Source organism: Anomaloglossus baeobatrachus, chromosome 4 (genome assembly GCF_048569485.1).
Source record: "Anomaloglossus baeobatrachus isolate aAnoBae1 chromosome 4, aAnoBae1.hap1, whole genome shotgun sequence".
Classification (NCBI taxonomy): Eukaryota; Metazoa; Chordata; class Amphibia; order Anura; family Aromobatidae; genus Anomaloglossus; species Anomaloglossus baeobatrachus.
This window is the reverse complement of record NC_134356.1, coordinates 123,852,817-123,924,905: the sequence shown is the minus strand read 5'-3', so window position 1 is coordinate 123,924,905 and position 72,089 is coordinate 123,852,817. Positions and strand designations below refer to the sequence as shown.

Below are 72,089 nucleotides of genomic sequence, written 5' to 3'. Positions count from 1 at the left end.
AAGGGTCTGCTGCACAAGTCTTGCCGTCCCCACGACTTGTGTGTCAATCCTCTGTCTGTCCAAGTTCCGCCACTGCTTCTGCATCCTCCACCTCATCTGGGTCCTCCACCTCCGCCCCAAGCCTGCCTGGTCAGGCCACCAGCGTTCTCACTGCGCAGAAGGAATCACGCACCCCTCATTACTATGCTGGCAGCAGAGCGCAACGGCATCAGGCGGTCTTTAGCTTGACATATCTTGGGAATAAGAGTCACACAGCTGAGGAGTTGTGGTCAGCTCTGCGGTCCGAGTTTAATAAATGGTTTTCTCCACTCAACCTGCAGCCTGGTAAGGCCGTGTGCGACAATGCTGCAAACCTGGGTGCGGCCCTTCGCCTGGGCAAGGTGACACACGTACCTTGTATGGCTCACGTGTTGAACCTTGTCGTCCAGCAATTTTTAACACACTATCCCGGCCTAGATGGCCTTCTGAACAGGGCACGAAAACTGTCTGCTCACTTCCGCCGTTCAAGCGCCGCAGCTGAGCGACTTGCATCGCTCCAGAAGTCTTTCGGCCTGCCGGTTCATCGCCTGAAATGCGATGTGGCGACACGCTGAAATTCAACTCTCCACATGTTACAGCGACTGTGGCAGCACCGCAGAGCCCTGGTGCAATACGTCATGACGTATAGCCTGGCCCAACGAGATGCAGAGGTGGGGCAGATCACCCTGATGGAGTGGTCTCAGATCAAGGACCTATGCACCCTTCTGCACAGTTTCGACATGGCGACGAATATGTTTAGCGCTGACAATGCCATTATCAGCATGACGATTCCAGTCATTTACATGCTGGAGCACACGCTAAACACTATTCGGAGTCAGGGGGTGGGACAACAGGAAGGGGAGGAACTACAGGAGGATTCATATGCGCAAGACACAACAACATCACCAAGGTCCAGACGTTCATCATCACCAACGCGGCAGGCATGGGACCATGGGGGACAGGGATCAACAAGGGCGCATGGTAGCAGGCGAGATGTTGAGGAAGGTGCAGGAGGACATGAAGATATGGAGGACGAACTGTCCATGGACATGGAAGACTCAGCAGATGAGGGGGACCTTGGTCAAATTTCAGTTGAAAGAGGTTGGGGGGAGATGTCAGAGGAAGAAAGAACGGTTAGCACCTCTATGCCACAAACACAGCGTGGACTTGGTCCGCATGGCTGCGCAAGACACATGAGTGCCTTCTTGTTGCACTACCTCCAACATGACCCTCGTATTGTCAAAATTAGAAGTGATGATGACTACTGGCTTGCCACACTATTAGATCCCTGGTACAAGTCCAAATTTTGTGACATAATTCCAGCCATAGAAAGGGACGCACTTATGCAGGAGTATCAGCAGAAGCTGTTACTCGATCTTAGATCCGCTTTTCCACCAAACAACCGTGCAGGTGCAGGGTGGGAATCTCCCAGTTGTAACTTGACAAACATGGGACGGTCTCGTCATCTTCAACAGTCTACACGTACCAGTAGGACCGTATCTGGTGCTGGTAACAGCAATTTAATGGAATCTTTTCATAATTTTTTTAGACCCTCCTTTGCAAGGCCACCAGAGACAACAAGTCTGACACATAGTCAATGGCTGGAGAGGATGATACAGGAGTATCTACAAATGAACATCGATGCCATGACTTTGCAAATAGAGCCTTGCTCATTTTGGGCTTCAAATCTAGAAAAATGGCCAGAGCTATCCAGTTACGCCTTGGAGATTTTGTCGTGTACAGCTGCCAGCGTTGTCTCTGAACGTGTCTTCAGTGCTGCTGGGTGTGTGCTGACAGATAAGCGCACGCGTCTGTCCAGTGACAATGTGGACAGACTGACGTTCATCAAAATTAACAAGTCATGGATCCAGAAGGAATTTACAACCCCTGTGTCATCCTGGGGAGAGTAAATGCTTGTGGATTTGGAATGTGCTTGATGCAAATCTAGCTGTGAAGTGTACAACTATGGCACAACTGCTGCCACTGAATGGGTGGGTGTGTGTGGGGCACAATTTTTGGAAAAAAGGGAGGCTCCGCTTGGAGTAACCCTTGCTTACATTGTTTTTAAAAGGAGCCAAGATGACTAAGTCATGGTTCAGCAAAGACTTTATCTACCTACCCCGGTGTCATGCTGGGGACGGTTAATTATGGCGTATTTTTGAATGTGCTTGATGCAAATCAAAACATCCTGTTTTCAACTAGGGCACAAGTGCTGCCACTGATGGGGTGTCTGTGTGCCCAATTTTTGGAAAAAAGGTAGACTCCGCTTGGAGTAACCCTTGCTTGCTGTGTTTTTTAAAAATGATACAAGATGAACAGATCTGAAGGCAAGATGAAGGCAACATCATGTCTCCGCCTGCACTTTCCTCACAAACCTGCATTTTTCCAGGGACACCCTACTCAACAGACAGCAGCCAGATCTCTGTCCCTCAGATGTGGTCAAATAAAAGGCCACTTACTGCGACCCATGACAAAGCTAAGTGGTTGACTCTATCCCTCTGTAAGCTGTTGGCTACCGAAATGCTGCCTTTACGCCTAGTGGACACACAGGATTTTACAGACCTTATGTCTGTCGCTGTGCCCCAGTACCAGATGCCCAATCACCACTGCTTCTCCAAGAAAAGCATGCCCGCGCTACACCAGCATGTCGCACACAACATCACCACTTCCTTGAGAAAATCTGTGTGCGACAGGGTGCATTTCAACACAGATACTTGGACCAGTAAGCATAGACAGGGTCATTACATGTCACTGACTGGGCACTGGCAAACTATGGTGAGAGATGGAGAAGGGTCTGCTGTACAAGTCTTGCCGTCCCCACGAGTTGTTTCAATCCTTCTTCTGTATGTAGAAGTTAATACACTGCTTCTGCCTCTTCAACCTCGTGTGGGTCCTCCACCTTGGCGCAAACCCTGTGTGGTCAGGCCACCCTTCCTTGCAACTGCGCACAAGGACTACCACACACCTCCTTACTATGCTGGCAGCAGAGCTCAATGCCATCAGGCGGTCAAAGTTTTACTTTGAAATGTATGGGAAATGTGAGTCACACCGCTATTCCAGAGAATAGTAGTCAGGCAGGGTCAAAACATTAATTGAGGAACAGGAACACAATGGGACGGCCAGGACTTAATCAGAAAACAAGCAGAGGTGAAATGCGGATCGGCCAACAAGGTACATAAACAGCAAGCAGGAAAAGTAGTCGGGTAACAAGCACACAAAATCATAAAACTGAACTGGGGGTAAAATTAACCAGAGGTTCATAGCTATGTCTGGCAGTGGTCTGCAGACAGGATGGGCATAAAAAAGGGTGTGGTGTCTTCCCATTGGTTGTAGCTGAATGATGGTATTTCATCTGTGAGATACCCACCAGCTACATTCAGCCAGAGATTCTGCATCTGTCAAGGTAATGCAGCCCAGTGGGTGAGCATAACCTGCGTCCACCTGCGCCGCTGGCATCGACTACTCTCCCATCATCAGCACTATTCATGAAAGGAACACGTTGTCACCTGGCGACCGGAGTACAAATTGACGGAACGGACTCCGTTGGTGACTTAACAGCCGTGTGCGGCAATGATGCAAACCTGGCTGTGGGCCATCCTCAGGGCAATGTGACACACGTGCCTTGTATGGCTCACGTGTTGAACCGAATTCTCCAGCAATTTTTAAAACACCATCACGGCCTACATGGCCTTGTGCAGCGGGCATGCTCGCTATGTGCTCACTTCCATCGTGCGCACACAGCAGCTCAACAACTTTCATCACTCCGGAAGTCTTAGGGTCTGTTAGTTAAACGCCGGAAATGCGATGTTCCGACACGCAGGAATTGGAATCTTCACATGTTGCAGCGTGTGTGGCAGCACCGCAGAGCCCTGCTGAAATACGGTATGACATATAGCCTGGGATAACTTGATCAAGAGGTGGTGCAGATCACGCTGCTGGAGTGGTGTCAGATCAAGGACCTATGCACCCTGCTACACAGTTCACAAATGTCGACGAAGATGTTTAGCACTGGCAATGTCATTCTCAGCGTGACAATTCTGGTCATCTACATGATGGAGCACACTGTAATTATTATTCGGAGTCAGGTGTTGGGACAAGAGGAAGGGGAGGAAGTACAGGAGGAGTCATATGCGGAAGGGATAACAAGATCTACGAGGTCCAGATGGTCAGCGGCACCTATGCGGCAGTCATGGTGAGGGAGAGGGATTAACAAGGGCGCATAGTATCAGCAAAAAGTGTTGATGAAAGTGCAGGAGCCCATGAAGAAATGGAGGACGAACTGGCGATGGGCATGGAAGACTCAGCAGATGAGTGAGAGCTTGCTCACATTTCGGTTGTGCGATGTTGTGGGGAGAAGGCAGAGGAAGGAGGCACGATTCTCACCTCTCTGCCACCAACACACCAAGGACTTGTTCCTCCTGGATGCACAAGACACATGAGCGCCTTCTTGCTGCACTACCTACATGACCCTCGGATTGTATGAATTTGAAGTAATCCTGAATACTGTGTTGCCACACTGTTAGATCCCCGGTACAAGACAAAATTTGGCGAACTAATTCCTGCCATAGAAATGTACGCACGTATACAGGAGTATCTGCAGAATGTGGTACGCAATCTTAGATCTACTTTTCCACTAAACACCAGTGCTGCACAGAGTGAATCACAACGCTTTGTCATGGATAGGAGGAAATGGTCTTTTACTTGTCCACATCGGAGGGACCGAGGGATGGCTGCTGTGCTGAGATGGCGTTGAGTACGGTGTCCCTGCACAGTTGCACTTTTGGTCATATCCCAAAATGAGTTGAAAAAGGACAGATGCTGTTGGAAAGGGGAACAGGTGTGTTTGAAAGGGGAAAAAAGTTTTGGTCCGTGGATTTGGTGGTTAAGCAACTGTAACATTTGCTGAAGAAACACCATCTGTTACAGTGGGACTGGCAGATTTGGATAAAGTGGTATATAATCTGTGACCGCTATATAACGAAAATTAATAAGAAAAGAAAGAGAAAGGTATATATCCCCATCAGCAGTCAGTGTCCACCGTGCTCCCAGTTGGAAAAGGAGAGGTTGGCAACTGGAAGGTTTGGTGGAGGATACAGAGCTGTGTGGCTAATAGTAGCCTGAACCGAGTTAGACGCCATTCGGATCTGGAGACTGTGAGCCCTGTTAGCGTCACAGGGTCCACATGCCCACCCAGCCCAGGAACTCACTGTTAACAACACAGGGGCCATTGAGTACGCTGACCGTGTGCGTAGGGGCCACACCTGTGGACAGCAGGCGCATCAGCAGCAGCAGGCCTGTTAATGCCACTGGGCTGCACAAGCAGGACTGGTAGGACAGGAGCTGGTCTTTACCGTTCTGCGTTACCAACTGTGGTGGTGGCCTGCATCCACCACCCTATCCCTGCCTACCTCTGGCCTAAAGCCGCAATGGGTTCAACACATGGAGGTGTGCTCTTTCGGAGCATAATAGAACACTGCGCACCTCCTTGTTGGCTCCAGCCCCTTTTATAACCTGGGTCCGCCCCAAACCAGGGTGAACCACAATGCACCTCCTGTAGACAAAAGTAGAGTGACACGTCATGAGTGGCATAACTAGCGTCCTATTTGGAAACGCAACTTCAATGATGACCTCATGGCTGCCATGACCCAAACACCTCACCAGTCATCGTCTGACCATCAATAATGCGGTGACAATTCATAGGTGTGGGCCTCTGCAAGCCATTTGGGAGGACACCTGATGCCCTGTGGTCTATATGGGACCCCCACATCAGGGCCAGGGCCAAAGAGTTCATTACCGGACCTAGTCTCAGATGCAGGAAGTGCCTGAGCATGCTCAGTAGCATGAAATACAGTCTCTGAAAAAAGACTATCAGCTTTAGCATGGTGTCTAGGCACAAAACAGGACTTAGACCCGGCACGGAATGCAAGCACCTGTGCAAAGAGGCTTTTCACACTTTGTGTGGGAGCATGCGCTGTATCCCGAAAAGAAGACTTAGCGTCAGGAATAACACAGTCAGGCTGAGCATACTCACTACGCGAAACACTGTAATTATGCTGCAGCTGGGGTACATCGGCACACGCATGCGCACTAGCTGCCTCTCCACACTTAGACGTGGAGGGGAAATTGCTCTTGGAGATGCTGTCTATGAACAGAAGGAAAAGCTAAAGGAAGCCTGACTTTCTATCCCTCCGAATTATGAAATGCAGCAATGAATTCCATGAGTTTGCTATAACATTAGCGTAGCAAAATGTGCATGAGGGTGTGATGTAGAGGTGCTAGAAATAGCTTGTCACCAGTGGGGCACTAATGGAATACAACAGCCAGTTCTATGATGCCACTAAATGGCAGTATTTTGTGCTATCATTATAGCTTATTAAAAACAGAGCAGGAGGTTGTCATGCAGAGGTGCTGCACATAGATTTGCGAACGTTTCTAGAACTATCGAGCTTTTGCAAAAAGCTCGAGTTCTAGTTCGATCTAGAACAGGCCCCAAAATCACTCGAGCCTAGAACTGGAGAACCACGAACCACGAACCGCGCTTAACTCTACTTACCAGACGGTGACAGCGCGAGTCATATCAGCTGTACACCGCTGACTAGCAACATCACTTTTAAATAGTCGCCGCTCTCCTGCCGGCGTCTGACGTCACATCCGCGATTGCGCTCACCGCTTCCGCATTACGCGTTGGAACGCATCAGTGGAGCGCACGTCCCACAGGAAGTGACGTCGGCCATATCCGGCGCGCTCAAAGTACTACATGCGGCAATACCAGAGTGGGACGCATCAGCGCCCGGCGGCCCGCCCCCTCACAGATTCAGGACAGCGCATTGCATGACGCCTCACCGCGCATGCGCTTAGTCCGCAAAACGGACAGTCCGTACAGTGATAAATCAAGTGTTTTCTCATAACACATACTACAGAAATCGGGCGAAGCCTGCTTATACCAGATAATATGTGCAAGTTTCAAGGATACAGTTAGACAATAAACAGATACTAAATAGCAGAACAGGTGTAGAATCTCAGAAATAGACAAAAGCAATACAAGAGATCATTATATGAAATAGATTTATGACAAAATGCACAATACATTCAGGCCCTAAGAGAGAAGTGCTGGAGGGCAAAAGTCACAAATTATAGCTGTAAATGCAAAGGCCAGGGGATAAGGAAGGAGAAGAACTGAATCATTACCACAGAAATAAAGGATAGTGGAAAAGGAGACTAACCAACTCCACCACCCACTATGCTAAACTGATGAATCTGTCCCTCCCTGCCTAGTTGCGGGGGTTGGCACCCTAAAGAGCGGTGGTTGGCGCCCCCGCTCGTCCGGTGGCTTTCCCTCCCAACTGACACTAGAACCTTCACCTATAAAAAGGGTGCATAAGATATACATTCATTAAGACCATGGGGATGGACTGTTTTTAGTCGGAAAATCCTTCTGGAGGATTTTCTTGTCCCAATCACCTCCCCGCCTAAGCGGTGGAACCACATCAATGCCTTGGAAGGTGATTTGATTTATGTCACCCCCGTGAAAAGTGTTCAGATGTTTTGCCAGTGGGGTATCATTCCCAAACCTGATGTCTCTCAAATGCTGTCCCACCCTCCTTCTAAATTCTCTCCTGGTCTTACCTATATATTCCTGTCCACATGAGCATGTGACCTTATATATAACACCTTTCGTGCGGCAGTTGACAAAACAGCGAATGTCATATTCCTTCCCTGTGTTAGTACTCCAAAATTTCTTTCCTACCCTCACTACGCTACATGGCACACACCCACTGCAGCAAAAGCATCCCTTAGGACTGCTTCTGAGCCAGTCACAGCCCGTACCCCTATTGTCAACAAAGTGACTGTGGGTTAACCTATCTTGCAGTGACCTAGCTCGTCTGAAGGTGATCTGGGGTTTTTCTGGAACAAATTTGCCAATATCAAGGTCCATTCTTAAAATGGACCAATGCTTTTCCAGCACTTCTCTCATGGCCTTCGAGCCGTTGTTAAATGTTGTGATGAAGCGGACTAGCTCAGCTGCATCATCCGGCCTTGATGGCGGATACAGCAGAGCTGGCCTGCTGACCTCATTGATCTCTTCACGTGCCTTTTTAATAACCGTGTTCGGATATCCTCTCTCACGAAACCTTTTCTCTAGGTCATCAAACTGTAGCACACACCTCTCATTATTGGAACAGTTTCTCTTTACTCTGGAAAATTGCCCCTTTGGAATGCCCTTTTTTGAGACATGGGATGACTACTCTCCCACCTTAGTAGCGAGTTAGTTGCTGTCTCCTTACGGTGGGTACTGGTGGCAATACATCCTTCACTAGTCTTTTCAATAAGGACATCCAAAAACGGCAATCTGAATCTACTCACTTCAGATGTAAAGAACAGTCCCAAATTGTTTTTATTCAGTTCCTCCACTAGTCGAGATAGTTCAAATTCCGAGCCCTTCCACAGGATAAAGATGTCGTCAATAAACCTGCACCAAAGCAGGATTTTATTCCTGGGTAGAATGGAATCACCCCCAAAGACCACAGTCTCCTCCCACCAGCCCAGGAGCAAATTTGCATACGATAGCGCACAAGGGCTGCCCATCGCAGTGCCCCTGAGCTGGTGGTAGAGCTGATTTCCAAATGTAAAAATATTACGTGTCAGGAAGAATTCCAAAATCTCCATCAGGAAGGCATTGTGCTCATTGAATTGTCTACCTCGGCCATTCAAAAAGTGTGCTACAGCTTTCAGACCTACATTGTGTCTTATCGAGGAATATAACGATTCCACGTCAATACTGGCTAGAATAACATCTTCTTCAAGAACGATGCCCTCCAGTTTCTTCAAGAGGTCAGTCGTGTCTCTCAGTTATGAATTGAGAGAGACAACAAAAGGTTTAAGGAGTTCATCCAGATATATTCCCAAATTTTGGGTAAGACTGCCCACCCCCGAGACTATCGGCCTCCCCTTTAATGGGTTCACCCCTTTATGTATCTTCGGGAGACAATAAAATGTTGGAGTCACTGGGAACCTTGGAAGTAGGAAGTCAAACTCTCCTCTATCTATCAAACCCCTATCCCTTGCTTTCAAAAGGATCTCTCTCAATTCACCCATAAAGATTTTCGTAGGGTTGGTGGCAAGTTTGCCATACCCCTTGACGTCATTCAGAATGTTCAAGCACATGTCCTTATATTTATCAACGTCCATCAAAACAATATTTCCACCCTTATCTGATTTTTTTATGATCAACTCGGGGGAACGTTCCAGGGACAACAAGCCCCCCATTTCAGCCTTGGAGAGATTGAAGTCCCGGGACCGCCCCAACCGGAGATCTTCAATATCCCGGGTGACTAAATTACAAAAGATATCAATAGAACCCTCATCACCCATTGGTGGTGGCATTTTGTCACTCTTCTGTTTAAGGCCTGTGAAAGGACCCAGACCATTTAAGTTGGGATCAGTTTCACCAATACTGTATAGTAATCTGACGTCCTCCAAAATGTCCTCTGATATACCTAATTCAGCACTCTGTTTTTTATTCTCTCTTATGTAATGCTTTTTCCACTTGAGTTTGCGGATAAACAAATTCAAGTCCTTTACCCCCTCGAATTTGTCAAAATCCGATGTGGGAACGAACCCCAGACCTTTACTCAAGACTGCCCTCTCCGCCTCTGTCACAATATGCCCTGACAAATTAATTATCTGGGCTGACCCGGTAGTGGGGGGGGTTGTTCTGTCGTTGTTTGTTCCTGAGTGGGTAGTGTGTTTGCTCTAAAAAACGATAACCACCCCGTCCCTTCCCTTTGTTTTTACCCCTCCCACGGGAAGCTAAATTCCTGCCCTCCAAATCTGAGGCTTCTGTGTCTGTAGAGGTACTTTCTGGCTCACTCTGCCTGATGGGTCTACTGGAGAAAAAGTTATACGCTTTATTATCTCTAAATTCCTGCAAATCCCTAACGTAGAACCTATGTTTTTTTTCCTTAAGATGATATTGAAATTTTTCAATGGTGTTCTGGAGTGTTACCTCCTTAGTTGCGAAATCACCATCTCCTGAGAATTTTTTTGTTATATCTATCTGTTCCTTCAGAGCCAGTTCTAGGGTTGCTAGGTTTTTATGCTCCTCCTCCAGTAGATATGTCATCAGCCTGAGCGAGCAGTCAGTTACCTCTTTTTCCCACTTCAGAGCTAATTCAGGACTTTTATACCTGAAGCCGGGTGTGAGGGAGATCCTAAGGTATCTGGGGACAATTTTGGCCTTTACAAAGCCCAAATGTTTTGGAGTTGGCTTTTCCAGTCCAAAAGCCGTGGTCCATTTAAACTGAAGAAACACTTTAATGGGGTAAACTGGGGTAGCCGGGACCCGCTACCTTACTCATCATCTGTGCTTGGAGATGGCGGAGGGGGGTTGGAGGTACAGCTGGTCACTAACTTTCACCCACTTCCACATATTGATGGCGAACCACCCCCTCTCTCCGCAGTGCCGGGTGTAAGAAACCAACTATTCGGGCTCCAGGTCTCGATCTGGGTGGCCCGTAGGCAGGTGTGGGGCCACATCCCTCCGGGAAGCGAATATTTCGGCATCCATGCCCGGCTCATAGATGAAGCCCCATCCTTTTTGGGCATTGAAATGCCAGACCTGTCCTCGGGAGGTCGGGCCCCGCACCCGGAAAGTTGATTGCCGGAGATTGTCCTTTTCTCGGTAGGTACGGGTTACACCTCGGCCTTCCGCTTCTCCCGGGCCGCGATCTCAGTCTTAAGCTGCTGCCGTTGCCGCTCCCAGTATGGGGCACTGGTTTCGTGCTCCGCTTCCTCCTGCTCAGGGGCTTGGCCCATCCGGATACCCTCGCTGCCAGCTACAATCGGCCTCCCTTGAAGTGGAGGGCTCCAATGGTCTGCGGCCTGCTCTGCCACCCTACAGGTGGATCCTGACTGCGCCTCAGTCGGGACCGGATACTGGGGAGTGGCCAGCATCGTTGCTGGGGCCAACTTCCGGTCGGGCGTCACCTCTGCTGCGGCCAGGCGGACTGCCAGGACCGACGTCATCAAGCGTGCAGCCATCTTCGGGACTGGGGGTGATGTCATCTGTGGTTCGGCCAGACTCGGGGCCGGAGGGGATGTCTTCCGGGCTTTGGCCTTGCGCGGGGCTGGTTCGGGTGCCAGAGCAGTGGCATGCTCGTGGCCCGAGGACCCCGTTGCCTGGTCCTCGCAGGCAGATGTAACGGGTACCGCTGCCATGGTTTGGGGCAGCGGACCGATTGGGTCACCATCTGCAGGTGCAGGCGGCGAGGAAGGTGATGTGGCGGACGGGGGCAGACCCAGCTCCTCAGCCAGTTGGGTCGGTTCTGGTGGAACATAGGGGCGTAGGTAGCTTACCCGCTCCTCCGAGTCCATCTTCTCTTCACGTGCCCGGACAGCTGCAGCAAGATACCTCATCTCGGTCGTCCATCTGGCCAGCATATAATTGCCTGAGTCTGGATCCTGTGGCACATCCTCACGGTCTGGGCTTCCACCTATTCAGCAGAACCGGGAGCAGGTTCCTCCATGATAGGGTTGCCGGACCGGGCAGACATCCTCTCGAGATGGTGTCCAGGAACAAAAGGTGGCAGAGTCCTGGTGTCCCTGCCTCTTATCTCCTTGAGTCACATGCCGTAGTTCTCGCACGCCCCCCTGGCTTTTGGGAGCAGTCTGCAGACACGGCTCTCTAGTTTCATTTTCAGCCTCAGGGTGTTACTTCCTTCCGGCCGTGTTCCCAGGGGGCGGGGCTTAAACTTTGCGCCCTTTCTTGGGGAATAAGATACTGGGCTGTTGTTTTTTGTGCCCAAAAATGGTGGCAAAAATGGCGGCTTTTCAAAATTTTGCAGCGGAACACCGCTGACAGTCCAGAACAAGGTGCACTTCCTCCAGGTAGGTGGATGGGTTAGAATCCTGTTCGTGACGCCAGGTTTGGAGGTGTGCCGCCCCCGTGTCAGCAACCAGACTGCTCGGATCCGGATCCGCAGTGTGGCTCGAGGGATTCTACTGGACCCGGGGGTCGCTCGGACACTTCAAATGAAAGGGGACATATTTGTATGGGATTTGTCGTAAACTGTCTGTGACGCCACCCACGGTTTGTGGTGAAGTGTGGTACCACCGCTGCTGTTGTGGGGCACTCGGGGGTGATGGGATGGCAGCTGGATGTTAATCTCTCCGTAGGTAGGGATGGAAGCCCCGGGGCCCAGTGTCTCTATGCCGAGGATGGTGACTGCAGGGGCCGGCGCGCCCGGTCAGACAGGACCATGTCAGTTTACTCGCAATTAAATGAATCACATAAGTCCAATGGTAAACCAAGGTGCTAGTGGCCGGCCGCCGCGGTCGGGTGTATCTAGTCCCACTCCCGGGCTGATGGTCTTTGTCACTTTCCTCTGCACTCTGTGTTTTGTGTGGTGGACTTTCCGGTGTGAAACATGGGAGTCCACTCCCGGTCCTTTTGTTGGGAGCCGTGCCCGCTGATGCTGGCCCGTGGGATCTACCGGGCCCTGGCGGATGCCCTATCCCCCACGGTGGGCTGTTGTCTGCTTTTGGAACTTTGTTTGGGACAGGACCTATAATCCTGCCCTCAATTGGTTAATTAGCTAGGCCGTTGGTTCCGGTCCTGGCTTCAGGGTCCAAGTACCCCCTCAGTGCACAGTTTCCGGGTCGGTTCTCCGGTGTCAGTAGAAGCGGGCTCCAACCCTGTCCCGGTCCACCTCAGATCTCCGGCAGCCGTCTTCCCGTCTCCTGTCAGACACGGACCACCATCTGCCACCTAGCCAGTACGCCGGGCCTCCAACCCTGATGCCTTTCCTTTCTGAACTTGAGCTTCACCTCCTCACTACTCCACTCCTCTCCTCCTGAACTTCAGACTTCGACTCTCTGACTTAGACTACTGTTTTTCCCACCCAGGGTTCTTCCAACCCTTGGGGGGTGACTAGGGTTTCAGGTCGGCTGTATGTAATACTGTGTGGGATGGTGTTATGCGGGGGCCTATTTGTTTGACTACCCAGTTTTGTCAGGGCGTCACACTTCAGTTTCCCATTGACTCTCATTATGCTTGTTATTTGAGACGAGCATTCAAGTATTAGAAATTGCTCGGTTTAAGTAACGAGCTCCTGAGTATTTTTAAGCTCAGCCATCACTAGAAAAGATATTTGGGTCATTCAATATGTACATGTGGTGCTCAGGGGGTGTGGCCATGAAGTGTCTAGTCTCATTCTGCGCGGAGAAGCTATTCACACCATAGCACTGCTGCAGCATTTAAATTCTGTAATTTTGCCTGTACCTGATGACTTGCTGGATATTGACAGTGAATGTGGCCATTGTGCCACAGTTTGCTGTGCCCTGATGTATAGAATTAGGCATGCACGGTGATGTGGGAGAAAAAAGACTTCACAGGAAGGACATAAGAAGGTTGCAAAGCATGCTAGATGTAGAGAGATGTGCACCACCATGAATTATTTTAGAATAAAATAAATATGTTAAAGCCATGCATAATGTTATCCACTTCTTTAAAATTGATGCAGTATTGTCAGAATAGACCATCAATATCAGATCAGTAGAAGTCTGACTCTTGGCAGTCCCTCTGGTAAACTGTTGGAAGGATATTTTATAATAAAGGCTAAAGGGGGCTCTACACGCTGCGATATCGCTAACGATTTATCATCGGGGTCACGGTGTTTGTGATGCACATCCGGCGTGGTTAGCAACATCGCAGCGTGTAACACATACGAGTGACCTTAAACGATCGCAAAAGAGACAAAAATCGTTGGTTTTGAAGAGGTCGTCCAAACACCAAAAATCCTTGTCTCGTACGTAGCGATGTTTTTCCTCATTCCTGCGGTAGCACACATCGCTGTGTGTGACACCGCAGGAGCGACAAACCTCACCTTACCTGCCTCCACCGGCAATGCGGAAGGAAGGAGGTGGGCGGGATTTAACGTCCCACTCATCTCCGCCCCTCTGCTTCTATTGGACGGCTGCCGTGTGACGTCGCTGTGACGCAGCACGACCCGCCCTCTTAGAAAGGAGTCGGATCGCCGGCTAGAGCGACGTCGCAGGGCAGGTAAGTCCATGTGACGGGTGTTAGCGATGTTGTGTGCCACGGGCAGCGATTTGCCGGTGACGCACAACCGACGGGGGCGGGTACGCTTGCTAGCGATATCGGTACCGATATCTCAGCGTGTAAAGTACCCCTTACAGAGTTGAACTGGACAATTGAGAACTAAAGAATTCTCTGGTGGGCCTGCAATTTCCTCTGGGGCATCCATAGTGGTAGGCAACTATGGTACCCCTGAGTCCAGGAGATCCCAGCACAGGAGAGTGATTCGGCAAGCCGATGAAGTTGTCACCGCCATCTGGAGTTCAACAGTATCTGCGACTTGAAGATACAGATATTGTTTAATACAAGAGAGCTGAAGGTTGTGCATCTAGGACTGGATGCGGCATGAGAGATGATGTCACTGTATTGCCGTCTGTTTCTCCACCCCACAGAGCAACATTTGTTTTATATAGATAAAAGTTGGGCCCTCAGAATCAAATCATCTGGTTTGCCCAAAGTTCCCCAGTTTCACACTGGTGTATATGCTCGTGATTGAATTCTTTTTTCATTCCCTTGAAGTGGACAAAGTCGAAATGCCAAGTACAGCCGCTAATATAACAATACTTTATACCATAAAAATGATGACACATTTAAAATTGTGTATCATTTTGATCTTTAATGGATTGTGTTAAAAACTGTATTACATTCTGAACAATAACTGTTAAAAATACAGAATTTGTTACATGTTTAAAATATATAATGACATCACTAAATATCAAATAACCCTACACTTGGAAGAATTGTCACAGTACTTAGATCACAGAAAAGGAAATATTACTGCATTCACAGTCAATAAGTGTTCACTAAAAGTTTAATATTGGCTGGAAGCACTATCGGAAAAGCCAGAGGCAGTAGGTACACTTTATGGTATGCGGTATACTGCTGCAGTTTTCTGAGCTAGTGCCGAAAACTGCATTTTTGTTATTTAGAATATCATGGCACAAGTTTGGCAGAAAAAAAATGCCCTGCACTTGTGGCTGTGTCATGTTCATGCAGCCTGAGACCATGGTTTCATATTCAAAAACATTACTTTTTTCAGCTGTGTTTTTCTGTGAATGTGGAAAGCTTTTGCTAGGTTTTTGGAGCAGATTTGAAGCAGCGTTTTTTGTATGATTTTTTTAGTACAGAAACATTGGATTTTTGCACGTAAACATGCAAGTGTGTTTTTTACATACATTTTTCCCCATAAATCCTTACAGGGAAAACACACCAAAATGTACCAATCAACAATGACTTTAAATGCACAGTAGCCTTAACGCCACATGTTCATGTCGAGTATTTAGTGAGTTTTTTACCTCAGTATTGGTAAGGTCACGTGTACACATTGAGTGTTTGGTGAGTTTTTTTACCTCAGTATTATTAAGGCCACGTGCATACATTAAGTATTAGTTAGGTGAGTTTATTTACCTCAGTGTTTGTAAGGCCACGTGTACACGTTGAGTGTTTGGTAAGTTTTTTTTACCTCCATGTTGGTAAGGGCAAGTGCACATGTTGAGTGTGTGGTGAGGTTTTTACCTCCGTATTTGTAGTCAAAACCAGGAGTGGAACAGTCAGAGGAAAAGTGTAATAGAAATACAGGCACCACTTCTGTATTTATTACCCACTCCTGGTTTTGTCTTTCAAATTCTAAAGGTAAAAAACTTAATAAATACTCAACATGTGCACATGACCCAAGTTTTCATGATTTCACACCTTCTTTAATTGGATTGTAAAAGGAATATTCAAATCTCCAAGATCCTATGAAGTAGGTGGGGTAATAAGAATATTATCAAATACCTCCAATTATAAATGTAGTATAGTTCTTTTGATTCACTATGTCATTTACCTCACATTGCAGGACCTAAGATATCCATATAGTGGATATAGTGGATCAGAAGAACTACCGTATGTTTCATTTTACAAGACGCACTGGATAAGATGCACCCCAAATTTAGAGATAAAAAAAGGTAAAAAAAAAAATGGTGTCCGTCTTATAATCCGTTGTTGTCTTACTGGAGGGTGGTGAAGCGGGTTCACAGGAGGCAGAGGTCAGTAGTGTCAGCCGCAGCGGTTCAGTAGCGTCAGCCGCGGCGGGTCCGTGGTGGCAGCGGTGGTTAGTGGCGACGTCCGTGGCCGCAGGTGCGGCTGTGTCCATGGCAGCAGGCATGGCGGCATCTGTGGCAGCAGGTGCGGTGTCTGTGGCGGTAGGTGCGGCGAGTGAGTCGTGCAGCAGGCCGGTGCAGTGAGTGTCCCAGTGTCCGCGGTCCCGGTTCAAATGATGAAGCCTGGAGCAGCGCATGCGCAGATGGAGCTGCTCTCATGCAAGACCTCCATCTGCGCACACGCTGACTCCCGGCGCCATAATTTAAAACGGGGATCGCGGACAGACTGGGACACCTGCCGCACAGCCACCCGCCCGAAGCACGCACGGACAGAGTGACAGCGAGCAGGTCGCCCGCCCGCATGCTCAAAGAAGCAGCCGACACCGACAGGCACCCGGCTGCCTGCATGCAGCCACAGGCACCCGCTGCCTGAACGAACCCGGTCGCCCCACAGACAGCCCCGGTAGGCTATATTCGGATTTTAAGACGCATCCCTCATTTTCCTTCCAAATTTTTGGGAGGAAAAGTGCGTCTTATAATCTGAAAAATACAGTATATTACATTTCTAAATGGAAAATATGCTAATATTATTATTATTGTTATTACACCTACTATATATTGGGATAGGATCTTGGACATGGAAATAACTCTTTAAATGCAACAGAAACCCCAACAGAACAGAAGCACAATTTACACTAAATGGGAATATATTCTCAATGTCAATGTCTAGCAATTTTTTAAATTATATGACTGAGGGTATGTCCACCATATCTGCATCAATCCACAAATATTACATGTAGATTGTGTTTTATTTTTGGGCAGATTTGCTTTAGAGTTCACCATATGCACTGCAAACAGTAAAATGTACAATGAAAATAATCAGAAAGAAATGATATCCTACACATTCAAAATAAGCACCACATGCTGCATCACTTTGAACATTATAATTTTCACTAGTATATAAACATTTAATAAATCTTATCCACTTTGCTTCTGCTGCAATATAATGTACAAGGACTGAAATCATGATATTGGTTCATTTAAAAAGGTAAAATGAACAAAAATCTGTCTTTTTGTCTGTATTGGTGGGATTTTTTGCATGTCCTTTTAACATCTTTTACTTAATAAAGTTTTTTTCTTTTTAAATGAACCATTGTCTTGATTTCAGTACTGACAACATTCTTTGTTTCTGCTTTTCCCATTTCTTTAGTGCTTTTTTTTATATTCCACCCTTTCCAGGACTACAATTTTCTGTAATGCAATATGATGTAAAATTTCCATTTTTAAAACTGGACAGAAAGCCCTCTGGGTATCCACTATATGAAAACATACCATCTGATTTAAGTAAATCCAAATTTTCGGAAAAAAATGGCTAATAAAAATAAATATCATAAGTCATAATTTTTTATTTAAGATACCTAAAAAGAGACACAATAAACTTTTGATGTAATTTTAAATTAATAACTAAAAATAAATAATACAATATTTGACCTTTTATAGAATAATAAATAAATATATAATAATAAATAACACATAAAGGTACAATGCTATACCTTTGTATTCTCAGTATTTTTTGATATCCACAACTGTTTACCATTATTCTCCAAATTCAGGATCTACAAGTGTACAAGTCATGTCCAAGAGGCTACATAGCACACCAAGTGCTGTAGTTTAATGCCTTCAATGTAGAATTTTAGCGATTCCCCCCCCCCTAATGTTTTTGTCCCTGTTTGGTATTGCAGCTCCTTCTCATTATCTTGAATGGGGATGAGCTGTAATACTTCACATGGCCTATACACAAGTTGGTGCTGTATCTAGGGTGGGGAATGAAGATCCTTTTTTCTGACCATTTTAGTTCTAGGACTGGTCACTGTTTCCCCTGTATTTTGTTTAAATGTTGAACAAAACTTTTCAATTTGTAATAGAATTTGTCTTTTTCCGATGTTTCAGGGACAGTGCAAGTCGTATTGGGAACCTGTCAAACAAAAAAGAAAACATTTTTTAGATTAGATTCCTGATAACTGAAACTTTTAGTCATTTAAAGGTCCATTTTTATATTTTTCCAGTTTTCATCTATGGCATTATAAGAATAAAGAAATCCCACTATAAACAAAAAGGCAACACCTTTGGTTGCTACTGTATATCTATGCCCCAAACTCAACCTCTATATGCCTAAAATACCCTATGTACTTTTGGAATATGTTGAATCTGATTGATGCCTTATTTCTTGTGCAGAATCGCTGTCCATCTTGCTTGACTACTGTGGCTGACACATCACATCATCCACATCATCCACAGATTGCTGTGAATCGAAGACCTCAGCAGTTAAAGCGCCCGCTCTCTATGCTCTACACTGCTAAGGGCAGAGGAAGTCCTATAATGTGTGGTGCTCTTTGCTCTACACTGCTAAGGGCATTGGAAGAACTATAATGTGTGGTGCTCTATGCTCTGCCCAGCTAAGGGCATAGGAAGTCCTATAATGTGCGGTGTTCTATGCTCTGCCCAGCTAAGTGCATTGGAAGAACTATAATGTCTGGTGCTCTATGCTCTGCCCAGCTAAGGGCATTGGAAGCCCTATAATGTGTGGTGCTCTATGCTCTGCCCAGCTAAGGGCATAGGAAGTCCTATAATGTGTGGTGCTCTATGCTCTGCCCAGCTAAGGGCATAGGAAGTCCTATAATGTGCGGTGTTCTATGCTCTGCCCAGCTAAGTGCATTGGAAGAACTATAATGTCTGGTGCTCTATGCTCTGCCCAGCTAAGGGCATTGGAAGCCCTATAATGTGTGGTGCTCTATGCTCTGCCCAGCTAAGGGCATAGGAAGTCCTATAATGTGTGGTGCTCTATGCTCTGCCCAGCTAAGGGCATAGGAAGTCCTATAATGTGCGGTGTTCTATGCTCTGCCCAGCTAAGGGCATTGGAAGAACTATTATGTCTGGTGCTCTATGCTCTGCCCAGCTAAGGGCATTGGAAGCCCTATAATGTGTGGTGCTCTATGCTCTGCCCAGCTAAGGGCATAGGAAGTCCTATAATGTGTGGTGCTCTATGCTCTGCCCAGCTAAGGGCATAGGAAGTCCTATAATGTGTGGTGCTCTATGCTGTGCGCAGCTAAGGGCATTGGAAGAACTATAATGTGTGGTGCTCTATGCTCTGCCCAGCTAAGGGCATTGGAAGAACTATAATGTGTGGTGCTCTATGCTCTGCCCAGCTAAGGGCATTGGAAGCCCTATAATGTGTGGTGCTCTATGCTCTGCCCAGCTAAGGGCATAGGAAGTCCTATAATGTGTGGTGCTCTATGCTGTGCGCAGCTAAGGGCATTGGAAGAACTATAATGTGTGGTGCTCTATGCTCTGCCCAGCTAAGGGCATTGGAAGAACTATAATGTGTGGTGCTCTATGCTCTGCCCAGCTAAGGGCATTGGAAGAACTATAATGTGTGGTGCTCTATGCTCTGCCCAGCTAAGGGCATTGGAAGCCCTATAATGTGTGGTGCTCTATGCTCTGCCCAGCTAAGGGCATAGGAAGTCCTATAATGTGTGGTGCTCTATGCTCTGCCCAGCTAAGGGCATAGGAAGTCCTATAATGTGTGGTGTTCTATGCTCTGCCCAGCTAAGGGCATAGGAAGTCCTATAATGTGTGGTGCTCTATGCTCTGCCTAGCTTAGGGCATAGGAAGTCCTATAATGTGCGGTACTCTATGCTTTGCCAGGCTAAGGGCAGAGGAAGTCCTATAATGTGCGGTGTTCTATGCTCTGCCCAGCTAAGAACAAATGAAGTCCTATAATGTGTGGTGCTCTATGCTCTGCCCAGCTAAGGGCATAGTAAATCCTATAATGTGCCGTACTCTATGCTCTGCCCAGCTAAGGGCAGAGAATGTCCTATAATGTGTGGTGCTCTATGCTCTGCCCAGCGAAGGGCATAGGAAGTCCTATAATGTGCGGTACTCTATGCTTTGCCAGGTAAAGGGCAGAGGAAGTCCTATAATGTGCGGTGCTCTATGCTCTGCTCAGCTAAGGGCAGAGAATGTCCTATAATGTGTGGTACTCTATGGTCTGCCCAGCTAAGGGCAGAGAATGTCCTATAATTTGTGGTGCTCTATGCTCTGCCCAGCTAAGGGCATAGGAAGTCCTATAATGTGCGGTACTCTATGCTTTGCCAGGTAAAGGGCAGAGGAAGTCCTATAATGTGCGGTGCTCTATGCTCTGCTCAGCTAAGGGCAGAGAATGTCCTATAATGTGTGGTGCTCTATGGTCTGCCCAGCTAAGGGCAGAGAATGTCCTATAATTTGTGGTGCTCTATGCTCTGCCCAGCTAAGGGCATAGGAAGTCCTATAATGTGTGGTACTCTATGCTTTGCCAGGTAAAGGGCAGAGGAAGTCCTATAATGTGCGGTGCTCTATGCTCTGCCCAGCTAAGGGCATTGGAAGAACTATAATGTGTGGTGCTCTATGCTCTGCCCAGCTAAGGGCATTGGAATCCCTATAATGTGTGGTGCTCTATGCTCTGCCCAGCTAAGGGCATAGGAAGTCCTATAATGTGTGGTGCTCTATGCTCTGCCCAGCTAAGGGCATAGGAAGTCCTATAATGTGTGGTGTTCTATGCTCTGCCCAGCTAAGGGCATAGGAAGTCCTATAATGTGTGGTGCTCTATGCTCTGCCCAGCTTAGGGCATAGGAAGTCCTATAATGTGCGGTACTCTATGCTTTGCCAGGCTAAGGGCATAGGAAGTCCTATAATGTGCGGTGTTCTATGCTCTGCCCAGCTAATGGCATAGTAAATCCTATATTGTGCGGTACTCTATGCTTTGCCAGGCTAAGGGCATAGGAAGTCCTATAATGTGCGGTACTCTATGCTTTGCCAGGCTAAGGGCAGAGGAAGTCTTATAATGTGCGGTGTTCTATGCTCTGCCCAGCTAAGAACAAATGAAGTCCTATAATGTGTGGTGCTCTATGCTCTGCCCAGCTAAGGGCATAGTAAATCCTTTAATGTACGGTACTCTATGCTCTGCCCAGCTAAGGGCAGAGAATGTCCTATAATGTGTGGTGCTCCATGCTCTGCCCAGCTAAGGGCATAGGAAGTCCTATAATGTGCGGTACTCTATGCTTTGCCAGGTAAAGGGCAGAGGAAGTCCTATAATGTGCGGTGCTCTATGCTCTGCCCAGCTAAGGGCAGAGAATGTCCTATAATGTGTGGTGCTCTATGGTCTGCTCAGCTAAGGGCAGAGAATGTCCTATAATGTGTGGTGCTCTATGGTCTGCTCAGCTAAGGGCAGAGAATGTCCTATAATGTGTGGTGCTCTATGGTCTGCTCAGCTAAGGGCAGAGAATGTCCTATAATGTGTGGTGCTCTATGGTCTGCCCAGCTAAGGGCAGAGAATGTCCTATAATGTGTGGTGCTCTATGGTCTGCTCAGCTAAGGGCAGAGAATGTCCTATAATGTGTGGTGCTCTATGGTCTGCTCAGCTAAGGGCAGAGAATGTCCTATAATGTGTGGTGCTCTATGGTCTGCTCAGCTAAGGGCATAGTAAATCCTATAATGTGTGGTGCTCTATGCTCTGCCCAGCTAAGGGCAGAGAATGTCCTATAATGTGTGGTGCTCTATGGTCTGCCCAGCTAAGGGTATAGGAAGTCCTATAATGTGTGGTGTTCTATGCTTTGCCCAGCTAAGGGCAGAGAATGTCCTATAATGTGTGATGCTCTATGGTCTGCCCAGCTAAGGGTATAGGAAGTCCTATAATGTGTGGTGCTCTATGGTCTGCCCAGCTAAGGGTATAGGAAGTCCTATAATGTGTGGTGTTCTATGCTTTGCCAGGCTAAGGGCAGAGCAAGTCCAATAAAGGCACAAGAACATTTTAACCCAGAAGTGAAGTAGATTTTGATGAATGCACAGTACACTACTTTGCTTTTCCCTTAGTGGGGTAGTGCAAAATGTGCCTGCACAGGCCTGTACTTCACCTGGAAAGGTACAAGATTCACTGCGATCTGTGGATCAGTCAAGTCAGGAGGGTGGCGATCCTGCACATAGAGGAGGCGCCATGAAAAGACAAAAGACGTCCATTGTCCTGGACCACGCAATATTCCAATAAGTATATAAGGTATTTTTGGCATATGAAGGGGGAGTTCAGGGCTTAGATACTGGTTGGTGGACAGCAATATTAGAGCAGTTAAGGGGGTGGCTTTACTTTATATTATAAAATCTAGTGACAGATTCGCTTTATGAGTCTTGGAATATTATTCAGCTTAACATTCAAACACAAGTTAGCACTAGATGACAAATATTAGTGACATAGATGGTAGGTGGCCGGTAAAACACCGTTCATTTGTTATCGCTCTTCAGCCTCCACATGGCTATGACATCAGTATATAACCATCATCCAGCGCTAACCACAATGTGGTTACATATCTTTCCACACAGTATAACAGAAAATACAAGACACAAAGTACTGTATATTTCCAATCTCATACAACAAGCTAGCAAGTAATTTCCAGGATGCTTAACCTACATACCTAGAGAAAACTGAAGTGTGATATAAGAGCGCATGACTGAAGATTTTATGGAAGAAATCTGATTTCAATAGAATATAATGGAGAAGAATCTAAAATTAAAGAAATATCTACACATGTGGAAACATAATGATGAGATTAGTGTAGTTTCAAGATTATACTGAAAATGTCCAAAGCAATGTCCACGGAGCCAATTAAGTCCATTTTATATCTACTTCTACCAACCTAAAGGTCAACATCCATCCTCTCCATTAAAATGTGGATGTAGCACCCCTGTAACCATCAGGGTGCTACAAGGTTCCGAATCCCCACAAGGATGGAGGCCCTACCCCCGTAGCGACCCAGAACCCCAGTGCCGGTACCAACTAAAACCCAGGTAATCCCAGTTTTTCCTCAACAATCCCCCAAACAATGGTTCCACCTCTAGGCAGCCAAATATTGGTCCCACCCTAGCTGGGTACCAATCTAGTCTACTAGTTGACCAGGTGGGAGGGGCAGACTGTGGAGAGTAGTCGGTGAGTTGACAGCAGCAGGAGAGTGAAGGTGGAAGCGAAGCGACATCCTGACTCGGGTTAACGGTGACCTGGTACCCAGGAGAAGTGGTTGCCAGTGGAGTACTCCCGGAACTATGCATCAACGGGCTACAGGATTCTAGGACAGGAAAGAGCTCCAGGCCGACCTGTTAACACCTGCACAGCAAGGGGACCTTCAAGGACCTTGCTGACCTTAAAGAATCCGAACACTCAGTAGCAAAGAGAACCGGGGACAGGACCACAAACTCAAACCCCACAGGGTTCACACTACCGTCAGGCGTACAGAAGTGGACAAACCACAGAACGGGGACCCCCAGTGTTCTATACCACAGGGACCCACTTACCAGAGACAGGTGCAGGGCAGGAAGGTACCAGAGAACCAGACTGGCACTGGGATGAAGAGGACCTGAAGGCGAAACCAGCTGGTCTCTTGCAACCAGTTAACATCCCCAAGAAAGTGAGCAAACCAGTTGCACTGAATACTTGTGTGGACTACCTTCTTCTGACGCTCACTGCACCATACACCCTCTGGGGCAAAACCCTACATGCAAGGTAAAACTTATATTTCGCCAGATTTAGAAATTGCCAATACCACCAGCCCCAGTAGACACATTCTGCAGCGGCAGCTCCCTACACTTAGCTGCAACACCGCAAGTGGCGTCACGAATAAACTTTATTCAACAATCCCCTGTAAATATCCCCATTACAAAAAGGGCCCAGGACACGGAACCGGGTAACGGCCACCACCGTGACTTCCCCAAAACCTGTACTGCCCGGAACCGAGTATCCCATATCCCTGGGTGCTAAATGGACATTCTACAAACATACAGTAAATGCAATAATAAATATCTAAGAGCAGCATGATGTGGAGGCAGAGTTCCTAATTCCAGTGATGTGTCACTTGGTAATCACTGTTTTTGCAGCATGACATTATCACTAGAGGAATAGTAAGGCTGCTGCCATGTAGTCCTCCATATTCACACCACTACTGATTGGCAGCTTTCTGCCTATGCACAGTGCACAGAGAAAACTGTCAATCATTGATGTAGGTGGGGTTATACAGAGGTCAGCATTCAGAGAACAGGTAGCTGGAATTTGGGTCTCTGCCTCTATATCATGTTGCTCCCACATGGAGATAGCAAATAACTAGTGAAGTATTGACTTGTTAATGAAAGGAATATGTGGCTGAGTGAGGTATGCAGCAACATTATTATTGAATATAAATCATTTATCTTCCTGAGAAATTGCCTGCACCACTGTATGATAAAACATAAAAGATAGAAATTACCGTGCAGACAAAGGGTATGCATTCTAGTCCTTTATACACTTCACATTCATGATTGTCTTTCTGTTCCTGTGAAATATGAAATGATCATTTAGTTGTTGGCTGCTTACACACAACATTTGCAAGATTACATAATGGTCATCCGAAACCCCCTCAGATTCACATAGAGTGTGTATACAATCTGAAGAGATTTTATAAAGTTCTCTCATTTCAGACTCTTAGAAGATTTCACGTTTCCCTTTTTGTGCGCAAAAGACAAACTGAGCATGACACAGATGAGCTTGCTGCATATCCTATTTCCTAACTAAGGCTATGTGCGCACTAGAAATGTGAAGTTTCTCAAGAAAATTTCTTGAGAAACTTCTGCCAGTGAAAGATTTCCGGACCTGCGGAAAAAATCCGCACCAAATCCGCATGCGGTTTTGCCGCGGATTTGCCGCGGATTTGCCGCGGATTTACCGCGGATTTACTGCAGGTTTGTCCCTGCAATAAATAATAAAGATAATCGATAGACAGATAATGGATAGAGGGAAAGATGGATAGATGAATAGATGAATAGATAGAGGGATAGATAGATAGATGAATAGATAGATAGATAGAGGGATAGATGGATAGATAGATAGAGGGATAGATGGATAGATAGATAGATAGATAGATAGATAGAGGGATAGACAGATAGAGGGATAGATAGATAGATAGATAGATAGATAGATGAGAAAAACCTTTATAATGTTGCACCTCCCTGCATTTTCTAAGCTGGCACCCTTTAGTGACTTTCATGTGGCACTAAAGTGTGCTTAGCCTTGTATTTAGCCATAAAATAAATAAATAATTAAAAAAAAACGACGTGAGGTCCCCCCATTTTTTGTAGCTAGCTAGGGTAAAGCAGACGGCTGCAGCCTGCAGACCACCGCTGGCAGCTTCACCTTGGCTGATAATCCAAAACAGTGGGCACCCCACGCTGTTATTTTAAATTATATAAATAATTTAAAACAAAAAACGTGCGGTCCCCCCCATATTGGATCACCAGCCAAGGTAAAGCGGACAGCTGGGGTCTGATATTCTCAGACTAGGGAGGTCCACTGTTATTGGACACTCCCCAGCCTACAAATAGCAGGCCGCAGCCGCCCCAGAAGTGGCGCATCCATTAGACGTGCCAATCCTGGCGCTTTGCCCCAGCTCATCCCGCGCCCTGGTGCGTTGGCAAACGGGGTAATATATGGGGTTGATGCCAGATGTGTAATGTCACCTGGCATCAAGCCCTGGGGTTGGTGAGGTCAGGCGTCTATCAGATACCCGACATCACCAACCCAGTCAGTAATAATTAAAAAATAGACAACAAAAAAAGTTTTATTTGAAAAAACACTCCCCAAAACATTCCCTCTTTAACCAATTTATTGAAAAGAGCACAATCAATTCCACGTCCGGCGTAATCCAATAAGGGGGGGGGGGCACGGCGATCCATACCATAGTCGCTGTCCCAGTCAATGAAGAACAGAATGTTCCCCATTGGCTGGGAGAGCAATGCAGTGACCTGAGCTAACATCAATAGGTCAGCTCAGGTCACTGCAGGGGATGACGAGCGCTGCCATCAGGAGCATAGATGAGATCATTACCTTCTGTGATCATCTCCTGTACTGCTGACGTCAGCGCTGTCACTGACTTCTATGCCCGCCGCGTTGTCAGAAGTATCGCGAGAGCCCGTGACGTCACCGCTAGTTACAGTCTCGGGCCGCTCGCGAGACGGGCATAGACAGCAGTGACCGCGGTGACGTCAGGAGGCAGGAGATCGTCACAGCAGGTAATGATCTCACCTCCTGACAGTAGCGATCGTCATCCCCGCGGCTCCCAGCACTGCAGGATGTCAGTGTCTGCCTGCGCTGCCGCGTGACAGGCTGCTGACACTGCGGGCAGACACTAACACCCTGCAGTGCAGGCAGCCGCGAGGCCGGAGCAGGACACAGACTGCACAGGCACCTGGAGGTCGCACGTCTGTGTTTACTCTGCTCCGCCTCCTCTTCCTGGCATAATGACATCGCTTCCTGCAAAACCGCAGGCAGCGATGAGCATTCCCGCAGGTAATTCGCGGCTATTCCGGTGGTATACCGCACATCATTGCTACCTGCGGAATACCCCCGGAATACCGCAGGTACCTGCGGAAATTAATGGACATGCACATTTTCTCAAGAAAGTTTCTCGAGAAAATTTTCTCAAGAAATTTTCTTGAGAAAAATCCGCACAGTGCGCACAACTATTTTTTTTTCTCATTGAATTTCATGGGAAATGTCTGCACAAAGATTGCAGACATTTCTCAAGAAATTTCCGGGGCAAATCCGCGGGTAAAAAGCTCTAGTGCGCACATAGCCTAAGGACGTAAATATGGATTTGTCCAAAATAACTTTGCATGTGTGCCGCCCCCACGTCAGCAGCCGGGGCTGCTCAGATCCGGATCCGCGGTGGCTCAAGGGGACGTCCGGACCTGGGGGGAGGTATCGTGTGGCTGTGTCGCCCTGGGCAAGCCAGGGGACACGGGTCACACCACCACCACACCCCACACTCCAGGTAGGCACATCACAGCTAACCAGAAATCCTTGTTGCCTTCCTCCAGGAGTCTGATGATGCACACCAGGGGGTGGGCCAGGCGGTTGGCTCCGCCCACCGAGGAGCTCACAACTCTGGAGGCAGGAAGAAACCAGGCAGATGAGTCCAGGAGGAGGAAGTGGAAGGAGTAACAACAGAGATAGCTCAGGGACGAGCTTGAGTAAACAACAGAGTTCAGCTCAGGGAGGAGAGGAGTTAAGAAAGTGAAAGTGAAAGTAGTAAAGGAGGAAAGCAAGTGAAGTGACAGAAGAGAAGGAAAGCCTGAAGGGTCCAGCTTTGTGTAGGGCCAGGTCAGCAAGGTCAGCAACGGCGGTGACTGTCTGGAGGGGGACCGTTTGGAAGTTCCTGGAAGGACCCCGTTGGCTGTGTGCCCGGCGGTCTGGAGCAGTGTTCCGAAGGACAGTCAGCACCAGGGCAAGGGCCTCTCGGACCCCGGCAAGGCTAGGAGTCGCCAAATTTGCCGAATCCGTCAGTGACGGGGACGCAGATCCCCCAACAACCAAGTCCCGATTGAAGGCAACAGCCCAACCCGTATTGGAGAGACACCGCCACCGCCACGGCACCAGTTTCTCAGGGCCAGCGCCTGCGGGCAAAGTGTAGAGCTCCTCCGGCCCAGATTGCAGCCGGGGTGCGGGTAACCGGAGGGAATCCACCGATACCACAAGTCAAACAAAGGTGCAAGGAAGAGGGACATCACCGTCACCTACCGGGAGTGCAGGTGCAGCCGTCTGTGGGACCATCCTATCAGCCGTTTGGTTTACCGTACAAACTGTGTCCACGTCTCAGGCTGAGTGAGTACCACAGTGCCGCAAGGCACAGCGCTGCCCCCGCGTCCCTGCGCCCACCGGGCCCTACACTTTACATCTCATCACTGGGCCCCGGGATCACCAACCCCTACCGACGGAGGGGCAACACAATACCTGGCTGCTCCGCATCACCATCCCCGGGACCCCCATACTGAGCAGCGGTGGTGCAATCACCACAACCGTGGGTGGCGTCACGAACTATAACAATCCCCACACCCAACAAACACCCCCTTTCACTCACGGGCGAGGAGTGTCGCTCGGGAAACCCCGGGATCCGGCCCACAGCTCGAGCCACCACTGAGCAGCTGCCGGACCCGAGCAGAAGGGGTGAGCGCGGTGTGCTGACACCCTCCTCCCCGCCCGCGACAACTTGGCGTCACGAACAGGATCTTACCGCTCTGCCGTCTCGTAGAGGTGCGCCTTGTTACCGCCGGAGGTATCCGGCAGAAAAATTTCAGAAGCCGCCATCTTTGGCGCGAAAAGTTCCCGCTCGAGCGTCTTCTCGAGCAGTAGAGGCGCGAAGGCCAAAACCCCGCCCCGAGAGAGGAGGGGCTGGAAAGAGCTAAGGGGGACGGAAACAAGATGTCTGCGCCCGACGGAGCCGCTGGAGGAGCGGTGGTCGCAGCCGCAGCGGCACCCGCGGATGGGAATGGGCCTGCCCAGGTCCCGGCCGTACCGGCGGGAGGTGCCGCGGCCCCCGCGCTTGCTCAGGTCATGCCGTTTTCCTTGCCCTATGCGCCCGGAGCTGCCTGGCTACCGCAGTATGACGGGAAACCGGATGCCCTACAGGCCTTCCGGAAAAAGCTTAACCCGTTGCTAGAGCTGTACCCCCTGACTGATAAGCAACGTGCAGCGATAGTGCTAGGCCAGCTAACCGGTGCGGCGGAGCAGGAAGCGGAGACCTGGGCCGAGGGGGACTGGCTCTCTGTAGCCACCATCTTCGAGAAGCTACAGACTGCCTTCGAGACCCGGACTGAAGCTGAGCTGAGGATGCAGGTTTACCAGTGCCGGCAACGAGCTGGGGATAGCATTCGGGACTATGCTCTACGTCTGCAGACCGCCCTCCGCACGCTGAAGCGGGTGAACTCTATTAATGAGGCGGATAGCAACAAGATGTTAGTGGAGCAATTTGCGCAGGGGATGAGGTCCCCTGAGGATCGTAAACAACTCCGGCTGTGGGCCCTGGAACACCCTGATGTGGACTTTGCTGTGTTAAAGGAGCGGGCTATCAAGGCACTACAGCCCCCAGCTGCTGAAGTTCTGGAACCCGGCCCGTGGCCCGTCGAGACAGCTCCCGTGGTGGCGGCCTCAGCCAAACCAACCTCCTTAATATCTGCAGCCCCGAGCAGCACAGTGGAAGAACTGGCAGCCCAGGTCCGTCGCATGGACGGAGACCTCGCCAAGATCATCGCTGCGCTACAACCTCTGACCAGATCTCAGCCTCCAGCGCAGATACAGCTTGCTGACAGTCCCGAAGATGTTCCCTGGATGCAGCGAAGAAGCGCTAACAACCCGAGGAGCAGACCCCCAATCTGCTACAAGTGCCGTAAGCCGGGCCATTATTACCGACAGTGCCCGTTAAACGAGCAACCCCTGGGGCCCCGGGCCAATCCTCAGGAGTAGAACACCGTGCCCCCCCGGACTGGCGAGACCGATATGTCGGGGCCCGCCCTATCATCCCCGTGGCTGTGGACGGCATACCCGTGATGGCTCTCTTGGACACTGGATCACAGGTAACTACCATACCGTACACGTTGTATCAGCAGTATTGGGCCACAGACGAGCTGGCGCCTCCAGACAATAGTATAAATTTGATTGCCGCTAATGGACTCCCATTGACCCAGGTGGGGTACAAACAAGTGGCTATGACAGTGGGGCAAGCTGAACTGCAACACCAGGGTATGATTGTGATCATGAATGAACCCAGTGATCATAACCCGAAAATAGTGCTGGGAACCAATGTGATGGAACACTGCATGGCTGATGTGTTGAACTTATTGCAACAGCTAGCCGCTACAGCGGCGGGGAGCCGGCAGAGGGCTGTGCAGCGTGAGATCCGCGCCCTGATGTACCGCCAGCATGTGAGCTCAACAGGAGGGGAGATTGGTGGAGTGAGAGTGATGGATGTTGCTCCATTGACTGTGCCCCCTAGGAGTGAGATGATGATCTGGTGTAGGGCAGCAGTAGGGCCTCAGGGGCGTGACTACCCTGCGATGATGGAGCCCATGCCTTCCGAGCACTGGCCCACTGTAGTGGCCGCCCGCGGGGTGGTAGATGTGAAGAAAGGGAGAGTGCCCGTGAGAGTGTTGAACTGTGGGGAGGAAGAAGTCAGGCTCCCCCGGTATGCCACCATTGCCAAGCTGCTCACCCTGGACCCTCACACTATCCATGAAGCCAGTCCATCCACACTCCCACCTACCGTCAGCACTCCCCCACCCCAGGGGGACGCAAAGGAGTGGCACCAACAGTTACATGTAGGCACTGATGATACCCCTACACATCACAAGGCAGGGGTACACAGGGTGGTGCAGGAGTACGAACAGGTTTTCAGTAAGCACCCCCTAGACTTTGGGCAGATCAAGGGGGTCCAACACCACATTCCCACGGGTGAACATCCCCCTATCAAAGAGAGGTATAGACCTATTCCCCCTGCACATTACCAGTGTGCCAAAGATATGTTGAGGAATATGAAGGAGGCAGGGGTTATTCGGGACAGCTGTAGTCCCTGGGCCGCTCCGTTGGTACTGGTCAAGAAGAAGGATGGTACCATGCGGATGTGTGTGGACTACCGGAAGATCAACCAGATAACCCATAAAGATGCCTATCCATTACCTCGTATTGAAGAGTCTTTGGCTGCACTGAGAACTGCAAACTACTTCTCGACCCTTGACCTCACCAGCGGATACTGGCAAGTGGCCGTGGCCCCAGAGGACCGGGAGAAGACCGCCTTCACCACCCCGATGGGGCTCTGCGAATTCAATAGCATGCCGTTTGGGCTGTGCAATGCCCCCGGGACCTTCCAACGGTTGATGGAGTGCTGTCTGGGACATTTAAACTTCGAGACCGTCCTGCTGTATTTGGATGATGTGATTGTTTATTCCCAGACGTATGAAGCCCATCTGGAGCACCTGGCCGAGGTGTTCGCGTCCCTTGCCAAGTACGGGATGAAGTTGAAGCCCTCAAAATGCCACCTGCTGAAACCCAGGTTGCAGTATCTAGGGCATGTGGTGAGTGCGGATGGTGTCGCCCCCGACCCTGAGAAGATCACTGCCATCCAGAGCTGGCCGAGACCAACTACAGTGAGGGAAGTAAGGCAGTTCCTGGGTCTGGTGGGGTACTATCGGCGCTTTATAAAGGGGTACACGAAGATGGCTGCCCCCATGCAAGATCTCCTCGTGGGACAGACCAAAGGTGGTAGACCCATTGGGGCCCCACTGTCGTGGGAGGACAAGCATGAGGAGTCCTTTTGCCAGTTGAAGGCGGCCTTGACCGGAGAAGAGGTCCTGGCGTACCCTGACTATGGGAGCCCGTTCATCCTCCACACGGACGCCAGTAACGTGGGGCTAGGAGCGGTCCTATCCCAGGTCCAGGATGGAAAGGAGAAGGTGATTGCCTACGCTAGCCGAAAACTCCGGCCGACCGAAAGGAACCCTGAGAACTATAGCTCCTTCAAGCTCGAGCTATTGGCGTTGGTGTGGGCTATCACGGAGCGGTTCCGCCACTACTTGGCGGCAGCCAAATTCACCGCGTTTACGGACAACAATCCGCTGACTCACCTGAACACGGCCAAGTTGGGCGCGCTGGAGCAGCGGTGGGTAGCCCGGCTAGCCAACTATGATTTCACCATAAAGTACCGAGCTGGTCGTGTCAACATAAATGCTGATGCACTCTCCCGGATGCCCCATTTGTCAGAAGAGGGGTGCGAGGATGACGACCTCGAGGAGATCGAGTTGCCTGCGTTTCACCAGCTGCCTACTGAGAGGGTACAAGTCTGTCAGCAAAGGGTGGATCTGGACCCGCGGCCCAGTCAAGAGTGGCAAGACCCCCAGGATCAAGCGCCGGCTGTCCGCCTTGTCAAGACTCTAGTGGAACAAGGTGCTATGGGAATAGACCCTGCCGCTCCAGCCGAAGCCCAACGCTTGTGGAAAGAACGGAAACGGCTTTACCTACACCAAGGGAGGCTGTACCGTGAGCTGATCAACCCAAAGACCCATGAGAAAATATGCCAGTTAATCGTTCCTCAAGCTGATGTCGCTACTGTCCTGCAGGCATACCATGATGGTGCTGGCCACTTCGGGTGGAAGAAGCTGGAGATGCTGTTGAGGGAGCGGTTCTATTGGAGTGGGATGCGTGAATCGGTGGAAGCCTGGTGCCGAGAGTGCGGTCCTTGTACACTGAGGAGAAAGGACGAGACTAGCCAGAGGGCACCGTTACATCCCATAGTCACCCATCAGCCGCTGGAGCTGGTCGCCCTGGACCATGTCAAGCTCACCCCTAGCCGAAGTGGGTACACCTACGCCTTGACCATGGTAGACCACTACTCGAGATTTATGGTAGTAGTCCCCGTTAAGGACCTAACTGGTCGAACCGCTGCTCGAGCGTTCCAGGCTTATTTCTGCCGACCCCATGGGTATCCCGAGAAGGTGCTGACTGACCAAGGCCCGGCTTTTAAAGCAGAGGTGTTTCACGAATTCTGCCAGTTGTACGGCTACAAGAAGATCCGGACCACTCCATACCACGCCCAAACCAACGGCATGTGCGAGAAAATGAACCACTTGGTCCTGGGGCTTCTCAAGACACTACCACTAGAAGAACGGAACATGTGGCCGGAAAAGCTACCTGACTTGGTCGACATGTACAATAATATCCCGTCTAGCTCGACGAAGTGCACCCCAGCGTATCTGATGAGGGCTCGGCCTGGCCGCCTGCCGGTGGATCTGGAGATGGGATTGGAAGCCCCGGAAGCACTCCCTTCAACGGCGGAGTGGGAAAGTCGGAGGAGGGCACAATACCGGCAAATCCAGGAGTATGTGGAGAAAAACCTCAGCCGAAGTCGAGAGCAGCAAGAACATCGGTTCAATCAGAAGGCGCCCGCAGGTCCTTTCCAGCCAGGAGATGTGGTGCTGAAACGGAAGAGAAAAGCCCACAAGCTGGATGATCAGTGGGAGCCAGTCCCTTACGTCATACAACCCACAGAATGGGGAGCTGGAAAGACCTATCAGATTAGTCGTGACCAAGGGGGCACCCTAGCCACAGTTTCTCGGGACCATCTAAAAAAATGCCCCCCAGCGTTGAAGGCAGAGGCTGAAGTACCGGTTCCTCCACCAGTGGAAAAGGCAGCCGAGGTAATCCACACTGTAATGGGTGACTTCCCAGCAAACTGGCCTACACAGAACGGCGCGGTGATTCTTCCAGTGATACTGTTCCCACAACCCGTGGATGAAGAAGTAGTGGAAGCGGTTAACCGTGAGCCAGAACCAGTGCCAGTGCCCAGGGACGAACCTGTACCCAGCTCCCCTGCACCTCCGCCTGCCCCACACTGTAGCAGGGAGGAGGAACCGATTGTTCCCTCTACCCCACTGTCTAGCACCACTGACACCGGGCCCCGAAGGTCCACCCGTTCTAACCTAGGTAGGCCCCCACTTAGGTACCGGGAGACCGTTTTATGAGTAAAAGGGGTCCGCAAATGTAAAAGAGTGTTGTTGTTTGTTTGAAAGTTTGAAAAAGAATGATAAGAAAATGATGAAAAATGATTACCGAACAGTAACCAGATTTGCTTTGTGATTAGAACCGGCAGGAGCCGGCACCGTTGTCCCCGTGGGGACCGTTTAAGTTTTGCATGGAGGACTATCCATGGACAAGCCCGTGAACTAGCAGGGCACCACAAACGTTAAGTGGCTTGTAAATATGTTGGTTACCGTTACCATTTCCGCAATACCGTCTCCGGAGAGGCAGGTTGGAGGGAGGGCCCTGAGCAGAGCAGGCCAGGGCCCAGCCACCAAAGGAACCGGTGGCCACCCTTTGGAGGGGAAGGACAGATCCCGCTCGGGTAACTTGTGCTGGACTGTGGGTCAAGGGGTGCTGCCTGGGTTTTAGGGGCAGCATCAGGGCCAGGTTGCTTGGGTGGGAGAGAGCGGAAACCGTGACCGTATACCGTTGCAACATTTAAGTAAATGTGCCTCCCGTCTTGGGAAGAGTTTTGATTAAAAATGTTATTTATGTTTTCTTAACCCTGTTACCCCCTTTTTACAGAAAAATAAAACCGGTGTAGGACGGCAGCCCGCGGACGGTCTGCATTTTGCTAAGGGGGAATGTGTCGCCCTGGGCAAGCCAGGGGACACGGGTCACACCACCACCACACCCCACACTCCAGGTAGGCACATCACAGCTAACCAGAAATCCTTGTTGCCTTCCTCCAGGAGTCTGATGATGCACACCAGGGGGTGGGCCAGGCGGTTGGCTCCGCCCACCGAGGAGCTCACAACTCTGGAGGCAGGAAGAAACCAGGCAGATGAGTCCAGGAGGAGGAAGTGGAAGGAGTAACAACAGAGATAGCTCAGGGACGAGCTTGAGTAAACAACAGAGTTCAGCTCAGGGAGGAGAGGAGTTAAGAAAGTGAAAGTGAAAGTAGTAAAGGAGGAAAGCAAGTGAAGTGACAGAAGAGAAGGAAAGCCTGAAGGGTCCAGCTTTGTGTAGGGCCAGGTCAGCAAGGTCAGCAACGGCGGTGACTGTCTGGAGGGGGACCGTTTGGAAGTTCCTGGAAGGACCCCGTTGGCTGTGTGCCCGGCGGTCTGGAGCAGTGTTCCGAAGGACAGTCAGCACCAGGGCAGGGGCCTCTCGGACCCCGGAAAGGCTAGGAGTCGCCAAATTTGCCGAATCCGTCAGTGACGGGGACGCAGATCCCCCAACAACCAAGTCCCGATTGAAGGCAACAGCCCAACCCGTATTGGAGAGACACCGCCACCGCCACGGCACCAGTTTCTCAGGGCCAGCGCCTGCGGGCAAAGTGTAGAGCTCCTCCAGCCCAGATTGCAGCCGGGGAGCGGGTAACCGGAGGGAATCCACCGATACCACAAGTCAAGCAAAGGTGCAAGGAAGAGGGACATCACCGTCACCTACCGGGAGTGCAGGTGCAGCCGTCTGTGGGACCATCCTATCAGCCGTTTGGTTTACCGTACAAACTGTGTCCACGTCTCAGGCTGAGTGAGTACCACAGTGCCGCAAGGCACAGCGCTGCCCCCGCGTCCCTGCGCCCACCGGGCCCTACACTTTACATCTCATCACTGGGCCCCGGGATCACCAACCCCTACCCACGGAGGGGCAACACAATACCTGGCTGCTCCGCATCACCATCCCCGGGACCCCCATACTGAGCAGCGGTGGTGCAATCACCACAACCGTGGGTGGCGTCACGAACTATAACAATCCCCACACCCAACAAACACCCCCTTTCACTCACGGGCGAGGAGTGTCGCTCGGGAAACCCCGGGATCCGGCCCACAGCTCGAGCCACCACTGAGCAGCTGCCGGACCCGAGCAGAAGGGGTGAGCGCGGTGTGCTGACACCCTCCTCCCCGCCCGCGACATGGCCACTCGAATAAAAGGGGGGTATTTACAGGGGATGGTGTATTGAATAGTTCGTGACGCCACCTGTGGTGTGTGGTAAGGTGGAGTACCACCGCTGCTGCTGGGAGTACCCAGTGGCGATGGAGTGGGCAGCCAGGTGTTTAACCTCTCCATGGGTGGGGGAGATGCCCCGGGACTCAGTGATGGAAACGGGATGTGCCATTAGGGAGGTAAAGGTCACTTGCGTACTCACTCAGTCCAATAACGCTGACACTGAAAACTTTAGTAAACCAAAGTTCTGGACACCGCTGCTGCTGAGGGGGAGCACGTATGGGTGCTGGTTCTGCTGGTGTTGCCTGTTGATCTGTGACCTTTCCCGTGGCACTTTGTTCTCTTCTCCTTGGTCCCTATAGCCTGAAACTAATCGGGTCCCGCTCCCCAGTATGGCTAACTGTGGGAGCTTGCTCTCAGGGTTCATGCTTTGGATTTCCTGGACCGTATGTGTGGAAAGTCCTATCCCCCTCGTTGCTCTAGTACCCCGATTTTGGAGTGGGTAGAGAGCGGATCTTGAAGGCTCCGTTCTTGTCGGGTGAATTATCAGGTTGCCTGAAGCTACTCCCTTACCTAGGGTCCATGTACCCCGTCGTGCCCTGGCCCCAGCTCAGTGATGGTACAAGGCCGCCGGCTGTCCTCCACGACAATACCGTGCCCCTTGTCACGATCCCCTGCGCCCGAGGTTCCAGCTCCTACCAGGCCAAGACCAACGTCTGCTACCTAGTACTTCCAAGCAGCCCAGCTCCTGACCTCCTCTCACTTCCACCTCCAAACTCAAAACTGACTGACAGTCCTGACCTCCCCTTAACCAACCCCCCAAGTGGGCGACCCTATTTCACTCAGGCTGTCCACTGGTGTGTCTGGTGGGTGTGGTGTAGAGTGTTCCTAGGATTTGATTAGCTGGTTTTGGCAACACCATTTGTTAGGGATCCGTAACCAAGGAGGAAGTGGATATTGCACAGAAGGGCAGATTTCACAATACCCTGTGACGACCTGATAGGCCAGGGTGTCACATATGCTGCATCATGAACATTACCATTCAAAGGAAATAAGTGGCCATTCCCAAACACTATCTATAGAGAGTAAATGTGTGCATCTTTAAGCAATGGGTGAGGCTGAAAAAATAGAACTTATTAATTAGGATAGTTGTCCACCTATTAGTGATATCAATAAAGGCCAATTTGGACAAGCCAATAATGGGGAATGAACTGGAAACCACAAGAGAAAAGGTCAAAATGCTGATGCTTTAGGTGATTGGATTTCCCATGCCATCATTAACATAACCATCGGCAGCTCATTGTACTGTGCAGCTGATAACTGATATTTTATGAGCACAGAATAATCATATAAACAATTGTTAGATAGCTAATTAGCCTGTACATCACATCAGAGAGCGTATGTATGGAGTTGGCCCCTGTGACTCAATGACAGGATGCCCATGGCTTACTATGGCAGTCGGGGGCCTGTCAGAGGTCCCATCATTACCATGCAGGTCCATACACGAACCCCATCCTGCATTTACTTTTAGTAATTTAGTTTAGTTACTTTTATCTAAAGGGTTAAATAAAGTTCAGGAGTTTATCTAAAAAAAGAGTAGTGCTTTTGTTGCTGTTTTCAAGACCCGCAGTGTGCTCATTTTTCGGGATCTGGGGCTCAGTGATGGATTGTTTTTTGAGTCTTGAGCTGGTGTTTTTAGTTATACCATTTTTGTACAGAAGCTACATTGTGATCGCCTGCTACTGCATTTAAAAAAAAAATTGCCACAAGCAAAAAACAGAATTTTGGCGTTTGGATTTTTGTTTTTCGCTGTGTCATGTACCGATCAGATTAAAGGGAACCTGTCAGGTGCAATATGCACTCAGAACCACAAGCAGTTCTATATGCATATTACTAATCTCTACCTAACCATCACTGTATGTAGTAGCATAGATAAAGAGATCTTTAGAAAATGTATTTCTAAAGCTCTTTTATTGTATGCTAATGAGTGCAGGGACTAGTCCTCTGGGCGTTAGTCGTTAGTTCCCCGGTCAGTCGCCTCCATTAGCATATTAGTATGTCCCTGTGGGAGTGCTAACTTGCTAATGAATGTGCAGTGTCAGAGGATGTTCTCACTCACCTCTCCGCCACCATCGAGTCTGACGGGGGATTTCTGTTCAGTGTGCATGGTCATGCGCACTATAAAGCCGGGTGTACGTGTGAAGCCCCGCTAGTATGTGTCGGTGCAGTACCTTCAGGGACTCCACGTGGATGGAACAGTCTGGTCACAGGTAGGGAACCTTCTTTTAGGATTGTCGTGACGCCACTCTCAGTATTGCGGTCAGCGGGGACCGCCACTGCAGATTAAGGGATGCCTGGGGCTGATGGTGGGTGCAGTCAGTATATTAGCCCCCTGAGAGTGAGGCAAGCCCCAGGCCCCGGTGTATGTGTGTGGGACCACAGGTCGCAGAATGACTCAAACACAGTCCAAGAAGTCTTTCAACGTGTTTACTCACTGTTTGGAGGTCACGGTGATATGCCCGGGCGACACTGTGATAACCAGGTTGAACCAGGAATTCCAGGAGGCCGTTCTGAGGGTAGCTGTCCACTCGCCTTCCTTGCACTCTTTCTGTTTTAGGAGGATCCTTTGCTTGAAGCGTGGTAGGACCCCTCCAGGGAAGCTGTTACCACCCTGCTCCCCTCTCTCTGGCTCGTCTGCCGGCAGCGTGGCCTTGGTGGGATGGCTTCTGGCCCTGTCCCCTTATGGGCCTGGTGATTGCTGCTTGGCTCAAGCTCTGTGTAGTCGTGGTGAGGGCATGAAGTACCCCCCCCCCACCTGTAGGTTAAGCAGCTCTGGATGATCTGCTGCCTGTACTGGGGACCTAGTTCCCCTTGTGTGCTCGGATACCGGGATCTCCGTACTCAGCCACCCTTCTCTCTGGATGATTTTCAGGCCGACCCACGGTACTCCTTTCTCCCCCGCTTTCAGCTACTGCACTCCTCAGGACCTGTCTCACACTCGAGCTCCTCTGCCCTGCTTCCTCACACTTCAACCCTTTTCTCTAGACCTCCTCCTTCCTCTCTCTGCCCTGCTTCCTAGCAACTAGCCCCTGAACACACCCCTTGCTGGGAATTGAAAGTTAACCCCTACTGGTTACCCAAGGGTCCCTTCTAGTGGTGTGGGAGGCCTGGTCACTATATGTTTGTGTGTGCACCTCATCCTGGCCTTTGGAAATTACCTGGAAGCATTGCTCCCGCATGGGTGCAATACTCTGTGGTGCCTGACCAGGTCAGGGGCGCCACATACGCGTCCTGGCTTCAAACTGAAGTAGTGTGCATGACCGAAACTCCGGGATCATGCGCACTGAGCCGAAATCCAGTGTCAAAACAAGATGGCGACGGAGAGGTGAGTGAAATCATCCTGTGACACTGCGTATTCATTAGCATGATAGGACTCCCACAGGGGCATACCAAAGGGTGCATTACACGCTGCGACATTGCTAGCGATAGCTAGCGATGTCATGCGCGATAGCACCCGTCCCCGTCGTCCGTGCGACATTTGGTGATTGCTGCTGTAGCGAACATTATCGCTATGGCAGCGTCACACGCACATACCTTTTCAGCGACGTCGCTGTGACCGCCGAGCAATCCCTCCCTCAAGGGGAAGGTGCGTTCGGCGTCATAGCGATGTCACTGCGGTGTCACTAAGCGGCCACCTAATAGCAGAGGAGGGACGGAGATGAGCAGCCGGAACATGCCGCCCACCTCCTTCCTTCCTCATTGCCGGTGGACGCAGGTAAGGAGATGTTCGTCGTTCCTGCGGTGTCACATATAGCGATGTGTGATGCCGCAAGAACGACGAACAACATCGTACCTGCAGCAACAACGATATTATGAAAAGGAGCGATGTGTCAACGATCATCGATTTTTTGCCGCTTTTGCGATCATTGATCGTCGCTCCTTGGTGTGACACGCTGCGATGTCGCTACCAGCGCCGGATGTGCGTCACTAATGACGTGACCCCGACAATATATCGTTAGTGATGTCGCAGCGTGTAAAGTACCCTTAACTGTTTCCTTTACCTATGAGTATATTTTTGTATTTAATTTTAATTTCCTTTGTTGTATTCTAATTACTATGCTATAATTATGCCAAATGACAGTGCTTAAATTGTAGAACATACTTTATACTCCAAAGACATACTGATTTAGATTGTGAGTCCCAATGGGGACAGTGATGATAATATCTGTAAAGTGCTGAGGAAATTAATGGTGCTATATAAGTGAGTATAATAAATAATTAATAAATACTTACATATTTACTACAGTCTTTCTTCCATTGCTTGTTGAAATCATCTTTAAAGATTTTCAAATTGCAGTTGATCTTAAAGAATGAGATGAGAAGAATGAGATCCATACACACTAAATGCCTCCATTCCATTGATATAAAAGGTTTCATTTCCATTATTCAAATGGAGCAGTTTGCCAGCAATATTACTGATTTTAGAAGTTGCATGTGAGTTTTTCTAAGGCCTGAAACACACATCCGTGAAACACGTGCGTGTTTGCTCCATTTCCGTATATACCGGAGACATGGCCAAACGTGCACCAATGTTATGCAATGTTTGAGGACATATGTGCGTTTTTCATTAAGGTCCGTGTGTCCATGTGCGTGCTATGTTTGTGTCTCCGTTTTGCACGGAAGCATGTCCATTTTCAGCACGCAACACGCACACACGGACCCAATGAAAGTCAAGTGGTCTGTGCGCACGCCCGAGTGAGACGGACGCATCTCTGTTTGCTCTGTGTACGTTTTGTGCTTTTTTCATGTGATGTCGGTCATTTTCTTTATTTCTGTGTCGGTCTCTCTGTCTTGTCTGTCCCTCTCTCAGTCCGTAGGTAATTTCCCCCCACCCTCTCATACTTACCGTTCCCCGATCTCCGGCGCGGCTCTGCAGGCTGTTATAAAAACTTTGGCGGCTTTTACTATGTTGAAAAAGCCGGCCGCTCATTAAACAATCTCGCATTCCCTGCTTTACCCACCCACAGGCGCCTGTGATTGGTTGCAGTCACACACGCCCACCACGTTGAGTGACAGCTGTGTCACTGCACCCAATCACAGCAGCCGGTGGGCGTGTCTATACTGTGCAGTAAAATAAATAATTAAAAAAAAACGGCGTGCGGTCCCCCCCATTTTAATACCAGCCAGATAAAGCCATACGGCTGAAGGCTGGTATTCTCAGGATGGGGAGCTCCACGTTATGGGGAGCCCCTCAGCCTAACAATATCAGTCAGCAGCCGCTCAGAATTGCCGCATACATTATATGCGACAGTTCTGGGACTGTACCCAGGTCTTCCCGATTTGCCCTGGTGCGTTGGCAATCGGGGTAATAAGGAGTTAATGGCAGCCCATAGCTACCACTAAATCCTAGATTAATCATGTCAGGCATCTCCCCGAGATACCTTCCATGATTAATCTGTAAGTTACAGTAAATAAACACACACACCTGAAAAAATCCTTTACTTGGAATAAAAACCACTAACAAATACCCTCGTTCACCACTTTATTCAGCCCGAAAAACCCCTCCATGCCCGGCGTAATCCACGGAGGTCCAGTGTCGTATCCACCTCTGCTACATGAAGGTGACAGGAACTGCAGCAGACACCACCGCTCCTGTCAGCTCTACGAACCTACTGAAGAGAGCCGGGATCAGCTCAGCTGTCACTGAGGTAACTCATGGCCACCGCTGGATCCACCAACTGTGACAGCAAGTCACCTGTTACTACATCGCTGTCACTCTGGCGACTTGCTGTCACAGTTGGAGGATCCAGCAGTGGCCGCGAGTTACCTCAGTGACAGCTGAGCTGATCACGGCTCTTTTCAGTAGCTTCGTGGAGCTGACAGGAGCAGCGGTGTCTGCTGCAGCTCCTGTCACCTTCATGTAGCAGAGGTGGATCTGTATATAGACAGATAAGATCTCATACTTTGCATTGACGAGGGGCAATCATCCCGAAACACCATGTCTGCAAATTGAGATTCTAAACTGGTATAAATCCTAAGTCATATGACAAGGCTTATTAAAGGGTCACTTTTGACTTTTAGGATTGCTGCTTCTAATAGGTGGCACTAGAGTTCATCTATTTTCTCCCTAAAGAGATAATTTGCATACTTCCCTGAAATGTTGCAGTGTTTCAGAATCAAACATACCTGGCTGAGACCATACAACCAGGGTCTGATACATACTGCCCATGTTTCGTGCAGCATGTATCAGCTGTCAAGTTCACTTTAGGGCTAGGGACCCACTTTGCGTTCACCTACTTGCAGTTTAGAACGCACGTTTTGGGCTTAATTGATTTGACCAAAGTTGCCTTTTTCAGAACTTTAGCGCTGAAAACGCATGCGTATTTGCCGCGTATTTGATGCGTTTTCAGCGCTTTTTATCTGCGTTTTCACCTGCGTTTTGACAGTTGCGTTTTGAACATTAAGACACTGCTTAATAAAGTTTAAATAGTCAAATTCTTTGAAAAAATGGGAAGAAAAGAATCAAATCTATATTAATAGAAAAAATCAATAAATTAAATTTTGTTCATTAAATTATTGCGGTAATATGATATTTTATGTAAAAATAGCAATAAAGTATTAATTTCCTTTATTTAAATTGACGGATTGTGTGTTTGTGTAAAGGGACATATGAAATCATTATTTTGATGTTCAAAAAGCATGTGTTTTGGAAGTCCAAAACGCATGTTTTCTGCACATAAAAATCAGGTAAAACGCAGAAATTTGAAGGAATCTTGATTTTTGCCATCTCTCATTGACTCCAATGTTAGCAAAACGCACCTAAAATGGCAAAAACAAATGACATGTTGCTTCTTTGAACGCATGGTTTTTGCCACAAGATATGCAAATTAAACGCAGAGTTTAGAAACGCAAAGTGGGGTTGGAAAATCAACTTTTTCCATAAACTTTGCTGGAAAATCAAAACGTATGCCTTTTGGCATGAAAAAGGTGCTTCTCAAAACGGACTTAAAAAGCACCTAAAACGCAGGTAAAAATGCAAAGTGGGGCCCTAGCCTTAGGCGGGCTTTGCACGCTGCGACATCGCAGGCCGATGCTGCGATGCCGAGTGCGATAGTGCCCGCCCCCGTCGCAGCAGCGATATGTGGTGATAGTTGGCGTAGCGAAATTTATCGCTACGCCAGCTTCACACACACACTCACCTGCCGTGCGACGTCCCTGTGGCCGGCGACCCGCCTCCTTGTTAAGGGGGCGGGTCGTGCGGCGTCACTGCGACGTCACACGGCAGGCGGCCAATCAGAGCGGAGGGGCGGAGATGAGCAGGATGTAAACATCCTGCCCACCTCCTTCCTTCCGCATATCCTACGGAAGCCGCAGTGACGCTGGTAGGAGATGTTCCTCGCTCCTGCGGCTTCACACACAGCGATGTGTGCTGCCGCAGGAGCGAGGAACAACATCGGACCGTCGCGTCAGCGTAATCATGGATTACGCCGACGCTGCACCGATGATACGATTACGACGCTTTTGCGCTCGTTAATCGTATCATCCAGCCTTTACACACTGCGATGTCGCATGCGATGCCGGAAGTGCGTCATTTTCAATTTGACCCCACCGACATCGCACCTGCGATGTCGCAGTGTGCAAAGTGCCCCTTAGTCTCAACTATGGAATACATCCTTATATATATCATGTTTACATGACTGGTTAATATATTTTTTTGTCACAGTAGCTGCTGTGCAATCTATCTGATATAGTACACATGACATACAGAGGTTATACTTTTTGCTCATCTATAATGATTTAGCACTGTTGAATCATGTTGGTGGGAAATGCTAATACCACGTACAGTCGTACTGTCACTGTGGCAATGTTTATAGACCATAAGGTACTGACCGAGTACTGTGCCATATCTAATACACATAACTGACTAATTTATTTCTACTTCTATCTTTTAGAAACCAACTATGGAACACAAATCTATAATTTAATCATATTTGTATGAATTGCTAGACTCGCATGCCTACACTCTGCAATAATATTTATATTTCGCACAGTAACAGATGGGTGATGTGCTCTACTTTATGCTCAAAAGTATCTCACATCATTTCATTTCGTTTCTTACTCTCCCCTCCCTCCATTCTGTATTTGCCTTACATATAGTGCTTTTCCTATGAACTAAACGTTCTGGTCAAGGGACCCGATGGTTGATTCTAATTGCAAAAATGACATGTAAATCCCAATTAAATTAGTTAGCATGACTGATATTTTTGAAAGCTAATGACTACTTAAAGATTTCCTGGGAGCTGGATGTACCACTGGATGAAGCTTGTGCAAAACATGCTTCTCAGATCTTTTGGTCAATAAATGCTATTTTCTTACAATGGTCTATTGTAATCATATGTTATGTAGCAGTTCCTCTTTTTCTATCAGTGTGACCTAAGGGAAATAACTTCTTTTTGTTATTATTATAGAGAAAGCAAAGGGAGTAAGGATCCCACATACTATTATACAAGAACACTCTATCCTTTGTGTCTGTCTTTGCAAAGAATAATTCCCATTTTATAGAATCAAGTATTTATAATTTCACTTAACATAACCTGTTTATCCGTTACTGATACACTTTTACTTCATGGACCATTTTAGGGACACTACACAGGGAAGATGCCAGCTCTATCACATAGCCGGCATCTGTCTTTAACAGTAGTGATAAGTAGCACCAATGATTAGTGCGATTAACATCTTAAATATCACTGTCAAGCACTGACAGCAACATTTACTTAAATTTCGAAATCTGGGCTGAGCATTTGTTTGGGCGCTAATCGCCTTCTTCCATCAAAGACGTGACTGAAGGGAGCCAATGAGTTCCTATGACAACTGGGGACCTGATGAAGGCCCTTGTACTTGTTATGGTATTAGTCCGTAAAAAGTAAAACAAAATAGGGATGATCGAATACCACAAATATTCAGCTTCGTGAATAGTCGCCGAATAGATCGCCACTATTTGACTATTCGCGAATATTCAAAGCGCAATGTAAGTCTATGGGAAACGCGAATAACAACTATTCGGCCTTCCCATAGACTTACATTGCGCATCGAATATTCGCATAGCAGTGACCTATTTGTTGGATATTTGCGAAGCCGAATATTTCTGGTATTCGATCATCCCTAAAAAAAAGTTTTAAAAAATATTAAACAATTAAAAAAAAAAAACCTCTTCCATTCAAATCACTCCTGATTTGCCAGATAAAAAATAAAGAATTAAGAAATTGAAAAAATAAAATGGAAAAGGTGTGGATCTTGGAAAATGGCACCACAAACCAATTTCTTTTTCAATGTTCTGAATTTTTTGGGAGTCTTAGAAATAATAGAAAAACCATAAATGTTTGGTATTGCCTTAATTGTTGTGACCTGTAAAAGCCTGTAGTCCGGTTATTTTCACTGTAAAATTGATGCCATAACAATTAAACATAAACAATAATGTTTAAATTGCGTTTTTTTTACATTTTCACTTGGAACTTTTTTTTTTCATATTCCCTTCATCTATATGGTAAAATGAATGGTTTCCTTGAAAATTACAACTCATCCTATGAAAAACAATGAAAATTGGCTGCGTCCTTAAGGGGTTCATTATTTCACCGTATTAGAAGAAAATATAATAATGAAAAAAAGATTAATAAAGATAAGAAAGGAAAAGAGGCATAAAGAAAGGGAGAAAAAGAAAGGATAATGACGAAAAGGAACAAAATAATAATAAAGTAAAGAAAAAATATAGTAATAAAAGATGAAAAGAAAGAAAAATAAAGAGTAATAGAGACAAAATAAATAATAGTAAAAAAAAATTAAGAAAAGAAAGAATGATGAAGAAAAGAGGGAAAAAAAAGAGAAAGAAAGAAAAAGAAAGAATAATAATGAACAGCAAAAAAGAAAACAAGGGTTTCAGTAGGTGATAAAGAACTGGTACTGTGTCTAATAACTAGTCATATGGACAAACTCAAACTAGACAAATTCAATATAGACAAATTCAAATAAATATAAAAAAAATAAAATCAATAAGGAAAACTAGGGTTGCTTTAGGTAAAAAAGAAATAATCACTTTAGCTCATACATAAGAATTAAAAAAAAAAAGTGATTGCACAACAGAACAAATTGTTAATCTCAAATATAAAGTAAACTTACAAAGTCATGTTCAGTTTCATTGATTACGTGAGTATACCAACTTTTCATCTAAGTAATAGAAAAAAGTTTCTTTTAGAAAGTACATCATGTGTCAATGGTACAGTCATTATGTGAATGCATATGTTGCATTGTTGAAAACAAACATTAAACAAAAAGTCTCTAAAAATCCACAAAGATGTCTAAAACACGATAAATGTAAATTATAAAGAAACTTAATATCAAAATCATTAATATATGCACTTTGAATATATCTTGAAAGGTTGATATGGGATTCTGATTATTATTATTAGTGATAATAATAATTCTAATAAAAGGTAAAATAATTAAAAACATACCTTTGTACTGTGATGAAGTATTATGTCAATTGTCCGTTTACATGACAGTTCTTTGCATAGACTTAAGTGGTGAGGTTTAGAATTTGCTCCCATGTAAGAGAAAATCAGCGCTATCAGCACAAATAGGAGCATGATTGATAGAAGGAACTTCTTTCTTCTTTCATCTATCACTCAGGCTCAGCAGTTTTATATGCTTAGTAACTTACCTTCTGTTTGGAAAATATGAGTAGAATCTGATGGGATCGCTCTCCATGCTGGATGCACCTCAGCAGCAGCGAAAGGGACTTTTTAAACTTGTAGCATTTGGTGGCGGAAATTTCAGGAGTTAGTCATTTGGTTAATGTATAATATACTTTAAGATGCTATTTCCACACTTACTGACCACATTCTTCGTTTAGATTAATCTGATAAAAAAAGAAGCCTTTGAGGTGTGATTTCAGAGGAAATCATATGCGACCTATATTTAGCTGAAACTTAATATGCATTGACACTGCTAGTTTATCCTAGGAATAGCGATAAGTGGATTATTATAATTCAAATTCACCGGTTTTGCCAAATTTTACAAAAGTATTTTATTACTTGCCACAAATCACAATACTGAAAAGCCTGTAATTGCCCTGAAAATATGTTTAGAACATCCTGAAATCTAAGGCGGGCTTTACACGTTGCGACATCGCTACCAATATATTGTTAGGGTCACGTGTAGTGACGCACATCCGGCACCGGTAGCGACATCGCAATGTGTAAATCCTAGGTGCGACTATGAACGAGCGCAAAAGCGTAAAAAATCGCTGATCTGTGTCACGTCGAACATTTCCATAATGTCGTTACTGCTGCAGATACAATGTTGTTTGTCATTCCTGCAGCACCACACATTGCTGTGTGTGACACCGCAGGAACGACAAACATCTCCTTACCTGCGTCCACCAGCAATGCGGAAGGAAGAAGGTGGGCGGGATGTTACGCCCCTCTGCTTCTATTGGCCGGCCGCATAGTGACGTTGCGCTGACGTCGCTGTGACGCTGAACGCACCTTCCCCTTGAAGGAGGGATTGTTGGCGGTCACAGCGACGTCGCCAACCAGGTATGTGCGTATGAAGCTGCCGTAGCAATAATGTTCGCTACGGCAGCAAGCACCAGATATCGCATAAACGACAGGGGCGGATACTATCGTGCTCGACATCGCTAGCAATTGCTAGCGATGTCGCAACGTGTAAAACCCACCTAAGGCCTCTGCCACACTCACGTGTAAAAAACGTACGTTTGGTGTAGTCCGTTTTTTGTGTCCGTGTTCCGTATTTGCAGTCCGTTTTTCCCCTCCGTGTGGTGTCCGTATGCATATCGTGTGTCATACGTGTGTACGTGTGTGCGTTTTCCTGTGCGTGAAATACGTCAGTGTGTGTTCCGTGTGCAGTCCGTTTTTTGTGCGTGTTTCACATGTTTCACACATTGAGATAATGGTGATTACTTGGAATTAAATGACACATAGGTGTATGTGATTAGGACATAAATATAAGTTAACTATAAACTGTTTCCTGCTTGTATTATGCCTTGGAGCACCTATGTGTTGAGACAAAATTGTCGCAATGCCATTATCCACGGAGGCCTTAGTGTTTTTATGTTGGATTATATCTCGTCGTTTTGGCGTTCGACGCCACATGTTGCAATATGATAATGTAAGAAGAACCAGATTGTGGGTGCATCCACTAATGATGATGCGGCCTATGCATGGTCATTTCCATACTTTATTTTTTGAGTTACGGAATTTCCCAGATAAGTTTTTTTCATACTGCCGGTTGTCAGTTGAGAGTTTTGATTACTTACTAAATATTTTACGACCTCATTTGCAACATCAGGACACTTGGATGCGGCTTTCCATTTCCCCAGAGGAGAGATTTATGGTGACTCTGAGGTATTATATTTTTTTTTTTTGTAATTTGTGTAAATGTGTTATTTTTCACATTGAAATGTGTAATTGATCTTTATTGATCTAATCTCATTTTTGATTCAATGTTTGTGTTTTCTTATGATTGTTTTAATTTAAAAAAACATAGTGTTAATTGTAAATCATTGTTTGTCTTGTTTTCATAGATTCTTGGCGACTGGTCAATCTTTTAGTGCTTTACATTTTGATTTTTTGTTGGGTCGATCAACCATTGCCGTTATAGTACGTCACACATGCGACATGATATGGCAACATTTAAAAGAAGAAATGATGCCTCAGCCAAACAGAGAAGATTGGTTGAAAATCTCTAAGGGCTTCAAAGACTCTGTTGACTTTCCTAACTGCATAGGAGCTTTGGATGGCAAGCATTTCAGAGTTAAAAAGCCACCAAACTCTGGGTCACGTTATTTCAATTTTCATAAGTTTTTTTCCGTTGTTATTTTGGCATTGGTTGACACAGAATACCGATTTATTTATGCAGACATTGGGGCCTATGGTAGTGCCTCAGATGCCCGTATTTTTCGTTCATCAAGATTAGCCCAACGCCTGCAAGAAAATTCATTATTGATCCCCCCTCCAGTTGCCCTACCTGGTACATCTGGACCGTTGGCACCATATGTGATGGTAGCAGATGCAGGATTTGCATTATCCAAACATGTTATGCGACCATATCCAAGGAGATCCATTGATGACAGGAAACAGTACTTTAATAATCGGCTAACTAAAGCAAGACGTTATGTGGAGTGTGCATTTGGTATTTTAGCTAACAAATGGCGCATTTATCAGACAACGATTCAGTTGCAGCCAACCTTTGTCACATCTGTACTCAAGGCTACCATAGTGCTTCACAATTACTGTCGGATACATGAAGGAGGAACTTATGTGGATGATGAAATTCAGATAAACCATGTTGTTAATCCCACAGGTGAACCTATGTCTCATAATTCCGTGACATCTGGTTTACAAATTAGAAATTTATTTACTGATTACTTTAATTGTTTTGATGATACTAATAATAGTGTTGATTGTTAAGATTGTGATGGTTTTTTGTTGATAAAAATATAACTTTTTTTTATTATATGAACTTGGTTAATTTTTCTCAACATCTAAGAGCTTAAATCGAACTAGTATTAAAGGGCAAATGCGTTAATCATAAACTGACATTTCTGTTAGCAACATGGTTTTCTGAATGTTGTATGTATGTGTATGTACATTTCTGTGTTACTATCATGTTTTAGGAAACTTATTTCAAACTTACAACATTAATAATGTTAATCGTCTATTGAAAAAATGCAATATTATTAATAAATATCAATAATAAACATGTTTCTTTTCTTCAAAAACAGAATCTTTTATTAAGAATAAGCATATTAATCCATAAAGTAAGGATGTTATTTTTTCACATCCACATTAAAAATGTACATATTGTTCATTTTGTGTTAAATTTTTCTAAATGAAAATTTTGATGCTATTCTTCATAACATACAAAATATACTTTACATACAAGAGTAATTGTAAAGAAAATGTGTGCATTGCTTACAATGTAGAAAAATGTCGGCCAATTAAGTTGCTATCATGTTGGACATTGACATAGACCAAAAAATTGTAAACTGTGTTTTCAGAATATTAGAACTAATCTAACCATCAAATTGGTTGGGTAAAAATGTGTTCACAAAATTCCAAAAATAAAGGCCATAAAACATATATGTGATCCGTCACTAAGTATAATCACACATGTTTTTAAAATCTTTTCAACTCTGAGTTTGCACATTTTTGGAAATCCCTCTTTTTTAACATTTTGACACATTCATCAGATTTGTTGTTTGATTGTTAAGATTAACAAAAATGTGCATCACAAGTCAACAAGATCTTCTAGTGAAGTAACCTGAGTGTTGCTGAGTATGTTGTTTTGTGTGGCCTCAGAAATGGTATTTTCAGGAATGGAAACAGTTGTTTGCTGAACAACATTCCTATTACTAGCTACAGTAGTGTGTGGAACAGTCTGTTGCATGCTGGTTTGTCCCAACACATTGCCTGTGGTTGAGTACACCTGTGGATCTACATGGGTAATTGGGTATTGTGTGTGTGTATGTTGTTGACCTTGAGGATAGTTGACTGATGTTTGTAAGTGTGGTGTAGGTAACATAGTTGAGATTGGATAATGAGGCATCATGAATGATTGTGGGTATGTTGAACCTGGAAACAAATTAGGTAAACCACCAATATTTGTGGGTTGAGTAAAGTAACTAGTAGTTTGAGTTGGTTGTAAATTCATATAGTTCATGGGTTGCTGAGAGGTAGCACTTTGTACTGTGCTTAAGGCACCAGTATTGGTTGCAACATACCCTTGTCTAATTGGTGTTGGGAATAACGTACTTGAAGCAATTGAAGGTTGTCCAGATTGTTGTAATAGTGGATTATTGACTATTACAGTTGCCATTGTTGTTTGTGTTGAAATTGTATTTTGATTGTCTGTTGTGTTTGGGACTGTATGTTGTTGCATAATGGTACGCCAATTTTCTATGGCCTCATACACTCTCACTGGTTCCTGTTCTGCCTGACTAGCTGACAGTAGGATAAGCATAGCAGCTCTTACACGTTCCTGCCTATCTGAAGGAATTTTGGTTAAGCTAGTAGATAAAGACCGACAAAAACGCTCGGCATCTGTTTCTGGAATTAAAGTGTTCATTATGTGAATAATGCGTGTGTCAATTATTTCCGGTAAGGATCTCATTTCCTCAGGTCTGCGGATTCTTCTTGCACGTAGAGGTTGTGGTGCAAAACGTGGAAGTACATTTGTTTGTGTTGATTGTGTAGCTGGTGTGGTTGTTTGTTGCGTTGATGAGCCTTGGGTGTTGGTTTGTGCACTCTCTGTCCCACCCTCATGTGAATCATTTGCTGCATCTTGTTGAGTCTCAGGAATTTCAATGTCTTCTCTGGCAGGTTCTTGTTCTGATGCTGAGGTGGCTGTAGCAGAGGGACCTGCTGTTGGTTCATCATCTGATTCGTCAAGATTATCCTCCGTTCTATAAGAAATGAACAAACATATTACAATCTTAACATTTATCTTTGTCCAATTATCTTCAGGGGTTTTTTTTTTTTTTTTTTTAAAAAAAAACAAAACTTACTGTGTAACTTCTAAGATGGGTGCTAGGAAGCTTATTTGTTCATAGTAGACATATCTGCGTTTGCGGCCTTGGCTGGATGAGGATGGTATAGGGTTGTACTCCCTTCGGTACTGATCACGGGCTGAACGCCAACGCCTTTTTACCAAGTCAACTGTGGAAAATAAAAAAATATGTCACTTGCAACATTCTCCATAAATCTGCACACATTAATTTAAATAATGTTTGCGAAATGTAATATACAATTTAACACAATTATGTTGGTCAAATACTTAGGATGAAATATAATTTATTTAGATATTCTTCATTCAAAAACATGTTTAGACATTCACACATAACCAAATAATATTTCTGAATAATTATATTTTAAGTAATTGTCATCTATATTTAAATTATAATTTGGTGTTTTTGCAATGACATTTGGCTATAAATTACTAGAAATATTATTTGATACATGTAGGTAATGATATTGACATGTCATTTTAAACAATTTAATTTAAAAAAAAAAAAAAAAAAAATTTTCAATTGTGATACTAAATTTAGACTAATACAACAGGGAATTTTAAAACACATGACAGTTTAATCAGTTAATTAAGTAAATTCATGAAGAATTCCAAGTCAGATTACAAATTTAAGTATACTTTGATTTTTGACACTTATGAAAGTTTGGTGATACTATGAAAAAAGTGTACAGGAACTCAATATATTGAGTAGTACATATACCAATTCTTCTCATAGGATTTTACACTAAAAGAAAACATAACTATGCCAAAACAATCACAGTTTGAAAGTATGAACAAATCCAAATATAGATATTAAATAAATAACTATAAAAAAATACAACAACTTACCATATTTAGCACGCTTTGCAGGAGAACATCTAGACCATGCATTATTGGGGTACACTTCCTCAGCTACTTGATTCCAATGGCGCTCAACTGTCAGTCGGTCATGGTAACCATCTACACGTGTATCCCATAATGGTGGGTGAGTCTCGACAGCTGTTATAAGTTTCTCCGTGTCCACCCGTGGTGCCATTATTATATTTCGAAGACGAAAGTTTGCTCAAAATAGATCTTGCAATACACAGAACTACAACTTCTTGCTTGCTCACTCCTTCTGCAAATGCACAGTTAGTTTTGTGCAAAAAAATATGTTAGCTACGCCACCTGAAAGTATTTCAGAGTGTAACAAACTTTCTAATTAAAACACGGACACGGACCACACGGATAGCATACGGAGGCCATCCGTATCACGTACGTGTAAACACGGACCCATAGGATTTAATGGATCCGTGAGGACGTGATGCCGGTGGAAAACGGACATGTCAGCGCTTTTTCGACACGCTCAAACGTACGCACGGAACGGACACACGCTCCGTGCGCAAACACTGACGTGAGGCTTTTTAGATTAAAAATAGTATGTCAACATCAGCACGTGTCTCCGGTACGTGCAAAAAATGCCAAAAACGTACCGGAGGCACGGATGTGTGGCGCAGGCCTAAGTGTGTATTGAACCCATTTTGAGTTTTATATTGAAAGCACAGCCTTATTAACATCCAAGTGACCTCAACCTATCTGGATAGGGGAAAATTAATGATAACTAGGGATGATCGAATACTTCGATTATTCGGCTTTGCAAATATTTTTCGAATACTTCATCGCTATTCGACTATTCGCGAATACTCGATACACAATGTAAGTCTATGGGAAAACCGAATAACAACTATTTGGTACTATTCGGGCTTCCCATAGGCTTACATTGCGTATCGAATAGTCGAAGAGCAGCGAGGTATTCGGAAAATATACGCGAAGCTGAATGTTTGAGGTATTCGATCATCCCTAATGGTAACCACTTGTAAAAAGGACAATATTTAAATCATACAGGTTTCAGACTTTGTAAGCTGCTAAATTGTACAAACGCTCCAGAAATGATCACTTTTGAAGGGCAGATACACTGTTTTGCTGGTGTTTATACAAAGGCTGTGCAAGTGAAGAAAGGTTTTTTTTTATATGGAGAGTAGAGATGAGCGAACCGGTCCCGGTTCGGCTCGAGGTCGGTTCGCCGAACGGAGCTCCCGTTCGAGTTCGGCTCGTCGAACGTTCAACGAACCGAACTCGAACTGCATAGGAAACAATGGCAGGCAATCACAAACACAGAAAAACACCTAGAAAACACCCTCAAAGGTGTCCAAAAGGTGACAAACAACTCACAACATATGGGAAAGTGACAAGGACATATACTCATGTGAAAACAAAAGAGCTGGACAAGGAAAAAGAGGAGGACACACAGATATATGAGTATATGCAAGGAAACATCGATTCCATTATTGTGCAACTTGAGCCCTGCTCATTTTAGGCTTCCAATCTTGATAAATTGCCTGAGCTCGCCACGTACGCCTTGGGGATCTTGTCATGTCCTGCAGCCAGCGTTCTCTCGGAACCTGTCTTCAGTGCTGCTGGTGGTCTGCTGGCAGATAAGCACACGCGTCTGTCCACTGACAATGTGGACATGGCTCTCAGAGGACTTTTCTTCCCCTGGGTCAGCCAGGGGACGGGAAAGGCACGCGTATTTTTGAGAGTGCTTCATGCAAAGCATCTTTTTCTTTTTCAAAAGGGGGCTCAACCGATGCCAGTCAAGTGGGGTGTGTGTGGCCCAGTTAGTGGCAACGAAGGAGACTGTGGTTGGAGTCCCCTCGCTGTGTCTCTAAAAGAACCAAGATGAACAAGTCATGGCTCTCAGAGGACTTTTCTTCCCCTGGGTCAGCCAGGGGACGGGAAAGGCACGCGTATTTTTGAGAGTGCTTCATGCAAAGCATCTTTTTCTTTTTCAAAAGGGGGCTCAACCGATGCCAGTCAAGTGGGGTGTGTGTGGCCCAGTTAGTGGAAACGAGGGAGACTGTGGTTGGAGTCCCCTCGCTGTGTCTCTAAAAGAACCAAGATGAACAAGTCATGGCTCTCAGAGGACTTTTCTTCCCCTGGGTCAGCCAGGGGACAGGAAAGGCACGCGTATTTTTGAGAGTGCTTCATGCAAAGCATCTTTTTCTTTTTCAAAAGGGGGCTCAACCGATGCCAGTCAAGTGGGGTGTGTGTGGCCCAATTAGTGGAAACGAGGGAGACTGTGGTTGGAGTCCCCTCGCTGTGTCTCTAAAAGAACCAAGATGAACAAGTCATGGCTCTCAGAGGACTTTTCTTCCCCTGGTTCAGCCAGGGGACGGGAAAGGCACGCGTATTTTTGAGAGTGCTTCATGCAAAGCATCTTTTTCTTTTTCAAAAGGGGGCTCAACCGATGCCAGTCAAGTGGGGTGTGTGTGGCCCAGTTAGTGGAAACGAGGGAGACTGTGGTTGGAGTCCCCTCGCTGTGTCTCTAAAAGAACCAAGATGAACAAGTCATGGCTCTCAGAGGACTTTTCTTCCCCTGGGTCAGCCAGGAGACGGGAAAGGCACGCGTATTTTTGAGAGTGCTTCATGCAAAGCATCTTTTTCTTTTTCAAAAGGGGGCTCAACCCATGCCAGTCAAGTGGGGTGTGTGTGGCCCAGTTAGTGGAAACGAGGGAGACTGTGGTTGGAGTCCCCTCGCTGTGTCTCTAAAAGAACCAAGATGAACAAGTCATGGCTCTCAGAGGACTTTTCTTCCCCTGGGTCAGCCAGGGGACGGGAAAGGCACGCGTATTTTTGAGAGTGCTTCATGCAAAGCATCTTTTTCTTTTTCAAAAGGGGGCTCAACCGATGCCAGTCAAGTGGGGTGTGTGTGGCCCAGTTAGTGGAAACGAGGGAGACTGTGGTTGGAGTCCCCTCGCTGTGTTTCTAAAAGACCCAAAATGAACAAATCATGGCTCTCAGAGGACTTTTCTTCCCCTGGGTCAGCCAGGGGACGGGAAAGGCACGCGTATTTTTGAGAGTGCTTCATGCAAAGCATCTTTTTCTTTTTCAAAAGGGGGCTCAACCGATGCCAGTCAAGTGGGGTGTGTGTGGCCCAGTTAGTGGAAACGAGGGAGACTGTGGTTGGAGTCCCCTCGCTGTGTTTCTAAAAGACCCAAAATGAACAAATCATGGCTCTCAGAGGACTTTTCTTCCCCTGGGTCAGCCAGGGGACGGGAAAGGCACGCGTATTTTTGAGAGTGCTTCATGCAAAGCATCTTTTTCTTTTTCAAAAGGGGGCTCAACCGATGCCAGTCAAGTGGGGTGTGTGTGGCCCAGTTAGTGGAAACGAGGGAGACTGTGGTTGGAGTCCCCTCGCTGTGTCTCTAAAAGAACCAAGATGAACAAGTCATGGCTCTCAGAGGACTTTTCTTCCCCTGGGTCAGCCAGGGGACGGGAAAGGCACGCGTATTTTTGAGAGTGCTTCATGCAAAGCATCTTTTTCTTTTTCAAAAGGGGGCTCAACCGATGCCAGTCAAGTGGGGTGTGTGTGGCCCAGTTAGTGGAAACGAGGGAGACTGTGGTTGGAGTCCCCTCGCTGTGTCTCTAAAAGAACCAAGATGAACAAGTCATGGCTCTCAGAGGACTTTTCTTCCCCTGGGTCAGCCAGGGGACGGGAAAGGCACGTGTATTTTTGAGAGTGCTTCATGCAAAGCATCTTTTTCTTTTTCAAAAGGGGGCTCAACCGATGCCAGTCAAGTGGGGTGTGTGTGGCCCAGTTAGTGGAAACGAGGAAGACTGTGGTTGGAGTCCCCTCGCTGTGTCTCTAAAAGAACCAAGATGAACAAGTCATGGCTCTCAGAGGACTTTTCTTCCCCTGGGTCAGCCAGGGGACGGGAAAGGCACGCGTATTTTTGAAAGTGCTTCATGCAAAGCATCTTTTTCTTTTTCAAAAGGGGGCTCAACCGATGCCAGTCAAGTGGGGTGTGTGTGGCCCAGTTAGTGGAAACGAGGGAGACTGTGGTTGGAGTCCCCTCGCTGTGTTTTACATGCTTTTAGAAGGGCATGACATGGCTTGGAGGTTGACTTTCATCATCTGCAAACTGTTGGCTACCAAAATGCTGCCTTTCCAACAAATGTGGTTATAGACAATGAGGAACATACTGATGAAGATGAGACGCAGATACCCGATTGGGATGACAACTTAAATATTCGGTCAGGGCAAGAAGAGGCTCTGTCTGAGGGGGAGGGGAGTGCAAACACAACAATTGATGATGAAGTCCTAGATCCCACCTACTGTCAATTTACAGTCAGACACTCGAGGAGGTCAACAGAGGCGGTGGAGGAGGATGCAACCGACGTCGAAGTAACCTTGCGTCTTCCTGGACACAGTCGGAGCACTGGTAGCACGTCTACAACTGCATCCTCAGCCAACACTCTGCCTCTGAGCATTATTCGGGGTGGATCAACAGGTCGCATGGCCTCTAAGCCTTGCCTAGCCTGGTCCTTTTTTGACATAAAAAAAGATCGCCCTAATTATGTGATCTGTAACATTTGGCATGGTTATCTTAGTAGAGGTCAAAACCTCAGCAGTTTGACAACTTCTTCCATGAATCGTCACATGAATAAATATCATATGGCCTGGTGGGAAGCTCACCGTGCTGCAATGCGGCCTAGCGGAGCCAAACATCCACCGCCTGCCCCTTCCAGTGCATCCGCGCGCTCGTCATCTTCTAGGACTGTGGGGACAGCTGTCACACCTGTTTTTCCACCCACAACTTCCACCACTGTAACCGCAACAGGCAGTTTGCTTGGTAGGTCGTCAGTTGGTTTGGAAGGGGAAACAAGTGATTGTGTACAGCTCTCTCAAACATCGATAGCACCAACGTTGGATGAAGGCAACATCATGTCTCCGCCTGCACTTTCCTCACAAACCTGCATTTTTCCAGGGACACCCTACTCAACACCGTCTACACACAGCAGCCAGATCTCTGTCCCTCAGATGTGGTCAAATAAAAGGCCACTTCCTGCGACCCATGACAAAGCTAAGAGGTTGACTCTATCCCTCTGTAAGCTGTTGGCTACCGAAATGCTGCCTTTCCGCCTAGTGGACACACAGGATTTTAGAGACCTTATGTCTGTCGCTGTGCCCCAGTACCAGATGCCTAGTCACCACTACTTCTCTAAGAAAGGTGTGCCCGCGCTACACCAGCATGTCACACACAACATCACCGCTTCCTTGAGAAACTCTGTGTGTGAACGGGTGCATTTCACCACCGATACTTGGACCAGTAAGCATGGACAGGGACGTTACATGTCGCTGACTGGCCACTGGGTAACTATGGTGATAGATGGTGAAGGGTCTGCTGCACAAGTCTTGCCGTCCACACGACTTGTGTGTCAATCCTCTGTCTGTCCAAGTTCCGCCACTGCTTCTGCATCCTCCACCTCATCTGGGTCCTCCACCTCCACCCCAAGCCTGCCTGGTCAGGCCACCAGCGTTCTCACTGCGCAGAAGGAATCACGCAACCCTCATTACTATGCTGGCAGCAGAGCGCAACGGCATCAGGCGGTCTTTAGCTTGACATGTCTTGGGAATAAGAGTCACACAGCTGAGGAGTTGTGGTCAGCTCTGCGGTCCGAGTTTCATAAATGGTTGTCTCCACTCAACCTGCAGCCTGGTAAGGCCGTGTGCGACAATGCTGCAAACCTGGGTGCGGCACTTCGCCTGGGCAAGGTGACACACGTACCTTGTATGGCTCACGTGTTGAACCTTGTCGTCCAGCAATTTTTAACACACTATCCCGGCCTAGATGGCCTTCTGAACAGGGCACGAAAACTGTCTGCTCACTTCCGCCGTTCAAGCGCCGCAGCTGAGCGACTTGCATCGCTCCAGAAGTCTTTCGGCCTGCCGGTTCATCGCCTGAAATGCGATGTGGCGACACGCTGGAATTCAACTCTCCACATGTTACAGCGACTGTGGCAGCACCGCAGAGCCATGGTGCAATACGTCATGACGTATAGCCTGGGCCAACGAGATGCAGAGGTGGGGCAGATCACCCTGATGGAGTGATCTCAGATCAAGGACCTATGCACCCTTCTGCACAGTTTCGACATGGCGACGAATATGTTTAGCGCTGACAATGCCATTATCATCATGACGATTCCAGTCATTTACATGCTGGAGCACACGCTAAACACTATTCGGAGTCAGGGGGTGGGACAACATGAAGGGGAGGAACTACAGGAGGATTCATATGCGCAAGACACAACAACATCACCAAGGTCCAGACGTTCATCATCACCAACACGGCAGGCATGGGACCATGGGGGACAGGGATCAACAAGGGCGCATGGTAGCAGGAGAAATGTTGAGGAAGGTGCAGGAGGACATGAAGATATGGAGGACGAACTGTCCATGGACATGGAAGACTCAGCAGATGAGGGGGAGCTTGGTCAAATTTCAGTTGAAAGAGGTTGGGGGGAGATGTCAGAGGAAGAAAGAACGGTTAGCACCTCTATGCCACAAACACAGCGTGGACTTGGTCCGCATGGCTGCGCAAGACACATGAGTGCCTTCTTGTTGCACTACCTCCAACATGACCCTCGTATTGTCAAAATTAGAAGTGATGATGACTACTAGCTTGCCACACTATTAGATCCCCGGTACAAGTCCAAATTTTGTGACATAATTCCACCCATAGAAAGGGACGCACGTATGCAGGAGTATCAGCAGAAGCTGTTACTCGATCTTAGCTCGGCTTTTCCACCAAACAACCGTGCAGGTGAAGGGAGTGATTCTTCCAGTTGGAACTTGACAAACATGGGACGGCCTCGTCATCTTCAACAGTCTACCCGTACCAGTAGGACCGGATCTGGTGCTGGTAACAGCAATTTTATGGAATCTTTTCATAATTTTTTTAGACCCTCCTTTGCAAGGCCACCAGAGACAACAAGTCTGACACATAGTCAACGGATGGAGAGGATGATACAGGAGTATCTCCAAATGAACATCGATGCAATGACTTTTCAAATGGAGCCTTGCTCCTTTTGGGCTTCAAATCTAGAAAAATGTCCAGAGCTCTCCAGTTACGCCTTGAAGATTTTGTCGTGTCCAGCTGCCAGCGTTGTCTCTGAACGTGTCTTCAGTGCTGCTGGGTGTGTGCTGACAGATAAGCGCACGCGTCTGTCCAGTGACAATGTGGACAGACTGACGTTCATCAAAATGAACAAGTCATGGATCCAGAATGAATTTACTACCCCTGTGTCATCCTGGGGAGAGTAAATGCTTGTGGATTTGGAATGTGCTTGATGCAAATCAAAACATCCTGTTTGCAACTAGGGCACAAGTGCTGCCACTGAATGGGTGGGTGTGTGTGGGGCACAATTTTTGGAAAAAAGGGAGGCTCCGCTTGGAGTAACCCTTGCTTACATTGTTTTTAAAAGGAGACAAGATGACCAAGTCATGGTTCAGCAAAGACTTTATCTACCTACCCCGGTGTCATGCTGGGGACGGTTAATTATGGCGTATTTTTGAATGTGCTTGATGCAAATCAAAACATCCTGTTTGCAGCTATGGCACAAGTGCTGCCACTGATGGGGTGTCTGTGTGCCCAATTTTTGGAAAAAAGGTAGACTCCGCTTGGAGTAACCCTTGCTTGCTGTGTTTTTTAAAAATGATACAAGATGAACAGATCTGAAGGCAAGATGAAGGCAACATCATGTCTCCGCCTGCACTTTCTTCACAAACCTGCATTTTTCCAGGGACACCCTACTCAACACCGTCTACACACAGCAGCCAGATCTCTGTCCCTCAGATGTGGTCAAATAAAAGGCCACTTCCTGCGACCCATGACAAAGCTAAGAGGTTGACTCTTTCCCTCTGTAAGCTGTTGGCTACCGAAATGCTGCCTTTCCGCATGGTGGACACACAGGATTTTAGAAACCTTATGTCTGTCACTGTGCCCCAGTACCAGATGCCCAGTCGCCACTACTTCTCTAAGAAAGGTGTGCCTGCGCTACACCAGCATGTCGCACACAACATCACCGCTTCCTTGAGAAACTCTGTGTGTGAACAAGTGCATTTCACCACCGATACTTGGACCAGTAAGCATGGATAGGGACGTTACATGTCGCTGACTGGGCACTGGCAAACTATGGTGAGAGATGGAGAAGGGTCTGCTGTACAAGTCTTGCCGTCCCCACGAGTTGTTTCAATCCTTGTTCTGTATGTAGAAGTTAATACACTGCTTCTGCCTCTTCAACCTCGTGTGGGTCCTCCACCTTGGCGCAAACCCTGTGTGGTCAGGCCACCCTTCCTTGCAACTGCGCACAAGGACTACCACACACCTCCTTACTATGCTGGCAGCAGAGCTCAATGCCATCAGGCGGTCAAAGTTTTACTTTGAAATGTATGGGAAATGTGAGTCACACCGCTATTCCAGAGAATAGTAGTCAGGCAGGGTCAAAACATTAATTGAGGAACAGGAACAGAATGGGACGGCCATGACTTAATCAGAAAACAAGCAGAGGTGAAATGCGGATCGGCCAACAAGGTACATAAACAGCAAGCAGGAAAAGTAGTCAGGTAACAAGCACACAAAAACATAAAACTGAACTGGGGGTAAAATTAACCAGAGGTTCATAGCTATGTCTGGCAGTGGTCTGCAGACAGGATGGGCATAAAAAAGGGTGTGGTGTCTTCACATTGGTTGTAGCTGAATGATGGTATTTCATCTGTGAGATACCCACCAGCTAAATTCAGCCAGAGATTCTGCATCTGTCAAGGTAATGCAGCCCAGTGGGTGAGCATAACCTGCGTCCACCTGCACTGCTGGCATCGACTCCTCTCCCATCATCAGCACTATGCATGAAAGGAACACGTTGTCACCTGGCGACTGGAGTACAAATTGCCGGAGCGGACTCCGTTGGTGACTTAACAGCCGCGTGCGGCAATGATGCAAACCTGGCTGCGGGCCATCCTCAGGGCAATGTGACACACGTGCCTTGTATGGCTCACGTGTTGAATCTGATTCTCCAGCAATTTTTAAAACACCATCACGGCCTACATGGCCTTGTGCAGCGTGCACGCTCGCTATGTGCTCACTTCCATCGTGCGCACACAGCAGCTCCACAACTTTCATCACTCCGGAAGTCTTAGGGTCTGGCAGTTAAACGCCGGAAATGCGATGTTCCGACACGCAGGAATTGGAATCTGCACATGTTGCAGCGTGTGTGGCAGCACCGCAGAGCCCTGCTGAAATACGGTATGACATATAGCCTGGGATAACTTGATCAAGAGGTGGTGCAGATCACGCTGCTGGAGTGGTGTCAGATCAAGGACCTATGCACCCTGCTACACAGTTCACAAATGTCGACGAAGATGTTTAGCACTGGCAATGTCATTCTCAGCGTGACAATTCTGGTCATCTACATGATGGAGCACACTGTAATTATTATTCGCAGTCAGGTGTTGGGACAAGAGGAAGGGGAGGAAGTACAGGAGGAGTCATATGCGGAAGGGATAACAAGATCTACGAGGTCCAGATGGTCAGCTGCACCTATGCGGCAGTCATGGTGAGGGAGAGGGATTAACAAGGGCGCATAGTATCAGCAAAAAGTGTTGATGAAAGTGCAGGAGCCCATGAAGAAATGGAGGACGAACTGGCGATGGGCATGGAAGACTCAGCAGATGAGTGAGAGCTTGCTCACATTTCGGTTGTGCGAGGTTGTGGGTAGAGGGCAGAGGAAGGATGCACGATTCTCACCTCTCTGCCACCAACACACCAAGGACTTGGTCCTCCTGGATGCACAAGACACATGAGCGCCTTCTTGCTGCACTACCTACATAACCCTCGGATTGTATGAATTTGAAGTAATCCTGAATACTGGGTTGCCACACTGTTAGATCCCCGGTACAAGACAAAATTTGGCGAACTAATTCCTGCCATAGAAATAGACGCACGTATACAGGAGTATCTGCAGAATGTGGTACGCAATCTTAGATCTACTTTTCCACTAAACACCAGTGCTGCACAGAGTGAATCTCAACGCTTTGTCATGGATAGGAGGAAATGGTCTTTTACTTGTCCACATGGGAGGGACCGAGGGATGGCTGCTGTGCTGAGATGGCGTTGAGTACGGTGTCCCTGCACAGTTGCACTTTTGGTCATATCCCAAAATGAGTTGAAAAAGGACAGATGCTGTTGGAAAGGGGAACAGGTGTGTTGGAAAGGGGAAAAAAGTTTTGGTCCGTGGATTTGGTGGTTAAGCAACTGTAACATTTGCTGAAGAAACAACATCTGTTACAGTGGGACTGGCAGATTTGGATAAAGTGGTATATAATCTGTGACCGCTATATAACGAAAATTAATAAGAAAAGAAAGAGAAAGGTATATATCCCCATCAGCAGTCAGTGTCCACCGTGCTCCCAGTTGGAAAAGGAGAGGTTGGCAACTTGAAGGTTTGGTGGAGGATACAGAGCTGTATGGCTATGAAACTAATAGTAGCCTGAACCGAGTTAGACGCCATTCGGATCTGGAGACTGTGAGCCCTGTTAGCGTCACAGGGTCCACATGCCCACCCAGCCCAGGAACTCCCTGTTAACAACACAGGGGCCATTGAGTACGCTGACCGTGTGCGTAGGGGCCACACCTGTGGACAGCAGGCGCATCAGCAGCAGCAGGCCTGTTAATGCCACTGGGCTGCACAAGCAGGACTGTTAGGACAGGAGCAGGTCTTAAACGTTCTGCGTTACCAACTGTGGTGGTGGCCTGCATCCACCACCCTATCCCTGCCTACCTCTGGCCTAAAGCCGCAATGGGTTCAACACATGGAGGTGTGCTCTTTCGGAGCATAATAGAAGACTGCGCACCTCCTTGTTGGCTCCAGCCCCTTTTATAACCTGGGTCCGCCCCAAACCAGGGTGAACCACAATGCACCTCCTGGAGACAAAAGTAGAGTGACACGTCATCAGTGGCATAACTAGCGTCCTATTTGGAAACGCAACTTCAATTATGACCTCATGGCTGCCATGACCCAAACACCTCACCAGTCATCGTCTGACCATCAATAATGCGGTGACAAGTCATAGGTGTAGGCCTCTGCAAGCCATTTGGGAGGACACCTGATGCCCTGTGGTCTATATGGGACCCCCACATCAGGGCCAGGGCCAAAGAGTTCATTACCGGACCTAGTCTCTGATGCAGGAAGTGCCTGAGCATGCTCAGTAGCATGAAATACAGTCTCTGAAAAAAGACTATCAGCTTTAGCATGGTGTCTAGGCACAAAACAGGACTTAGACCCGGCACGGAATGCAAGCACCTGTGCAAAGAGGCTTTTCACACTTAGTGTGGGAGCATGCGCTGTATCCCGAAAAGAAGACTTAGCGTCAGGAATAACACAGTCAGGCTGAGCATACTCACTACGCGAAACACTGTAATTATGCTGCAGCTGGGGTACATCGGCACACGCATGCGCACTAGCTGACTCTCCACACTTAGACGAGGAGGGGAAATTTGTCTTGGAGATGCTGTCTATGAACAGAAGGAAAAGCTAAAGGAAGCCTGACTTTCTATCCCTCCGAATTATGAAATGCAGCAATGAATTCCATGAGTTTGCTATAACATTAGTGTATCAAAATGTGCATGAGGGTGTGATGTAGAGGTGCTAGAAATAGCTTGTCACCAGTGGGGCACTAATGGAATACAACAGCCAGTTCTATGATGCCACTAAATGGCAGTATTTTGTGCTATCATTATAGCTTATTAAAAACAGAGCAGGAGGTTGTCATGCAGAGGTGCTGCACATAGATTTGCACTAGTGTGAATAGACAAAAGTACAATAGCCACGTTTAGGATGCCACTAGGTACACTGAGTGTTTGCTAGTATAATGGCTGAGTTTAAAAAAGTTTGAGTGTGCAATGCAGGCAGACATGCTGCAAATATGTTTACAATAGTGTGAATAGACAAAAGTACAATAGCCACGTTTAGGATAAAACTAGGTACACTGAGTGTTTGCTAGTATAATGGCTGAGTTTAAAAAAGTTTGAGTGTGCAATGCAGGCAGACATGCTGCAAATATGTTTACAATAGTGTGAACAGACAAAAGTACAATAGCCACGTTTAGGATGCCACTAGGTACACTGAGTGTTTGCTAGTATAATGGCTGAGTTTAAAAAAGTTTGAGTGTGCAATGCAGGCAGACGTGCTGCAAATATCGTTCCAATACTGTGAATAGACAAAAGTACATTAGCCACGTTTAGGATAAAACTAGGTACAGTGAGTGTTTGCTAGTATAATGGCTGAGTTTAAAAAAGTTTGAGTGTGCAATGCAGGCAGACGTGCTGCAAATAACGTTCCAATACTGTGAATAGACAAAAGTACAATAGCCACGTTTAGGATAAAACTAGGTACAGTGAGTGTTTGCTAGTATAATGGCTGAGTTTAAAAAAGTTTGAGTGTGCAATGCAGGCTGACGTGCTGCAAATAACGTTCCAATACTGTGAATAGACAAAAGTACAATAGCCACGTTTAGGATACAACTAGGTACACTGAGTGTTTGCTAGTATAATGACTGAGTTTAAAAAAGTTTGAGTGTGCAATGCAGGCAGACATGCTGCAAATATCGTTCCAATACTGTGAATAGACAAAAGTACAATAGCCACGTTTAGGATACAACTAGGTACACTGAGTGTTTGCTAGTCAAATGGCTTAGTTTAAAAAAGTTGGAGTGTGCAATGCAGGCAGACGTGCTCTGCAAATGTCTTTGCACTAGTGGGACTATAGCAAAGTCCAATAGCCACGTTTAGGATGCCACTAGGTACACTGAGTGTTTGCTAGTAAAATTGCTTAGTTTAAAAAAGTTGGAGTGTGCAATGCAGGCAGACGTGCTCTGCAAATGTCTTTGCACTAGTGGGACTATAGCAAAGTCCAATAGCCACATTTAGGATGCCACTAGGTACACTGAGTGTTTGCTAGTAAAATGGCTTAGTTTAAAAAAGTTGGAGTGTGCAATGCAGGCAGATGTGCTCTGCAAATGTCTTTGCACTAGTGGGACTATAGCAAAGTCCAATAGCCACGTTTAGGATACCACTAGGTACACTGAGTGTTTGCTAGTAAAATGGCTTAGTTTAAAAAAGTTGGAGTGTGCAATGCAGGCAGACGTGCTCTGCAAATGTCTTTGCACTAGTGGGACTATAGCAAAGTCCAATAGCCACAGATAGGATGCCACTAGGTACACTGAGTGTTTGCTAGTATAATGGCTTAGTTATAATGAGTTGGAGTGTGCAGAGGACAAGAGGGTACAGTGGCAGGATTGTGGTGCTCTGGGTAGAGGAATGGAAGCCTGCCTTTCTATTCCCTCCTAATGGTGAAATGCAGGGAGGAAATCCCTGACCTTGGCTACACAGACGCTGTTGCTGTTTGCAGGACCTGTCACCTATGGCTCTCTGACCCTGCCGGTTTGAGCCCTTAAAAGGACTGCTATAAAGTGCTCTCCCTAAGCTGTCTAACGCTGTGTATGCAGCGCATACAGCTGTATCGGCTATAGGACTCAGAAGGACGGAGCTGCGACAGTGATGTCTGACACCAAAGACGCAGAAGGCAGATAATGACGTCCTGGAAGAAAATGTCCGGTTTTATAATGCAGGGACATGTGACATGGACATCCTATCACACATGCCGTTGCTTCTCTGGCTCAAAGTCCACTTAGCTGTGTGTGTGTCTGGGATTGGCTGACATGCTGGCCCGCCCCACAAGACGCGCGCGCTTAGGGAAGGAAGACAAGAAAAAAAAAAAAAAAAAATGGCGATCGCCATTATACAAACAGCAGTCATCTGAAGGCGCTGTTCACGCACACTATACACTGAAATGTGATGATAGTGTGATTCACAGAGTGACTTACACTATTACAGCAGAAACCAAGCTATGATTTAGCTTGTTTTTTGCTGCTAGAACCGTTCTCGAACGTTTCTAGAACTATCGAGCTTTTGCAAAAAGCTCGAGTTCTAGTTCGATCTAGAACATGCCCCAAAATCACTCGAGCCTAGAACTGGAGAACCACGAACCACGAACCGCGCTCAACTCTAATGGAGAGTAGAGATGAGCAAACCTGAGGTTCGGTTTTTTGAGGTGAACGCCAAATTTAAAAATCAAGGTTCGGGTTTTGAATGCTTTACGTGTGAACAACACTTGCGCAAGCAAAGTTGTGCTCAGTTATTGTTTTTAAAGTGAAGAAGCAATGGCTTTTTATCACAAAGTTAGGCAAATTATAGGGAGCTATTCCATATTTTTTTACTGTCAAGAAAGTTGGTTTTTCCAACATAACTGAGCAGCCAAGAGATGTGTTGTTGGCGTGTCTAAAGGCCCCGTCACATGCTACGATATATCTAACGATATGTCAGCGGGGTCACGGAGTTTGTGACGCACATCCGGCATCGTTAGAGATGTCGTAGCATGTGACATCTCCGAATGAATGTTAACGAGCAAAAATACTCACCTTATCATTGCTCGTTGACACGTCATTCATTTTCATAATGTCGTTCCTCCTTCTGTGCGCTGGTTGTTCGTCGTTCCTGAGGCAGCACACATCGCTACGTGTGACACCCCGGGAACGACGAACACAGCTTACCTGCGTCCCGCCAGCAATGCGGAAGGAAGGAGGTGGGCAGGATGTTACGTCCCGCTCATCTCCGCCCCTCCGCTTCTAGTGGGCGTCCGCTGTGTGACGTCGCTGTGACGCCGAACGTCCCTCCCCCTTCAGGAAGAGGATGTTCGCCACCCACAGAGACGTTGTTAGGGTGGTAAGTACATGTGACGGGGATTAACGACCTTGCCCAACATTGCACAACTAATTGCCCGTGACGCACAAACAACGGGGGCGGGTGCGATCGCTCATGCGATCGCTCATGCGATTGCACGATATATCGTACCGTGTGACGCCGCTTTTAAGCTCCCCTGGTGAGTTGGATCTATGAATGGAGATTGGTGAATCCACAGATATTCAGGTTCATTAGGTCCGATTCGGGATTGGAATTTACCCCGAACCTGACCCTGGAAACCAAACCACGTATAAGTCTATAGAGACACGAACGTAAGTGCTATCAAAAAATGGCCAGGGGCCTGAAAAAGAAAACAAAACAAGGATTAAAGCAGATCAATTATACTTGATGAGTTTCCACTCAGCTTTCACACTGTTTATGTGTTTGCTCATTAATTCTTATGAACATTCACTGCTTTCCCTGCCCACCCTTTGTAAAAGAGTCTGTGACACACTAGCTGTCTGGGTCCCCAAAGTGGAGTGTAAAGTGAAATAACATGTTTAAAAAATGGCTTTAGGATTCCCCATATTTTGATACCCTGTGGAGAGAAAACAGTCAACTGAAGGCTGCAGCCCCGAGCTGTGTGCTTTTCTTGGCTGTGTATCAAAATACAAGGGACCCCAAGCAGTTTTATTAAAATTATTTAAATAAATAATTTTAAAAAGCATGTGGGATGCCCCCAAATATTGATATCCAGCCAAGATTAAGCAGACAGTTGGAGCTGTAATTCTTAGGCTGGGGAGGCACATGGTCATTTGACCCTCCCCAGCCGAAAAATAGCAGCCTATAGCTGCCATAGAATTGGCGCATCCATTAGAATTTCCAATCTTGGCACTTACCCAGCTCATCCCAATTAGTTCATCTAAGGTGAGTCTCCTGAAGTCAAAGCTGGGGTACCATGGGAACCACCAGCTATGACCACAGGTGAACTGAACTGAGAAGAACTCATTGAAGTCAATGAACTCACCTCAGGTGAATTCATTGAACTCAATGCCATATTACAGGATTTGGCTATGGGCACACATTAAACAAATGTACACTCAAAAGTCAAAGCAAGAAAACTTCATATCTAATGTAATAACATAACGGACATAATAAAATTGCACTACACATAGGACTATAGAGTTTTACCACTATATAATCATGAATTCAAAAAAGGGAAAAAAAGTGCACAAAAATATGAAGACTAAAACATTTGACCTTTATTCAGTAAGATTAAAAATATAATAATTAATGGTATTTACCACAAATAGCCATAAGGTGGCTCCACACTAAAATATAATTTGTGAAACTGGTGGGAATATATACACTGTGTGCAGAATTATTAGGCAAATGAGTATTTTGATCACATGATAATTTTTATACATGTTGTCCTACTCCAAGCTGTATAGGCTTGAGAGCCAACTACCAATTAAGTAAATCAGGTGATGTGCATCTCTGTAATGAGGAGGGGTGTGGTGTAATGACATTAACACCCTATATAAGGTGTGCTTAATTATTAGGCAACTTCCTTTCCTTTAGCAAAATGGGTCAGAGAGATTTGACGGGCTCTGAAAAGTCCAAAATTGTGAGATGTCATGCTGAGGAATGCAGCAGTCTTGAAATTGCCAAACAAGCGTTTCATGGCAAATAGCCAATAAGGTCGCAAGAATCGTGTTGGGCAAAAAAGGCGCAAAATAAGTGCCAATGAATTGAGAAAAATCAAGCGTGAATCTACCAAGATGCCATTTGCCACCAGTTTGGCCATATTTAAGAGCTGCAACGTTACTGGAGTATCAAAAAGCACAAGGTGTGCCATACTCAGGGACATGGCCAAGGTAAGGAAGACTGAAAAACGACCATGTCTGAACAAGAAACATAAGATAAAACGTCAAGACTGGGCCAAGAAATATCTTAAAACTGATTTTTCAAAGGTTTTATGGACTGATGAAATGAGAGTGACTCTTGATGGGCCAGATGGATGGGCCAGAGGCTGGATCAGTAAAGGGCAGAGAGCTCCACTCTGACTCAGACGCCAGCAAGGTGGAGGTGGGGTACTGGTATGGGCTGGTATCATCAAAAATGAACTTATGGGACCTTTTCGGGTTGAGGATGGAGTAAAGCTCAACTCCCAGACCTATTACCAGTTTCTGGAAGACAACTTCTTCAACCAGTAGTTCAACAAGAAGTCGGTAGCGTTCAAGAAAACCATGATTTTCATGCAGGACAATGCTCCATCACATGCATACAACTACTCCACAGCATGGCTGGCTAGTAAAGGTCTTAAAGATGAAAAAATAATGACATGGCCCCCTTGTCTTGTTCACCTGATCTGAACCCCATAGAGAACCTGTGGTCCCTCATAAAATGTAAGATCTACAGTGAGGGAAAACAGTACACCTCTCGGAACAGTGTCTGGAGGCTGTGGTGGCTGCTGCACGCAATGTTGATTGTAAACAGATCAAGCAACTGACAGAATCTATGGATGGTAGGCTGTTGAGTGTCATCATAAAGAAAGGTTGCTATATTGGTCACTAATTTTGGGGGGTTTTGTTTTTCCATGTCAGAAATGTTTATTTCTAAATTTTGTGCAGCTATATTAGTTTACCTGGTGAAAATAAACAAGTGAGATGGGAATATATTTGGTTTTTATTAAGTTGCCTAATAATTCTGCACAGTAATAGTTACCTGCACAAACAGATATCCTCCTAAGATAGCCAAATCTAAAAAAATAACCACTCCAACTTCCAAAAATATTAAGCTTTGATATTTATGAGTCGTTTGGGTTGATTGAGAACATAGTTGTTGATCAATGATAAAAAAAAAATCCTCTAAAATCAACTTGCCTAATAATTCTGCACACGGTATATTTACAAAAATAATACAAATATCCAAAAATTATATTATATGTCACAATTGCAAAAACTCATTAATATGAGTTATTGCATAAAATGATTTGAAATTGCACAGGCCCAGTGGCAATTGCACTGAAACATTATAATGAATGAGCCATAATAAATAAATAGTGGTATATAGCAAAATTAAATGGGGGCAAAAACTATTTAGAATCGAAAAATAAGTAAACACTAAATTATAACAAAAATTGTATTGCACTGGTCCAATATGTAAAGAATAACAATATGTGCAATATATATTATATATATATATATATATATATATATATATATATATATATATATATATATATATTAGTAATTAGTAACGCACGATATGAATCATATTTCACTGGCCCTATATGATATTGCACTAAAGCTCAAAATGAAAACTAGTCCAAATAAATAAATAGTTTACAACGTAAATGTGACGCCCTGGCCTATCAGGTCAGCCCAGGGTATTGTGCAATCTGCCCGTCTTCACAGTATCCACCCTCCTTGGTTACGAGTCCTGGTCCTTTGGTGTTGATAACAGCTTAGCCAATCAAAATCCTAGGAACACTTAACACTTTAACCTACCAGACACACCATTGGGGGGCCTGAAGGGAATAGGGCCCCCCACATGGGGGGTTGGTAAGGGGAAAGTGAGGAAAGTGACAGTTGAGGTTGAGGAGTGGAGAGTGAAAGGAGAGGTCACGGAGCAGAGCTCCTGTGTACTAGGTGGCAGACGTTGGTCTGGGCCTGGTAGGAGCTGGAACCCCGGTCGCAGGGGACAGTGTCAAGGGGCATGAACTGTCGAGGAGGGCGGCTGGTGGCCTTGAGCTATCACTGGGCAGGGGCCAGGGCACGACGGGGTACATGGACCCCAGGCCGCAAAGTAGCTTCACGCGTTCCGGTAATTTACCCGATGGGGGAGAAGACTTCAAGTGTCATCCCCAACCCGCTCCAAAATCGGAGTACTAGCGCACCGATGGGATAGGACTTTAACAATACAGTCCAAAGAAATCCTACGCGTTAACCCTGAGAGTAAGCTCACTCGATTAGCCATACGGGTGAGCGGGACCCTAAGAGTTTTATACCCAACAGAGACAGAGGTGCCAAGGACAGGGCCACAGGCTAACAGCAACACCAAGGGCACGGACCCAAGCGTGCTCCCTACAAGCTGCAGTGGTGTTCAGAATTCTGGTTTACAAGCTGTCGGTGTTGTTATTCCTGGACTGAGTGAGTACATTGCAATACTCCTGTTCCTACCCCAACGGCACCCAATCACCAACCATCCGACAGGCCCCGGGACACCAACCCCCTACCCACGGAGGGGTTAAACATCAGGCTGCCACACCATTGTCATCGGGCTCCCCAACGGCAGCGGTGGTCCCTCACATTACCACGCACCATGGGTGGCGTCACTGACTTTCCAATACCCCTGTAAATAGCCCTCGTGTTTCTGAAGTGGCCACACGATCCCCCGGGTCCGGAGACCCCTCTAGCCACCGCGGATCCGGATCCGAGCAGTCCGGCTGCTGGCACGGGGGCAGCACATAAACAGGCAAACAAAACTAATTTCTGCAAATACTAAAAACCAAAATAAAGCTATGGCAAGCACAAAATATGTGCCCGAAAGTAAAAAAAAGGCAGAGGGCTCAAATAGCAATACAAATCAAAAGAGTAAAATTAAAAAGTCATTAACAATAATTGGTATATGAAGGTAAGTGCTAGAAAAAAAATAAATATACAAACCAAATTAAGGAAAAATAAACTTACATCCTACCAATGTGGTGAGCATGGCACCACAGTCCCCAATTCACGTTTTCTCATTAGTGTCTTCTTCTGGGGGCAAAACGTTGAGTAGCTGGCTGCAGAAATTTTTTCACTAAATCTGCATCTTCTGGCAATAAAACGCATTGAAAACGCATAAAAAATGCATCAGATTTGTGGTGCATATTTCTGCCAGGAGACGCAGTTTTATTGTAGAAATTTCTGCAATTAAATACTCAACTTGTGCACATAGCCTAATCTGGTAATTCAGCATTGAGTTCAATTAGTTCACCTGAGATGAGTTCAACTAAGGTCACAGCCAGGGAACTGACAGCTATGACCTCAGATGAATTTGCTGACGTCACCACTCTCACAGCTGTGGCTCCGCCAATGTGTCCCGTAGGCCATAGTAATCAGTCATGTTTTCTAATGTGACCATGCACTCTGACCTCAGAATGTAGTGTACTGTGTTTTGTTCCTTTTTTTAATTACACAATTAGTAATGGGGGTTCTAATAGACCCCTACCCATTACTAATCCAGGGCTTTGTGGCAGCTGAGATTTTTTGACAAACCACTACTGTCATTAACCCCTTATATTACCCTGATTGTCACCGCTCCAGGTAAATCAGGATGAGCCAGGTAATGATGGGCTTCCCCATCCTGAGAATAGC

General features: G+C 46.8%; 1 protein-coding gene across 1 annotated transcript; it reads right to left on the bottom strand.

Moving 5' to 3' along the window:
- Nucleotides 1-18,061: 18,061 nt before the first annotated feature.
- On the bottom strand, nucleotides 18,062-52,154 carry LOC142302332 (uncharacterized). The gene is made up of 5 exons (XM_075343392.1): nucleotides 51,962-52,154; nucleotides 51,114-51,264; nucleotides 50,528-51,011; nucleotides 39,827-39,895; nucleotides 18,062-18,169 (listed from the first exon to the last, which is right to left on the bottom strand). Exons 1-5 carry the CDS (start codon nucleotides 52,146-52,148, stop codon nucleotides 18,062-18,064), a joined length of 999 nt encoding a protein of 332 aa, XP_075199507.1. The 5' UTR covers nucleotides 52,149-52,154.
- Between the last annotated feature and the right edge of the window lie 19,935 nt (nucleotides 52,155-72,089).

What these genes read in the sequence shown, in the direction of transcription:
- LOC142302332 (XM_075343392.1), bottom strand. Translation starts at nt 52,148, where the DNA reads ATGGCACCACGGGTGGACACGGAGAAACTTATAACAGCTGTCGAGACT. An exon ending in CCCATCTTAGAAGTTACACA is followed by an intron (nt 51,012 to 51,113) that starts GTAAGTTTTGTT and finishes CATTTCTTATAG; the next exon opens with AACGGAGGATAATCTTGACG. An exon ending in GTCAGGCAGAACAGGAACCA is followed by an intron (nt 39,896 to 50,527) that starts GTGAGAGTGTAT and finishes TCATTCTTTAAG; the next exon opens with ATCAACTGCAATTTGAAAAT.